We start from the raw sequence: 72,089 nt of genomic DNA on the forward strand, positions 1-72,089 counted from the left end.
TTCCTTATTGATGCATTGATCAAGAGTAATGCTTACAAAATGTCTGAACTAGAAGGACAAAGCCCTTTTAGAACAATCCCTCTGGAGTACTTGAAATATTATTTTAGCTTAAATGATTGGTCTCTTAAGAGAAGAAAGTTGGTTGTCAAGGAAACCCATCTTCAAGGACAGAAGGGTCTGTTTCTGAGCTGTGGAATTTTGAGGGGGATGGTAGCTTGTGCATGAGAAAATACTGTCCTGAAGATTGAGACTGGAGGCTTGATCAAGGGACATCTTGGAAGAAGTGGCCAAAGTTTGGCTGCATTACTTTGGCCTATAAACTGAAATGTCACAAATAATTTCTGCATGACTGTGAGTCCCTTCAGTTTTGTCTGCCTTTTCTCCTCCCCAACAGCTCAGTTAAGGCTCAGTCACACAGCTATCTTGTATTGTCAGGAACAATGAAAGCCTGGGTTGAGTAGGAAAATGACATGTGCCTGTTCAAGTAGGTACTTAATCTGTCTCTAAGAAGGTCTGGCTTCCTAAAAATGAGTTAATCAACATTTTATTGCAAACCTCCCATTTTTCTAAAGAGTCCATTTGGAAAAAACATTGGGAAAAAGAGAGAACCTATTTTTGTTGCAAATATGAGCCTTTCCTTTTTGACTTAGTGAAGAACCATTTATTCTTCTTATTTATAAGTATATTTACATATTCTGATTAATACATCAAGTGTGTAATGCAGGAAATCCATTAAGAATTCTAAGACCATGTTAGACTCAGTTGTACATTGTTTTAGGATATTAGATGAACATAACTTTTATTATCACATCACATACATATGCACACACATATATACTTTTATACATACACACAAACACACACACATCTATCTATCTATCTATCTATCTATCTATCTATCATCTATCTATCTATCTATAGATATACTTTTCAATTCACAAGGGGCATGCCTTTCAAAAATATTTTATTGGATGAAACATTCTTAATATCATGAAAGCTTTTGAGTCTTCAATATAATTTATTATGCTTTTTAAAATTCTGTTTGATAAAAGAATTGGTATATTATAAATACCTGTAAAGAAAATATAGCTTAAAATTCCAAGGGAAATATTATATAATTATTATTTTTAACATTTTCACAAAATCCACATAGGCACTAAGAAAGACTGACAAAAATATTTTATATCTAGACAATATATACTACGTGTTGGAAACATTCAAATATGGTATTGTCTAATATTAAAGCTTATCCAGAGTGAACCTTTGGCAATAGCCCATGAGTTGGTTGAAGTTCTTACAGGAAAAATATATTATTAGAGAGGGCTGAAGAAAATCTCCATATATTTAGTATAAGAATTAGGGAAGAATGGGGTCAACCTCCTTCATTCTTTCATTATTTTAAATCACTAATTATCAATTACCAATATTATCCTCCAGGCCATTTTTAATTAGTTGAAATTTAATGTAATAACTCATAAGGCATTTTTAGTTTTAACATGCTACAACAGTGGAAAATTCATTTAAACTTTATAGCAAAAACAATATAAAACCTTCAAGGACAGAGGGCTACTTCAAACCTTCTAGGCATCATGGGCATGGCTCTGGAGAGAGCCTTGCTATGTACAAATTCAAATGATGAAACAAGGAGGTGAACATTGTCATACTAACCACACTCAAACCAAAGCAAATGAATTGTCTTTCTGAACTGGCTCAATGCTAGGAGTGATTGTAGAATGCTCAGATTTTGTAGAAAATTTGCAAACAGAGATTCAATTGTAGAATGCAGGCATATAGTTAACTAGAGTCTATATTGGCATATTACAATAAGGAAGTGGGAGTCTCCAGTCAAAGAGAAGTACAAATGAACATCCAGGTGAGATAAGATTAAGTGCTCATATTAAAACTTCAGAGGTATTTTAGGATTCCAAGTACTCTTTTCCTTATAAATGCACCAAACTAACTAGGTCATAGCAAACTCAATTATTAATGGCAGAGCCTGCCTGGAAGTAATCATGGGTAATCTTTTTTCTTAATGCATTTACACTTTATACAGATCTATTTAATGAGGGAAAAATCACGTTCATAGAAAGACAAATATCACATTTTCTCTCATATATCGAATCTGGATGAAATGAAAAGACAAGGAATTGGAAGCAAGAATACTTGTGAATAGGAGGTAAGTAAGCGGGAACAGGCAGAAAAGAGGTTAATGGGGATAGACATTGACTAAGTACATGAAATACTTGCAGGAGAATGTCAAAATGAAACCTTATTTTCTATAACTAACACACTTTAATTAAAAAGGGATAAATACCCATGGGATACCAAGTAGTAAAATAAAGTAGTCATTGTAAGAAATTTGGCCAGGGAAGCCTAGACTTCGAATCTTACTAGGAAGGTGCTATCTCGAGCCAGCTATTGCCATGATGGAAGATGGGTCTGAAAATCAGGTTTTATGTGAAATCTCACACAGTGAACACATTTTCACATTTTCAATACATTATGTATAACTTACAGTAAGGACAAATAAGACTTAAGTGCTGTCTACCTGTTTTCTGATTTGAAATATGGAAGAAAATTGGTAAGAATTTGAATATTGTCCTCAGAGATTGGAGAACACCCTGTGGTATCCATAAATGAACACTCATTTGCAGAAAGTCAGAAGAATCTGTCCTAGGAACATGATTTGTGAAAAAAATTCTCCTTGCTTCTCCTCTTTAATCAACATATTCCCTGTTAATACATTGGCTCTCTCTATATTGAGTAGTTACTTGTTATTAAACAAAACTATGACTAGGAATTTCCTAACCTTAAGTTTGATTTTGTTCTGAGAAAATTGCATGGATTAGTTCTTTGAGTTTTGAGCTTGTGTCTCAGAAAGGAAATATACAAGGCATAAGGGAAAATAAAAGGCCAGACCACATACAGTGTGAGTCACAGCCATCTCTGGATCCACAGAGATCTCTGCATTGCATGCCAATCAAGAGGAATATTCTGTAACTATTTTAGTTACTATAAAATTTAAGATCTGCTTCCATATGTAAATAATGTATTTTATTCTACCCTCTCTAAGATGGTCAGATCAGCAGCCTCCGCACGAGCAACACATGATACAGAGAAGCCTAGGGTCCTTAGTGAGCTGTGAACTCTCACTAGATGCTTTATGAATGCTTCCTTAAGACAAAAATTCAAAGAACTCCATTGCAAAAATAAGAAACGAGATAAGCTGTAGCGCCAAACCTTTGTAGATTACTTTTCCAAGTTAAAATGAATCTCCTAGTCTTTTCCTATACTTATGAGATATGAAATGGGGAGGCTCAAGGACCCATTCCATTTGGTAAAGAGTTGTATGTCAACAGTGACTTTAGAAAGATGGTTGCTTGACTCATGTAGATAGGGAAGACATTCTTAAATATTGAGACCCATTCATGAAGTTGATTTTCCTTTTGGAACTCACCCCAAGGTACAGTTTGAGGAGAAAAGGTCAAAGAACCACAAAGGACATTATAAGCATGGGAATCAGTGACACAGCTCCAGACCCAGGACCATCTAAGGGGAAGAAGGATTCATGAATATTTCCAACTTGGGGCCACACACTTAAGAATTTTCCTCATTCAGAATGTCTACAAGAGCTTGCAGCAACCTATCATCTCTATGCTTATAAGGTTTGGTATTATAGAAAACATCAACATAGTCACTATACAGATTGTCCTCAGAGTCTTCAAGCCGGGAGGGTTTGTTTAGCTTTTCCAGTGCTTCATAGAAATTTGCATAAGGGATGCTGAGTTTTGCACCTGGAGACGTCTTTGGTGATTGCTTTGAAGGTGGGTTTTTGCTGAAAGCACTTTGTAAGAGCCGTAGTATGGCCTCTGAAGGAGCCCCTTGTGCTAGCTCATCTCTTCTGCCCTCCACACTGCTGCTGCTGGAGCTTTGAGGCACCGGGAGATTGTCATTCAGGCTCTTTTGTGTGGGCTGCTCCTGAAATACAAAATATCATCAGCAAAGGGGGAAATTCATTATTTACAGCCAGAAAAGCTAAATGCAGCCTTAACTCAAGCCCACTACAGGTCCCTTGAGAAGCAATTTGGAGAGCAGAGAGAGCACAAGGTTTGGAGTTATAAGGTTTTGTATCTCACCCCAACTTTGGCAACATCTCAGTCTCCCAAAATTTTAGCTATTAAGTAGAAATCAGAATGCTTCTATGTCTGGTGGCATTGGAGACTGAGACTATGCAAGTATGTATTCAATGTGCTGTATTCCTTCACTATAAAGCCTGCTACAATCATTTCCATTTGGGGGAAATGACAGTAAGTATTTAACAACTCGTTTGTATGGCATCAGTTGCTTGCTGTGGGCAAATGCAGCTGACTAGAGAACCTATGCTCTTCTCATAAGCTATTTGACTTTGAGAAAATTCCAGAGAGGGGTCATGAGCAGGAGCTGGGATATCTGAGAAATGGCTCTTTGTCAATCATTCTGGAAATACAGTTGTGATTTAGGTCTTTCCATGATACCCAAATCAACAGATGTTCAAGTTCTTTGCATAGAATTGAAGGGATTGCTATATGACCTATATACATCTTCTAGTATACAGTATCATCTTTAGGGCATTTGTAATACTTAATAAAGTGTAAATACTTGTTATATTGCATTATTTAAAAGAATAGATAAAGGTAAGTAAGTCTGTACTTGTTCAGTACAGAGGCAGTTGCTTCAAATATTTTTGATCTCTACTTGGTGGACTATAAGAATTTAGAACCCACCATAAGGGCTGATCATATTTCAATACTTCAACAAGGAAAAGTCCTGTTAATACTTGGAAAGGAACCAAAAAAATATGTGGCCTCTATAATATTGCTCCACAATCTTGCAGAAACACCCACAGTGTGAACTCTCCTCAATTGTTGTGGAGAAACTGTACCTGGACTATGCTTAGTAGAATAAAAACAAAGCCAGATGCCTATTTGAGGATTTTTCGAAGTTAGTTTATAAGTTCCTCCTGTAAGTGTCATGCCTCAAAACCTTCTAAAATATCCAGTAGAGAGATCTCCCACTTAGGGTAGATCACTCCAGCGAGGCACTATATCAGAGCTGGGGATGTGAGGAAACAGATGACCTCTCTTTGTGACTTCTAAAAAAGGCAGAGCCAGTAGCTCCTGGAACTAGGATCACATTGGCTACACTATGCATTTTTCTGAGAGAAGCTGTAATTTCATAACTCTTCTTAATAATGACAAGGCATGTCAGCTAAGTGCCAGTTCTAAAGAGAAATTAGTGAAGAGACACTTTCATGGTTTGACTGTCTAACCTTGGTCTCCTTTCTTTAAATATTTTCTGTCTCGATTACAGAGATTACAGTTTAAATAAAATAAAATAAAACTGACATTAGTTTTATAAAGTTATGTGTTTTTTTTTTTTTTTTTAGACAGGGTTTCTCTGTGTAGCCTAGACCATCCTGGAACTCACTCTGTAGACCAGAGACCAGGCCGGCCTTGAACTCAGAGATTCACCTGCCTCTGCCTCCTGAGTGCTGGGATTAAAGGTGTGTGCAGCCACTGCCCAACTAATACAGAATAATTGCCCTGAAATAAAATACTGCATAATATATTATAATAGGTATACACAACCATGTAAGACCCAGTGTGATTTGCAATATGTTGTCACACATGAATAAAATTCATGTTATGAAATTTAATTTTATGTTCATCAACTTTAATTAATAAACTCCAGATTTACGACTATAAGAAAAAGCAAACGTTCATCCAGTTGAGAACCAACAGTTTTTCTCTCCCAAATCCTTTCTCTCTATTTATACATGAATTCTTCCCTTGGTAAAAACTAGATGCATCTTCCCTCGCTCATTGTTTACTACTGTTTACGAACAGAGCACACCCAGCAGGAGCAGAGCTGCACAGACCTCTACCACATTCACCATCTTCTCCACTCCTCTCCTGTCATTCTGGACAGTATTGTAGGACGTATACACACGGGGCTGCTTCATGTGCTCTGGTTGAGAGGAGGTCCCGTGCAAAATCAACTTCCAATTCACAATCCTTCCTTCATTTTGCATTCTTCCAGACTGGCAACAACAAGCACATGTATATTTTAGTCTGTGTTTCAAATATAAAACAAACCTATTCAAAATGCCTAGAGAATCTCATAGTTAAAATCTAATTTTAAGGGGTTGTGCATTTCACATTCAAAGATCTGTTTTGAAAGGATCTGCTGGATCCACTCCTCTAATGCTATGGAAGTCCAACATTTTAAAAGACTGATTGATGGCCTCACACTCATGTTTAAAAAGCAGAGTTCCCGGGTGAATCTGTTTTGTCACATTGGTCCTGTTCTTGAGAAGCTGATTGTTTCTGAAACACTGTAAGTCAAACATCTACACCTGTGGCATCAGACTGTATGGATGTGACATGAAGTGGACCCATCGTAGTGAGCCGTTGAGCTTAGTTTCCCACAGCTGAAACTGAGCTGAAGAATTCAGGAGGGGCTAGGAAGGAAGTGATTAAGATCTTCCAGAGGATCCAGGTTCATCTTTTGAAGTTTAAAGTGATTTATTTTAAAAAATTATCTAGGCAATGAGATCTGCACTGCTGGTCCTTACACTTTTCTCTCAGACCTCAAAGATGGAACACCATAAATCTATATCACAGCCCTCAGAGAAAGCAGGGGATGGCGCAGAAGCTAAGAATTCAGCTATTTGGCTTCAAGTCAGAGACAACCCTGCCTTGTGGCATTGTACTTTAGCAAGTCAGAAAGAGTATTAGCACAAATATATAATCTGAAATGCTTGCAGCCAGAAGTATTTCAGAATTCCAAATCTCTCTGGTCTTAAAGCATTTATACAGGTTTTTACTAGCTGAGAGTCTCTATTCTCCAAATCAAGCCTGGAGTGCTCTAAGCCTGCAAAGTTGTTGAGTATCATTTGAGCTTTAGAAATCAAAATTAAAAAAAAACTGTAGTGTATTTTTGTAACTAAAAGTAGATATAAGATATTAAATAAGATGTCTTGCTTAACCTGAAACAAGACCCTGCCTCTCAGTGAGAGCAGCAGATGAGTTGTAGGGATGCTCTCCTTGACTCCAGCAAAATATCCTACCAAAGGCGCTTTCAAAGCCAGGTGTCTCTGTGATTATGGATGATTCTAGGGACCACAGGTCACATGGCTGGCTGCATACATTTTTTTTCCTCCCTTACAGCATAATTGAGTTTAGTAGTCTCTTAAATTTATTGTCTATATAACTAAGGGGGCAGGGCAACCCTATACTTTTATCTTTCTTCTACTAAGAAGTGGACAGGTCAAGTTTATTAGGACGTAACTAGGGATGTCATCAACATTTTAAAGTACTTCAAAGTATTTGAAAACGGGTTTTGTTTCTTTGTCTTCTTACTCATGCTTACCATGTCTGTAATTTTCAATGTCCAGATGCCTACAGGATTCTCTCCCCATGTGTGAACAGACATGAAGTCCCAATTTTTAAAGCCATTGGGGGATGTATCCCGCTCCCTTTCAGCCAACAGTACGGTGCTGGTTCCTATTTTCATACAACAAACATGTTAGTGAATATTCTGACCTGGCAGTCTGATCATAAGATTCACTGTAGCATTTAATAACTGATGAATAAGGGTAAGATTAACTGAACTATATATAGTCTGTCAATGTGAGAGGCTAGGAATCTTAGTAGTATTTCAGGCAAACTCCAAGGCATCTAGAAAGTATACTTCTGCAATCAATAGAGCCTACTCTCAAGCTCCAAGACTTCATATGCCAGAAAGAAGTCAGTTAGCACATCTTTGCTTGTCTATTTTCTATTGAAGCTGAAATTATTCAACTAAATGTCTTCAAAATATTTTGTAAGAAATTTTAATAATACATTTTTATTTATTTGTGTATATGTGTTTGTGTGTGTGTGCATGTGTGTGTGCTTGAGGGCTTGTGCATACACGTGTGTGAGCCATGGTACATGTGTGGAATTCAGAGGATGACTTGTGGGAATCAGTTCTCTCCTTCTATCACATGGGTCCTGGGGATGGCACTCAGACCATCAGGCTTAACAGCAGGCGCCTTTACCTATCTCACCGATCTATCAACATACTTAAATATATTGAGACAAGTTTTGATTGGATTGTGGTTTATGGCTCAACAGTTCTTAACTCATCTTAACTAGGACACTCTCAGGAATAGGGTAAAGTCTATATTATCATGTAATTTTATTTGTATCACTGTGAAGATTTAATCACTTTTCTCATTCAACTTACAATTCTTAACTTTTCAATTGATTACTTTAATAATCCAGACATGTTTATAAGTTGATAATTATTGAAAATATATCACTGTCACCTAAGAGATGTAAATGCTCAGTCTTTAACCTAGGGAAAAGAATGTAGTTTGAAAACAAGTGATTTCAGAAAAGTTTATGAATTAGCATACTGGAGTAGGTCAAACCCTAACCTAGGGTCTAGTGGTAGTGAGCAGGAAGAAAGAATCTACCACCAACAGAAAGATGATGTTTTAAAGAATAGTAAATGGATACAATGAGACTTGGTCCTGCGGTCATTGATTGGTTGTTGAAGCTTACCCGCAGCAGAAGTGAGTGTGACATGAAGGTCTCCTCTACGAGAATATTCGATTGTTGCTTCAAACTGTACATGTTCCAGGGACTTGATAACATTTTCCTGTCCTTCACAAGCTCTTGTTGGGATTTCAACAATCACTTCTCCATTAGCTTTCAGGGCTCTACATACATTAGAGAAGCAACATTAAAGAAAGGGGAACTTTCCTGCCATCCTTTTGCTTCTTTGAAACAGTTGCACCGGTGCATGCATGTCTTGACCAGAGATAGTCATCAAGGCTTATAATTATTATATAATTATCTGAATGAGAGGTCAATTCAGAATTATCTGTGGGAGAATTTAATGCATAAGAAAATGATAAGGAATGCAAATATATAAATATGATGCTATTGCTGTTCAATCAAGTTCAGTTTTGTCTTCAGTCCAACAAAAATGGTCCATAACAAAGATATCAATCAGATCCTCATACAAATTAAATTCATGTATAAGGCCTTCCTAAGGCATGTTTCCATGATTTTCAGGCTTGGGGAATCTCTGTGAGTGGATTTTTATTAGCATTATGGTCACCTTAATGAAAACATAATGACAATTATAGCAGATTCTGTTTCCATAACCACACACAATAGCCAGGATTATCCATAAAGAAATGCAGTAGGACGTAGGGCTTTTGAAATAAGCTTTAGGTAACACTAGTTGGCAAGTACTGGATTCCATCAATGCTAAATTGCATTTTAAAAACAAACTTAATATTTTTATTTGAGAAAGAATATTTTTTCGTATTTCTTATTTAAAAAATTTACTTTTAATTTTATATACTAACCCCAGAGAAAGAATCTTAAAACTAATTGTTGATTTGGTATTGGTTTGAGGATGTTTTGTCTTACTGTTATACAAAACAAAGATGCCTCTAAGGCTTAGCTTTACATTGCAGGTAGCCTGCAAGAAGAAAATGGAAAGACGTTAGCATGACTAGCAGATCTTTGGTTTCTCCATGACTCCCCAGAGGGACCCAGACAAAGTGAACACTGTTCTGTGAACTCCATCCTCAGCTATTTCATATGACCAAGTGTATGAGAAAACCACAGTGACAACACTTTACCCGCCATGCTCTGGGCATGGCATTGTTTAAAATCCCTGCAGATCCTTACCTAGGCTCAAAGGCATCGTCTTTTACAACACATTCTTTCTTCTCAGGCACACTTCTCCAGGTCCTAGGATCAGCCAGATCCACCAAAGCTTTGGCATTTAGCAAACCAAATCCAAACCGACTGTTCACCATCAAGCCTGCACCATTCTTTTTCCAACCTGGGTTATTGGCCAATGGGTCATACTCAGAGGTCCAGACAACCAAATGCTGCATGTCTCTCCAGGTGAGATTTGGGCTAGAGAGAAAGTGACCCAAAGTATCTTTTAGGGATAAAATAAAGTATTATTATAAACTCAAATTCTAAAAATAAGCATTTCCTTCTAGGGATTATTAAATACCTTTTGTAAATATATATTCTGTTGTTTAATGCTATGTTCTTTTATTTAGAACTCAATATAATACTAAAAATTCTTTCCTAGAGTATTCAAGTTAAACTCTTACTGTCAGTAAAATTCAACCTCAAGCACTGTTGACGTGAGAAATTTTGTTCCGGACTCCAGTTATTTGTATTTATCTAAAGCAATTTCTTTTGTTTTTTATTTAATTTTTAATGATTCTTTGGTAATTTCACACCATGTATCCTAATTCTGCTCATTTCCCAGTCCCTGCAAATCTCTCTCTCACTGCTGTGGCATCCTCTCAAAAGAAAATTTAAAAACATATTAATTTAAAATGGACCAAAGTAAACAAACAAACAAGAAACCCACATCTTTCATCCATCTTCCCTACCTCTCCAAATCCTCTCCATCTAAGTGTCATTGAGAGCTATAATATGTCATGCAGTATCTTGCCTTTTTTTTAAAAAATGTAGTCAGAGCTCTATATTCCTGGGTTCCACATACTTATGATTCAACCAAACACAGATCAAAAATATTTCAAAAGAAAAAATTTTCATTTGTACTGCTGTGTATATACTTTTCCTTGTTACCATTCTTTAAACAGTGCCATGTAACATAGGCTTTACATTGTATTACATATTGTAAGTAATTTGAAAATTACTTAAAATATATGAGAAGGTGTGCATACATTGTTTACAGTTACTATATCATTTCATATAAGAGACTTGAGCCTTGTAGAACATGATCCTAAATCATTATCCTTGGCAGATAATGAGGGATGAAAATAAATGAAAGTTATCAAGAAACTCTTGACTTCATGAGATTACTCTTGAAAGGTACTATACTAAATATTATTAGAATATTCAAGGAGGTGGTTCTGGTTCTTCGGAAATGTGCAGTGCAGTTAAAAAGCCTTTTATGTAACTTTCTATGCTGAATGCTGCATTTATAACTTAATGTACTATGAAAGCCTGGAGAACATCTTTTCTGGGAAGATGTATGTGAGGTGAACTTTGAAGGGATAGTAGAGCTTCTGAAAGGGAGTCCATGGCAACAGGAGCAGAAGTAGCATGATGTGGGAGAACAGCTGGGGCCAGATTACAATCTGTATGCTATAGCAGAGAAGAGACAATGAGGTGAGCTGAGTCAGAAGCCTGAAGATGCGGAATGTCATAGAGTCAGCTTCAATTTTATCATTTAGACAGTGGGAATTATTCTGGACTTTTGATTAAGAAAATAGTGACATTTGATGTTTTAGTAAAATTAATTTGTCAACAATATGTTAAAGTTGGAGACACAAAGTTTTACAATAAGTTGAGACCTTCCTTGACTACTCTGCTGAGATGTCCAGCTCTTCCCAACATGCTCCTGGAGGTCATACCATGCTCTGATGTTTCTCTTTTCTCCATATTACTAAATACTGGTCCACTCATCTGTTTTGTGTCTTATTTTCAGTTGCTTTATCTAGGATTTAGCTACAAGGAGTGAAAACTTATTACCTTATTCCATGATGTTTAGAAAACACACAATGATGGAGGAAGGTCATTGGTTAAATAATAAAGAAACTGCCTAGGCCCATTTATAGGCCAGCCCTTAGGTGGGCGGAGTAAACAGACAGGATGCTGGGAGAAAGAAGCCGAGTAGGGAGTCGCCATGATTCTCCCATTCCAGACAGACGCAGGTTAAGATCTTCCCTGGTAAGCCAGCTCGTGGTGCTACACAGAATATTAGAAATGGGTTAGATCAATATGTAAGAGCTAGCCAATAAGAGGCTGGAACTAATGGGCCTGGCAGTGTTCAAAAGAATACAGTTTCCGTGTAATTATTTCAGGTATAAAGCTAGCCGTGCAGGCGGCTGGGTGCCGGGGACACAGCCCTGCCGCTCTTATTACAACAGAGTGGCGCCCAACGTGCTAATGAACTCCACTAAAACCTGAAAGGACTTAAAAAGGACAGAGAGAGAATTTAAGACAGCTTTTTGCTGTTTGTGAGTTGCATGCGGCAAAGAAATTGTCCCGACTCAGCAACAGGAAAAAACTGGCTGTTTTAAAATGCCGGCTTTCTGGGCTGTGCCGCCACTGCGATCTCTGTCTGGCTCCTGCGGGAGACAGATTCTTTGAATGGATCATTTGGAGTAAAGTGCTACGGCTTGCTTGATGGCAATGTGGACTGCTGTGTGCCTGGAACTGTGTGTGGCTCAGGGGCACCAAATGGCTCTGAGGCAGGAGGGCTCAGCTCCGCCATGCTAAACTGTTCTGGTCTCAGGCAGGAACTACCGTAATTACTGTAATAACAGCACAGTTAAGGTTTCGACTGGGCAGGACACAGGCAGTACCGTAATACCTCTAAATGGTGCAACCATGGTTTTTAAGAAGTGCTTAACATTTTAAAAAATGCTCCTGGATAGTAAAAAAATTACAGATTCACAATAGAATTGATTCAGACACTGTTGGATGAATGTACGTAGGCTTGAGATAGAGAAAAATATATATATGAAGAATAAAGTTAATGTCTTAAAAAAGGGTAAAGTCTTTAAAGAGACAGAGTACAGATACTTATAGATTAAAAGAAATAAAGAAAAATAAGCCACGTAAAAATGGAAAATTCACAGAGAGTCTGGATTCTTTGTATTATTGTGTTTTCTTTAAAATTTTTGACTGTAAAGGAGCTAAGTACAGAGAGACATTTCATTATATGGGCTGCCAAGCTAAACCAGAATGGATATAAGGGTATTATGATTTCAGAATATGGATCTAAGGATATGATGCTTTGGAGAGGGTCTTCTTTTGTTTTCACAGAGGATACGACCCTGTGGATTTCTTCTATCCCAATATGGTATGATACACCACGCCCTCCTGAAAGGTTGCTGTGAACACCCTCAAAAAATTACTTCACTCAACTGCCAACTGAGATGACCCTGGCATACAGGTTATCCCATAAAAGACCTGAATAACAGCGCCCCCATACAGCAGGAAGCAGTTTGGAGAGAAAAAACTGCACCCATGTTCCCAAATATGGTTTATAAACGTTCTTTTACATTTAAAGGGGGAAATGATATAGATATGAATAATTTGCATTTGTATAGATTTTAAGGTCAATTTTGTTATATGTATATTTATTTCTGATCTTGATTAAGGTATTGTGATTGTGTAGTTCATTTAAAAATATAATGTATAATTAGGAAATATAGGTTGCTAATGGATAATCATCAATAATAGTCAAATTTGTAGTCATATTAGTTAGATTTTCTAGATATATAGAGATATATTTCAGTTAGATAGGCATTCTTCATATCTTTCAAAGACTGCAGAATATGGCATTTAAATGTTTTAATAACTTAGGACTTTTCATGACAATGAGACACGTCTGCTCCTGGCAGCACCAATCTACTTCAAGAGGAAGATGGTCATCGAAGAGGCTCCTTATGGAGTTGGTTAGCCATTTGGGCACAAAACTGCTTTTGCCTGGACTGATGCATGAACTGGAAACAAAGAACCCACAGAAAGAGGACTGCTGAACTTGCCTAAAGGTGAGATGGTCTTTCGGGGTTCCTGACCTATGAAAGAGTCTGCAAGACATTCTGCAGGACACAGCAAAAAGTGACTGAACTGTCTTTGGAATTTCCTGCTTCATGGAAATGTCTGCTGAAAACTATGGGCCTGTAGGCCGAAGATGGATGCCCCAACGGTACAAAAGAACTTTGGGTGACTGTCCAGGCAGCGAAATGTTTCTGTCATTTCTAGAGTTTTGGATTTCTTGTTTACTCAGGTAATATTATATCCTTCTGGAGTCTTTGATGGAGTTGAAGAATGGATAGATAGTTATAGTTTTCCTTAGTTATGATAAAAGATAAAATAGATAAATATTGTAACTGTAATTCTTGCTTGATAACTGTTTTGCTATATGTAATCGTACTATGTTAAAATGAAAGCCTTTTTTTGTTTAAACAGAAAAAGGGGAAATGATGGAGGAAGGTCATTGGTTAAATAATAAAGAAACTGCCTAGGCCCATTTATAGGCCAGCCCTTAGGTGGGCGGAGTAAACAGACAGGATGCTGGGAGAAAGAAGCCGAGTAGGGAGTCGCCATGATTCTCCCATTCCAGACAGACGCAGGTTAAGATCTTCCCTGGTAAGCCAGCTCGTGGTGCTACACAGAATATTAGAAATGGGTTAGATCAATATGTAAGAGCTAGCCAATAAGAGGCTGGAACTAATGGGCCTGGCAGTGTTCAAAAGAATACAGTTTCCGTGTAATTATTTCAGGTATAAAGCTAGCCGTGCAGGCGGCTGGGTGCCGGGGACACAGCCCTGCCGCTCTTATTACAACAACACAGAAGAATACCAGGCACAAGAATATATGGGATTGGAAAACAAGTAGGGGCACCTCACATCAAGCCTGTTGATCTGACTGCTACCCCCAACAGCTGTTTGGTGGGAGGAGAGAGAACTGACTCTTGCAAGGTATCCTCTGACTTCCACATGTGTGTCCTCTGTAGCACATACATGTGCACATACATCTACCAAAAGAATATAACAAAATATCTAAGCTGCACACAAAAGTCTCACCAACAAGTCTACCCAAACATGAACTGAACAAGGACAACAATAACAGACATGTTAAAGTGGACCAAAGAAAGTCTATGAGGCCTCAATCCTACACAAAGAACTACAGGTACCTAATGAATACTGAGAGTGGGAAAAATTGTCTTCCAAGAAAGAGCACATCGCTTACCTTGAAAACATGCACACAAGTTACATTAAACAGACTGAACAGGTTATATTTAGGAATACATATATATATACATATGTAACAAAATAAGAGGTCATGAGTTTTAAAGAGTAATGAGGCTATATAGAAGAGTTTGGGAGGAGAAAAGGAAAGTACTCCTAGCATTAAAATGCCTTGGATGAACACAGAGCTTCTAGAATGTACTCTTTAGAATCTGGGTCTTTAGCAATTGGGAAAGAGCATGAAAATAACTTGCCCTGAGGGATTCTGTACTCAAGGATTACTGCCTAGGGAAGGAAAGTCTTGCTTTATAGACTATTTCAGCCTGAAATGATTCTTTCTCCTTCCCTTTCTTCTCCAGTCTCTTAGCTCTTCCTCATAAGTACAGTAAGGTGTCTGAGACTGAAGCCTTTTATGGAAACTACATGTTCTTCACATCAGCCTCCTTTGTTTGGTGGGATGATTGGACTCCATTCAACACTCTTCTCCCTGTCAGAGCTGTCCGGAACAGCATAGAGTAGAACCATTTCAGGGCAGACAGGCCTGAGTTTTCATCTTTTTTGTGAGATATTAATCACATATTTCAACCCCTCTAAGTCTCAATTTCTTCATTTATAAAATGTGACTGCTAGTTTTATATTATAAATATAAGGATTAGAATTAACATTGTATGTAAAAGTTTAGCACAGTGTCTGGTCCACAATAAGAACTTATTAATAAGCACTGAATGCCATTCTTGACAAGTTTAATCAAAAGTCATTCATTCTCTCTGGCTGTTTCTTAGGTGGTGATGAGTATTTGAATGATTCAGTCTAGAGTGACTATGGACATAGCTTAGGCTTCTATGTAGAAATTCTAGTATTCAGATTTTTCTGATATATATTGTCTTGAATAGGCCATTGAATAGGGCTCATGCAATTGAGAACAGACATCTCAACAATTATTATATACTTTAGCAGGATAGATACAAGTGCTTAGACAGATACGTCTATTGTACCAATAACTAGATTCAAAATTAGGAAAAGTAACATCATATGTTCTGCCCCTGGATGATCACAAACTACTAATGTTTTAATCATGAAAATGATGTTGATCTTCTAGAACCCACAAGCCAGTGCCCAGAAAATTCTCTATGTACACTCTCAAATAATTCTGCATTTAGGGAGCAAAGAAATTGGCAGACTACTTGGTAACTAGGCATGGATTTCATGGCAATGATGCCCCCCTCCTTTAGGCAAAGCTCACTAGTGGTAAATAAGATTAATTAGGCTAGATAATTTTTAGACAGTTTTCCTCCCATGTAGATATAAAGGTTCAGAAATTTTAAAATCTCAGTTCTGGGGCTGGAGAGATGGCACCATGGGTTTTGAGCATTTGCTGTTCTTACAGAGGACCTGAGTTGATTCCCAGCACAGATCAGGTTATAGGCAACTCCAATTACCCGTAACTCCAGTTCCAGGGGATAGATATGATGCTCTCTTCTAACATGCAGAGGCATTTCAGACATGTGTGCACACACATGCATTCATATAAATAAGAAGTAAACTTCTAGTTCTTCCATAAAAATTAACACTATAAGGTTTTTAATGTTATAAAAACACTGTAAACCAAAATGGACTTGGACTGGTGTACTGTATTTGTATGCATCTGATAGACAGTGAATAGAGAAGGGAAAAAGCCCAACTTAAACATCTCTCCAGTTCTTCCCAATAGGTAGACACTAGATAGGAGCCTGGACAGGGGTCATGCCTGGTCTCAATTCTGATACCCAGAAATTCCACCCCTCATCTCTTCAGGGAGCCCCAGGGGAACCAGAGCTTCACCAGACTCCTTTGAACAAAGACTCAGCTGCTCAGAACTCCTCCAGGTGCTTTGGAAGGCAGCATGTCTGTTCCTGTGAGTCTAGTCTGCAAATATGTGGGAGGCGGGTACACCTCTTCCAGCTTAGTTATCCCCTGTCACCAAGCATCAGAAGGCAGGAACAAGGAGAGATAAGCCGTGGAAGCGTGTATGGGGTAAATATGCTCTGCATTTCCCTCTGTTTTAAGTGTCAGAATGTGGAACAGCTCTTACTAAGCAAAGATGTTGCTAAATCCATTTTTTTAACATCATATACTAAAATAAAGGCCTGAGGGACTTAGAGTTAGACATGGTAAAGGAGATACAATAAACACAAATAATTTGAGTCTAATTTTGGTTTATGAGATGTTTTAAAGAAAGAAACTCTAGAGAAATAGACCGGTAAACATAGCTGATTACTTATTAGCTTCATTACACTACATTACCTATGAGTAAACAGAAAGTAAATGCCAAACTGATAAAATATTAATGGACCTTTGGAGCCTAGGTCATAAAACAAAGCCATGCCCATAAAGCGGCTGTAACACAGGGCAACTGGTCAAATTTCAGAACTTCATCAATAATGACTCAACTATTAAACAGGACACCATTTCCTCTACACAGCAAGCACTTTAAAGGTGAACACTGGTAGTATTTTAGAAATTGGCAGTTTCAAATATCTACTCCTGGTGAGACAATAGCATGATATGGTCTTTCAAGGCAACAACTTGTCAATATGTTTCAAAATCATTGAAGCACAGCTTTTCTTTGGCTCAGAATTCCCAATTCTGTGTGCTTGCCTTAAGGACCATATCAGAAATGCCAGTATTTATAGAAATATGATTGGATGGTTTTACCAAAATTTGAATTTATAGTCTGCAGTAGTATGAAAAGGTAAAGTCCTGTTGTTAATTACCATGTCTTATCTAGTTACATGAGCTCCAGCAATGAAGGCTTAATAAACTGAAGAAAGCATTCTTGATCTCAGCATCACTCCTAGGAAATGATTTAAACAGAATTCTGCCTGACAAGACAGGCTTATTGTCCAAGAGGAGTACTAGGAGAAAACATAAGTTTAGAAAGCCAAGGAACACTGGCTTAAATGTGAGTCAGTATCTCTAATATATTATAGATTTTTAAATATTAGAAAATAATTTAAAATAAGAAAAAATATATATTTAAATCTATACTGAGATGTGAAAAATGAAAATTTCAAAGTGGCACGATTTATCTGGATTTTGTTGTTGTTGTTCCTGATTTTGCAGTTGTCCAAAATTTCTCCTATAACCACATATTCAGAAAACAGTATGAGAAGCTGACCAGATTTGGGAGCCTTACTTTGCTTCCAAGGCCAGCGCGAAGATGCCAGCAGCCAGAGGTGCAGAGGCTGAGGTGCCTGTGTGGGTCTCTGTGCACTCATCATGCAGGTCTGCGCTTGTCTGAAAGAAGAAAGGCAGAGACATGAGGAGCACAGGAGGAACGACAGTACCGGAGTCTGCATCTGCTGTGACCAAGAAGCCCAAGATTCCATTCTCCACTTCCTCCTCTCAAGCACCAACAACCGGATGTTTGCCATCTGCTGATATTTTAGTTCACTCGCCTCTATATGCAACTTGTCTGTAATTCTGGCAGTGAGCTGCCTTTTCTGAGAATGAAGTATTCCCACTATGAATATTTTCTCTTCTGAGATTCCTAAACGAAATGTGTCTATAAAAAAGGAAATGTTTCTAAGTCACTATGAATCATCCCAGCCCATTAATCATCAGATCCATTGTGCATGGTCTGGCATATTTAGAAATTATAACTCAAACAACGTTCCCTCTGGCCTTCAGATTGACATCTATCTGCCTCTGTCACACAAGAATATAAAGACATCTTGATCAAAGCTCTTTGAACAAAACTTACTTAGAATAAATTTCGCATTAATTTTAAATTTGTTTGGAAAGCTATGAGTTCATGTCTTCAGCCTTTAGATGTTCAGATTTAAAAATTAATCTACATGTGGTTCAGATTATAAAACTACTGTGTATTAGATATGACCTATGGTCACATTATATGGTCTTCTCATTAGCAGAATGGGATTCATATTTCCAGACTCAGTCTGAGACATAAGTGAGAGCCTGCTTTGTGAAAGTATTTGAAAACAGTAATATTATAAATAAGAAACTGTGCAGGCTAACTTTAGGATAATAAAGAGGTTACTGAGATCAATCAGAAATACCACAAAGCCTTCCAGTCAGACTCCTGGCTGAACAAGCAGTGGGGCCAAGGGATTACTAAGCAGACACCCACCCAGGCTTCAGTGTCTTTGTGTTAGCTAGAGATCTCAGTGTGTGGGAGGGAGGTGTAAAAAAATAATTTGTTCTATTAGCACCTCCTTCGGCTTTCTGCTTAGCATCCTTGAATTTCTCACGTTATGGTGGTTCTGTTTCTCAGAGAGCTGCGGAAGTCAAGATGCCCTTTATACCTGTTGACGCAAATAAGCCCCCAGAGATGATGACGCGGAGGAAAAGGGTTACGTAAGAAACAGCATTATTGCCACTGTCTCAAATAGAACTCACCATCTGTCTCTGCCAGAACAGGTTTACCTAAGGACGAATCTCCACCAAGGTGGAAATCTCTTCCCTGCTTCAGTGCACTGGGTTTTGGGTGAGGGGAAGTCTATACAGTACCAATTCTAAAATGCTTAACAGGCAATTTTAACATTTCAACTTAACAAGCCAACTCTGGATGCTGCAGAAATAGCAACAGCTAGGGGCTCTGACACCCATGGACAGATGTCTGATATGTTCCTTTGTAAAGCTATAAAGTCTGCCTACCATAAAGAACCTTTGAGTAGAATGTCACAGTCTATTATTCAAGTAACTGAACATATGGCATGAGAGGGAGGCCAACACCTTTTAGTGGAGACTAAACAGCTCTGTTGCCCAAAGTAGGTACAGAAAAGGAGAAATAAAACACTCATCCATCGTGTACAAACCAGACATTAGTGCTGGTGATCTTTTCAGGGCTGTTAGTGGGAATTGTACATATATTCCAGGACCCTCATTTCCAGAAGAGTAGACAAAGACGGAGGCCTTACTTTGTTTCCCCCAAAAGACAGAATGTATAATACTATCTATCATAATCTATTGGGATTACTGGCAACCAGTCCCCAGACCTGGTCATTGTTTACTAGGTCACAGCCTGCTAATTTATTGAGGTTAGGATCTACATGTTTTATTGAGTGGATTCTATGTCCAGAGTTAAATTTGAGGCTTTAAAAGTTTAAATTTAAAGTGCCCATCTCTGTTCTCAATGCCACCAAACAGTTCTTCATCATTATGCCCTTGAAGGGAAATCCAATAACTGTTCATGACTCATGGAAGTGAAGGCACAGGCTTGCGTGGGCTGGAGGAGATTGAAGCCTATAACTCCCTGTGCTGTTCCCTGAAGGCTGAGGAGTTCACCGCAGGCAAAATTGAGACTGTTATTTTTCATGTAGGTCATCTTTTCTTAAGCAATATCACCAGTGTACAGTCTATACTTTTATCATTTGCTAACAGTCAAGTCAGACTATATCCCTGTTATTAAAGGATCACAAAGCACAGGATGATGAAGCCCTATGACCCTGAAATCTCCTTCTAGGCTGTTTCCAGAGATGCATCAGACAAGCGGAAAAGGCCTTTGGAGTGTCTGCTGTATGTAATGACAGGTTTTGTGGCTTCTCTGAGCTGAGTTTAAAAAAAATGACAGGGAAGATCATCTTGGCAGAAATGCTGTTATCCCTGGAGAGAAACTTCTCAATATATGTCAATCTTTCAAGTGAGTAAGCTTGAGTCTCCCCAACAGAGACATCAAGCTGAAGCAAATCAATTTTACCAAAGGTCAGGGAAGAGGATTGTTCTGAAAGCCTGCCTTGATCTGGAAAAGATATAGACACAAAAGCAATCTGAAACATACTATTCGCTGGTCTGTGTAATCACCGCTGCTGTAGGAGGTGGCCAGTGTGGAGGAGCACTTCTCTGCATACCAGGGTGACAGGCCTTGCTGGGAGGCACTGCTGATAGAGATGGTGTAAATGCTGTCTGTGTATCCATCACAGTCACAATTATCTCCCTGACGACCCCCATTCCCAGAGGCCCAAACAAAGATGGAGCCCTTCCCTTGTCTCCCCTAAAAGAAAAGACAAAATATAAAACAAACGATCATCATCTGTTGTGGTTACTGACAAGACCATAAAACTACCAGAAAATACATGTAGAATGTTCTCAGAGACAATTCTTTGGAATCTGTCTTGAATTTCAGGGTCTCAATTGTCAATGTCAGGCTGTATATTAGAGAACACAACCAGAGTGTCCTGGCCAGTCTAGTTTTCACGGTCCTCTCTGCAGTGGGGTCCAGCAAGGCTTTTTCTTTCTTCTTTATTAATCTGGCCTTTAGCAAAAGAACTATAATTCTCCTCACTCTTTTCTTGGCTATGTCACTCTCCTTGAATCTTTGAACTTCCTCTATTTCTGCTTGAATCGCCTGACTGATAGAATGACAAAATCAGGCATTATTCAGATCTGCCTTGCAGCTGCATTAAAAGACTCTGGATTGAATGAAACTCGTCAAGGCCACTTTTCTGTGATTTTTCAATTGGTGCTCTCCAAAGCATCTACTTTTGTCTCATCCTGCTTGGTTCAAGGTCTTAGAATCTGTCCAATAATGCAGTAAACTCAAGCGAAAGAGCAGCATCGCACGGGTGAGAGGATTCCAGGTGCAAGTGCAATGTAGACAACGGCTGCTGCTACCTTCAAGCATGCGTTCTCACAGCACCTGGAAGAAGTCTGGGTTAGAGATGACTCAGCACGTGTGCATGTGTATGGGGTCATGTATGTATGTGTTCAGATACCTGTGTGTGTAGCTGTACACGCACGTCCGTGGAGGCCAGACATCGGCCTTGATTGTCATTCTTGAGATATTATCTACCTATTTTTTTTTTAATAATCCATCTTGTTTGTTTAAGGCAAGGTCTCTCATCAAAGGTTGGCCAGACAGTGAACTTCAGGGATCTTTGCCTGTTTCTGCTTCCTCAGCACTGGGAGAGCAAATGTGCACCGTCCTTTGTGGCTTATAACCCAGATGCTGGGGCTCCAAATCAAGTTTTCATGTTTTACAACCACTACTTTTTCATCTGAGTTATCTACCTAACCCCCAAAGTATTTTACATGTAAATATTCTAAACATTATGAACCTCTGTGCCATGTAGTACCCAAATATGGCTCTTAATCTTGAACACCCATTGCCTAAAGAGTAATTTTGTTATTTAAGTGCAATTATACTTGTGAAGGTGTTTTCTACAAAGTGTTTTCTGTCTAACCTTAGTGTTCTCCTCTCCTAATAGTCCCCTGGGAGTCCGAATCAAGCATCTCACCTGTTTGACACCGTACTCAAATGCCTTCTGAGCTAGTCTCCCAGGCCCCTCCACAGTTTTCCCATCGTCATTAGGGCCCCAGCTTGCACTGTAAATATCCACATGGCCAGGGTTGAATCCAATTGAACTGGCCTCAATTGCATCAGTTACAATGCCATCCAGCATTCTTATGCCTGAGCAAAACAAAGAAGCAACACAATGAGAATGTAACAGGAATGCCAGTGTGCCCAAACAGAAAAATAAAACACCAACAATCATATTCTTAAATGACTTTCTGAAGCAAACTAAAACAAACACAAATAAGACAATAACAACAAAAAGCAAGGCTGTCCCTGGATGTTTGCCACAGCTGTGAGTGAGGCAGTTCCTAAGAGCACCAAAGACACAGACCATGCCTCTGTGAGAGGACTTTAGAGTCCACGGTATGTACTATAAAGTAGCTGCAATTTGTTGCTATTGTTGATGATTCAAATTATCGCCCCTCGCCGGGCGGTGGTGGCACACACCTTTAATCCCAGCACTCGGGAGGCAGAGGCAGGCGGATCTCTGTGAGTTCGAGGCCAGCCTGGCCTACAGAGGGAGTTCCAGGACAGGCTCCAAAGCTACAGAGAAACCCTGTCTCAAAAAACCAAAAAAAAAAAAAAAAAAAAATATCACCTCTGTTACTGAGATCAAAAGGAGTGGCATCCTTGCACAAGAGGAAATGCCATCCCATCGCTACTAGTCATTAAAAGTGTCTCCTTTTTCTCTAGCATAGGAATAAAGTGACAGATGACAGAGAGCTCTCAGAAGAAAAAAGAAACCAAACATCCCTCCTTCAACATACCTGCTCCTGACTGCCATGTGACTATGGCCCAAACTGTCATACAAAGGCCCTCACTGGAAACAGCAGACACAGAGGATCCATTTACAATAAGAAACTAACACTGGGAAGAACTGTTGTTTCTAAGCACAGATTATAAGTAACCCAGAGGTCATTCTTCTATATGCTTGTTGAGAAATATTCTTTAAAGAACATGTTGTCTTTTCTTCTAAAAAGTCTCAAGGATGAAGTCATTGCCACAGATTTTACTCCCAAAGGAGATTGTTTTTCATCAGGAGAGAGATCTCTGTGCATTCCAACACCTTGTCAACCATTAGACTCATGAATCCAAGAGACAGAAAGGAAAAAGGAATTTGAACAGGATAGACAGCTACCTGGTTTTTCCTGGCTTTGGCTTAATAATTCAGTGCACGTCACACTATTATTTACTATGGATCAGAGGGGGAATAATACATAATTCAGTGAATGTCCTGCAGTTTTTAGAAAATTGCTTTTCTAAGCATGGTAGCATCTGCAATTCCAGCAGTTGGATGGTAGATGCAGAAGGATCCATGAAACAAGATCATCCTTGGCTGCACAGTGAGTTCAAGACCAGCCTAGGCTACAGACCCTGTCTGAAGATAGCAACAAGATACTTTAAATGTGTTTGAAAAAAATATTTTAGCTCTATTTTTTCATAGCTGTATGAATACCGAGGAAGCTATTCCACCTCTCTATGTTCACTTTCATCAACTCTAAAATGCACGTGATGATAACAGAACACTCGAATTATACGCAGTCATTCTTCCGCACACGTTACATACAGACGCTCATCTCTTTACCGCTGCCATTTCAGACGGGTGCTGGGGTTCTTGTGTTTTATAGGTGGGCAGACTGAAGCCTGAGAGACACAGCGGATTCCTTAAGACCACACAGCTCAAAAGCAGTAAGCCTAAATCCCAATTCCAAAAACATGGCACCCAAATCTACATTTTCTTCTACAGGGAACATGTTCTATAACGTATGATATTTGACAGATATACAGTAGATGCCTAGTACAGTAAATTGTTATTCAGATTGCGACTCAACCATCAAAGGCAGAAATGAAGAAAAAGCACAGTAGATTTAAGATCAGAAGTTTTATGTTTTTGCTCAATGCTGCCACTGGCTGCTATTGGTTACCTTAAGAACCTGACGCAGTTCCTCTCTAAATCATGAAGTATCACATAATTTCTTCATAAACTATGACTGTTTGGTTTACAGATACTTAAAACTGAATTCTTTTTTCAGTTGATCACATGATCTGTGCCTGCCTTCATTTTTCTTTAAATGAGAACAGCATTTTGAAGATGGTCCTATTAAAAGAATCTGGAGTGATGCATGTGTGTTCTACATTGGTGAGAGATGCAGACATATCCATGTTACAATGTGTATTAATTTGGTTTCTAAAAAGAACTCTATAACCAAATTCAAAGTATAACCATGTAGATCCTAATGTAACTTTATTATAATGACATACTCTACAAATGATCACTTTGTGGTTATGTCTTGAAAATAAAATTAAGTTTAAAGTTTACTAAATAACTGTGAAAGCCCAAGATAGGAAGTAAAGGAGACAATTTTTATTTCCTCCTTATATCATGACAGATCTGTTCTCCACTGTTCTCCATTGGAACATGGATTCTACCAGTGGGCTCTCTTGCCTCCGTGTAGCTTTGTCAAATGCAGTCACCCACAGGAGGGTGCCCACAGGAGGTGAGTAAAGTCTTGTTCATCTGTAACCTGCCCGCTTGGCAGCGGCTTCTTTTACACATGCAAAGCCAGAGCTCCTGCCCAGGAGTTCTCTATGGCTATGCTTTTCTCTCTCCACTTTTCTCTGTCCTCCCTTTTCCCTTACTATTTTGAGACCAGAGGTGGCAACCTCTGCTTATTACAATTAGCCCCTTGTTTGTTACTTCTAATTTATATGAATGGCCTCAGTTACCTCAACTGTCCTCACCTGCTCTACACTGAATAAGTCAAGTAGTGAGTTGTCTTTGCTTGGCATCAAAAGGTAGCACTGGCTACTGCATATAACAAAAACATATTTTGAAAAACTAGTCTTTGAGCCTGGCATTGAGGCACATGTCCTTAATCCCAGCACTGGGGAGGTATAGGAAGGCAGATTTCTGTGAGTTCAAGGCCAGTTTGGTTTACAGAGTGAGTTCCAACACAGTCAGGAATATTATACAGAGAAACTCTGTCTTGAAAAAAAATTTAAAAAAATAACCAACAGCCAGCACACAACTTTTACTAATTGGCAAAAAATTGAGAATCAGGGAAAATCTGCCTAAATTTACCTATTCCTTCTGCTTTCTTAGCAAGAATTCAATAGCTATCTATCCTCCTAAAACATATTAGATTTTACTTGAGAGCCATTCCACATACCCATTATTTTTCCTGCATATATATATATATATATATATATATATATATATATATCCTAGGAATTCAGAGCTACTATCTTCTTGCAAGTCACCCTCTAGTCCTGCAATAATGTTTGTTAAGAACTCATTTTGCCCTTGGGTTGGAGAAAGTCCTCTCCCCCTCATTTTATAGCAGGGAAGACAAGCCCAGAATTAGTGACAAACTACAGGAAAAGGGCAACCTTACCTCCAACTTTGGAATTGTATGCAACTCCAACACCACACTTGTGATTGTTTGCTTGCATGGCAATTTCTCCTGCACATCTAGTTCCATGTCTGAAAATTAAAGGAGTAAAACTTATAAAACAGTAATAAAGATAACAATTGTGTTTTTCACATGACTTCATGGTATTTAGATGTACTAACTTTTCATCAGCATTCTTCCTTGTGTTCTCCCTACAGAAGTTATTACATAAAGTTTGTCAAGACAAAGGACATAGGTAGTGGGGACAAAACATGTGAGCTCAGAGTCTGGCTTCTGTCTCTAACCAATGGAGTAGTCTTGGCTTAGTAAGTTATCCTCCAAGGTTTGTCGTGAAGATCACATGAGCTGTGTGCAGAGCATTGAGAGCCTATGTTAAGAACCTGGTCAGTGTCACTTCCAACACTGTTGTGAGTAAGCCAACACCCAGGGACAGTGCCACCAGCACATCTTCTGCCCCTTGCATCCGGCCAGGAAATGGTTCCTCACTTTCTATCCTAGGAATGGTCTTGGATGAAGTAGTTCTCAATCAGCCTCGTAAAGTATGACAGACTAGGGTCCCCTTGTTAGCCCTTCTCTGTGCGTCTGACCATGCATCACACTATGATACCCAAAGATCTTGTTATCAAGAAGAGTGTGTGTGTGATTTTCTGGAGACACTGCTGACTGAGAAATGAGACCTTCTTCTAACCTGCTTGAGGCTTTAGCAATACTGTTTTTCCAAAGAGAGTAATTGGTGATACACAATATTTAGTGAACTATACCAATCCCTAGAGCATACTGACTTCTACTACTGAAGCATCAGTTACAAAATTCTGGATGAGACAGTGGGTCTGATCTATTGGGAGCTCACCAAGGCCAGCTGGACTGTGACTGAAAAAGCATGGGATAAAACCGGACTCTCTGAACATGGCGGACAATGAGAGCTGACGAGAGGCCAAGGACAATGGCACGGGGTTTTGATCCTACTTCAGGTTCTGGCTTTGTGGGAGCCTAGACAGTTTGGATGTTCAACTTCCTAGATCTGGATAGAGGGGGGAGGACCTTGGACTTTCCACAGGGCAGGGAACCCTGACTGCTCCTGGGACTGGAGAGGGAGGAGAAGAGGAGTGGGGGGAGGGGGAGAAGGGTGGGAGGAGGGGGAGGGAAATGGGAGGCAGGGAGGAGGCGGAAATTTTTTTTTCAATAAAAATAAATAAATAAATATTAAAAAAAAAATTCTGGAGAAAATAATTGGGCTTTCTTCTGTCAGCCTGACTCCGGAAGGCCTATAACCAACAAGAATGCTGAGGTGAATCCATTTCTGGGGTTTATTGTATTTCAGAAGCAGCTGCCTGTGGTGAGAAGCTGCTAGTGACTTACAGTAGCCACTGACAGATCTGCTGACATAGATGAATAGTGAGGGGTTACCTTTTTGTAGCAACAATAGCCAGCTACTTCTAGAAAGTACTTACACAGGCCGTAGTAATTCATCCCAGCACAGCATACAAAATTCCTCAAGTTACTGGACCAACAAAGAGAGTTCTGCTTATTATTTTCTCAGAAGTTCCAAATATGATTTCCTGGTCTCCTTTGACAAATAGCATTCCTGCCCCCTTATGCTAATAGTGGACAGGAATTCTAGGTCTGAGAAATGTCAGTTTTTGTTGTTGTTTTTGTTCGTTTGTTTTTCTTTTGTTCAGTTTATAAGCTAGTTTGTTCTCACTTAGTTGAGTAGGCTCTCAATGATTCTGTGGGATTCTTTCTGGAATAATGGCTACCTCTCCAAGGCAGCTTTGAAGCTGATTTAGGGGAAGAAAATACTACCCTTCCTTATAAACCTTGAGGGTGAAATAGCAGGTAAGTGAGATACACTTGCTGCCACTGAGGACCCTGTGAAGAATGAAACTAAGTGGGAGAGCAGTTTTAACAGTGGCTGATGTTGTGGGGACACATTTTGCAACTTCTGAAGCTAGGTCATCTGCTGGTGATTATGAAATTTCCATTTTACATTTTATCTTTGAGTTAGTAACTGAAGCTGTCCTGAAACTTTCTAGAGAATGTGTATAAATCAGAACATATAAAGGTACCTCACATTAGCAGATCTTGGAATCCTTTGGACAATGATTCAACAGGATGCAACCTATGCCTGTCATTGAAGGTTTTACTTGATGGCATATGATGTCTAGTTGAGTACTATCCCCCAATATATGATGACTCCATTTAAATTTCTTTCATATAGCATATGCTTAAGGAAACTTCTACAGTAATAGTCTTTTTGGAAAACCATGGGGAAAGTCATTCTGACTGAAGGTAAGATAAAGTATCAAAGTAGTTTGACATTTTCCTGATGGTTAAGGATGTTGAACACTTTTTGAGTGTTAGTCATTTGTGTTGGTTGCTTTCCACAGCAATGATGGCAAGGCCCTACAAAGGCTAAGGACACTACTTACTTATGTCATCAAACACAGAGAAATCAAGCTGGGGCCCAACTAGAACATTCACTTCTTTACTGACTAGTATCCATGGTGTTGATAGGCACTCTGCACACTACTGGAGGAGAAAAGCTCATGACTACAAACACTGTGACCTACAACAGCAATCTGCCTACAATATATACAATATTAGCACCCATTCACTGCAAGATGAAGGTTCTTGATGAGGGTTGAGTAATGTACTTATTATGGGCATAGTAATATGTCATTAGGAGTCATTCTATAGCCATGTTGCTTTAGTATTGGGCTTTCTCCTAGGCCCATAACCTATCTTGTCTTAGACTCCCAATAGCAAAGTCAGTTATATGTTCCGTTTTATAGAATAGGCCTTAAATCTAAATAAAATGTGGTTAGTTATCCAAACAAACAATCAATTTCTACTAACTTAGAACAGTGGCAGTAACTGGCATTTTAAAAATTGATTAAAATTTTTTCAAAAAGTAATGACTATTACTTTGCTTATAACATCCTTTTGACATTTAACAGGAAACTTATTTGATAATTGGTGTTGAAATAATGAATACAGGTTCATGCCAGCTTAACAGTAAGAATTACCTAAAATTTTATGATTTATTGTTTGCTGATTCCCCTTCTGATTGGCAGAGGGCATTCATATGTGGCTCTATGTGGCTCTTGTGTAGTAGTTATGAAGAGCAGTGAGACGAATGGATTAAAGAGTACTCATGGATTTGAAACCCATTGTTGCGCAGGGCCACTTATTCTTAAGGAATGTTATGTCTGACAATGTGTGAGAAGTAACTACTTTTGGATTATAACTTTTGAAAAGTGATAGGAATACTATCATTTTGGGTGATAGTCAAGAGTGCTCTGAGAAATATTGCTATCTTATTTTCAAATACAGATTGTGAATTGGCTGAAATAACCCAAAATATGTTTCTCCTTCTGCTCATATCAAATGATGCTATTCTTGCTATGCTGATTTTTAATGAAATACAGTCCATCTCATTTTCTAAGTGAGAAACCACCATCACTGTCAATACCACTCTCATTGTCCTTATCGTTAAAATCATGTCAGCACTTGGGAGGCAGAGGCAGGCGGATCTCTGTGAGTTCGAGACCAGCCTGGTCTACAAGAGCTAGTTCCAGGACAGGCTCCAAAACCACAGAGAAACCCTGTCTCGAAAAACAAAAAAAATAAATAAATAAAATAAAAAATAAAATCATGTCAGTAAATAATATTTACATTTTTATGTATTAATGCCCGTTCTATAAATATGCATATAAATATATACATATCTGCATAGTCTCCATAATAAAACAGTTATTCAAAACACTCATTTTCAAAAGATGCTGAAATTAAAGATAAAATCACCTCACTTTGCTGAGTCAACTAGAAGTAGAAGAGCTGAGACTAATTGTACCGATGGCATGTTAACTTTACACTATGTGAAAGGCCCATGGTGGGCAATGTTCTGGAAACACAGGGTTTTCAGGATAGGCATAAACAACACTATATGGAACTTTGAAACTCACTATGATGAGGGTAACAAGAAAGAAAGAAGGTTGGCCACATTTTTATATGTAATTTTTCTCAAATGCTCATGTGCCAAGGGACTGGTCTCTACTTTAGCCCTATTGGAAGGTACTGGAACAAATAATAGATAAAATTTATATAGTCAGGGACATATCCTAAAAAGTTGATTGTGAAGTTCTGGGCTTTTCCTCTCTGGTTGCTTCCTGTTGCTGTGAGGTGAGAAGCTTATTCCACCACAGTGACATACTATCTCACCACAAGTCCAAAGAGCAGCAGAGACAACAGAATATGGACTGAACACTCTAAAACTGTAAGCCAAGAGAAACCTTTCCTCTTTTTAAGTTGATTTAACTTTATTTGTTACAGTAATGCATATAATGACTCATAAAGGTCTAGGTCTTTCTCATGATCAGAGAAATGGCAGAATACCACTACACAAGTTATCACCCATATTGCACCAAAACCCAAAACTATTGCAGCCAGACCCAAAACTCTACACAGGATGGAGGTACACTGCCTGCTCTCTCACTAAGTCTCCCAGAACATTTGGCCACAGGCAGATTGTTCTTAATCTTAACTAGGGGTGCAATTAAAGCTATTTTTATACAATTCAAATAAGGTCATGCCTATTCTCAAGTATTTACTCCTCATTTGAGAAATGAGTTATTTCCCTTTGAGTTACGCCAACTCCATGCTTGTAATTGGCAAAGCTAAAACTCCCAGCTGGGCAAATACCACATGGCATTAGCCTAGTGTTCTAAAAAGAACTTGTATTCCTGTTGTTTCTGACTGTCCCAACTGAGAAGTGTTTCTAAAAACTTGTTCATGAACTCAGTTGTCATTCTCACTCAAGATATTCCCACTTTCCTCCAAGGAGACTCCACTAGTTTTCCCCTGTATTGTTATTGGGATGTTCTGAATTTGTGGTTAGCCTCTTTACTCAAACCCCTTCCCTTTTCTTCAAGGAAAAAAACAAGCACTGGAATTTGAGCTATATGTTCAGACTTTCTTTTTGATGTGTGCTATTCTTCTGGATGTGGGCTTGCAGGGGCAATCCTGGCTCCGTAGCCTAGGAAAAAATTTATAGAATTTTCAATCAATCTTTAGGGATCTGGAGGAGATCCTCAGGACTTTGTCTCGGGTAGTAGGTGCTGATAGAGTTGGCAATGCACGTCTGGGATCTCTACCTGAAGAGGAGGTAGAAAGCAGGTGTAAGACATGTGGAAGGTGCTTAGCTCAGGGGTGAGTAGAGTTGCTAGTGTGTGTTAAGCGCCCCTTCTTGGAGAGGGGTGGTAATGTGGAAAGTTCTTCTGTATATGTATTGCTTTTGTTGGTTAATGAATAAAGAAGCTGTTTTGGCCTGTGATAGGGTAGAATAGACTAGGCGGGGAAGACTGAACTAAATGCTGGGAGGAAGAAGGTGGAGTCAGGGGGATGCCATGTAGCCACCAGAGGGGGAAGATGAGAGCTGCCAGTTGAAACCTTGCCGGTAAACCACAGCCATGTGTCGATACACAGATTAATAGCAATGGGTTAAATTAAGAAGTAAAAATTAGCCAATAATAAGCCTGAGCTAATAGGCCAAGTGATTTAATAAATATGTCTCAGTGATTATCTCATAGTCTGGGCAGCCAGGAACAAACAAGCAGCCTCCCCCAATAGGGTAGTCCTTAGGGAGTGGGGATGAATGTGGTTTGCTACTCGAATTTGATGTCTGCCTAGAGAAGGAATTAGGTATCCAAGTACAAATAATGAGGATGCACAGGGCTGGTTGGAGTGAGTGGAGTGGAGGTGGGAGAGAGTCTAGGTTTCTTAGATAATGATAAAGCAAGAATGAGCTCTCACACATTGGGGTGGAAAGGGATACAATGTGAGTTGGGGCTCCTTACATGAAGGAAGTGTACCAGAAGGGTCTCAGGAAGGCAGGCAAGACATGTGTTCCTTAGGGAAGTCAAAGAAAAAATAATTTTAAGTTAAAATTGCTACCCAAGGCACTCAGGCCCCAGAAGAGAAAGAACAACTTCATGTTTCATGTAGAATGCTTCACCTACCGACAGCCATCAATATGGTTTCTAGCCTCACAGTAACAAGCCTCAATTTAACCCCAATTTCATCTCTTTTGGTGAAAGTCTCTTCTATGTGGAAAGAATATAAAGTTTGAATGTCTCCTTGAAGCCTGTAAGAAATATCAATACGATAAAAGGCGAGTGCTCACATGGGTATAGATAATTTGAGACTCTAGGTCTCTAGGGTAAAGTTTCTCTAGAGTTAGAGGGGACTGAAAGTCTTTGGCTGCTGAATCATTCTGTGGCATCTAGGTTTGGAAGGACTCACTAGTTCTTGGTTTCCCTTAGGAAAACTGTTAGTCTAAGAGACAGAGACTTTCCCCTTTTTCTTCCTTGGAAGGCTTCCAGCTGCTTCAACTTCTCAGAGACTAAGCCAGATGTAAGAAGCAGACCTCGCCCGAGTTCCTTTGTTTGCTGCTTTACTATGGCTTTCTGGAGGAACTAGATTAGAAAGCATGATTGTTACTAGCATGGAAAATTGTTCGGTGTTGGTATTTATCTGCGTATATTTCTTCATGTTTCTTTTTCATAATATCAAGCATGAAGGGAGAAGGGAGACACACAGTTTACATCCATAACATTCTTAAGATTTTTTGTAAATTTACAAATATTTACTTGCACTTGAGGGGTAATTTCATGATATAAAAATGACAGTTTTATAAAATAAAATTTAACTAAATATGCTTCTATAAACTAAAAGGAATATGAAAACAGGTTTTTGTTTCTGCTTTAAAAGCAATGAAATATGGTACAGAGAGTTATGTAGCAGCATTTACTAAGACTTGAAATAGGTCTACATTTATAGCATAAGTATTCCAAACAAGAAAAAAGCAGTGTATATACTTTATTCCTCCAAAATGCACATTTACTCACTTGTTTTCATTTGTGAGATCGTATCGGGGAAATGGATCATGATCATTATCATTAAAATCATAGCTAGCCTCTGGATCCTAAAGAGACAAGGGAAATAACAACATAGTGTCATAAAACAACAGCATTTCTTGAGCTTTTTTGATCCAAAGAGTGGATCTTAGAGCTTCTAGCCTGACTTAGCATGTATTATACCCTCAAACCGGCAGCAGTGATGAGCAAAGCACCCAACGCTCAGTGAATGTACCAAACTCATATTCCACAGATGCTCAGAAAGCTGTACAAAGCAGCAATTCATGGGTTCAGCTGTCTCGTTTTTCAGAAACAGTGAGGCCTAGAGAAGTTGGGTGACTTATTAAGGCCACAGAGCTAATTATTGATGTGGCAACTTGCATCCCTTCATAAGCAAGGTGCAAAGAGATGACTGTGGGATGGGTTGACTTCTATAATGCTTTCCCTCAGCCTTCTTACACACAGTAAGCAATCATGAAATTTAATTACTGAAAATTTACTTGAAACTCAAACAAGTTTAACTTGTGTGTTTTCTTTTCCAATCTTACTGTGTTTTTTCGCATGCATCTGACTTAGATCCATTACCACTATTACTATTGTTTTGTCTTTTAAAAATTCATGATTTCTACTCTGGTCTATTTTTTAGGTCTCTTCTCTACAGTCCTTTTCCTTTGCTGTTTAGTTTTGAATTATGGCTGGGGAGTTTTGGATGGGTGAAAAGGACAAGAAGGGATGTAAGAATGGATACTAACCCATAAGACATTTGAGAAAATCACCAATAAAATGATATCAGGCAGTAAGCTTGGTCTGATAGCTTTACTGCCTTAAATGACGAATGATCTGAAGGCTTTTAACAGTTCCTTTGATGTGAGCACCCCTCATCTCTCTTCCTAACACAGGTTGTTAGGACTTATTTTTCACTTCACTGGACTCCTCTTATGCCTCTTGGTACAGGCAGAGAGCAGAGCCCAGAGGTTGACACCCAGGCAACTCACCTCTCTCCAAGGGAAGAAAAGCCCTTCATGTCTGCACAAATGACCCCCTAAGTGATAAACTTTAGGACAGCTCGGACTCACATAATTGGCATATATGTCTGTGTGATTCCACTCCAAGCCATCATCCAGGACAGTAATAACAACTCCTTTGCCTGTAATGCCCCTTTGCCAAACGGGTATCACGTGGAGATCCAGTTTGGGCAGAGCTGCAGTCATCCTGGTGTCTTGCTAGTGAAGAAAAACAAAGAAACATTGGTAAAAATATGATTTTTTCTTACTTAATCAGGAACTTAAGGCCATTTTTTCTTTATCTTTGGGTAACAAAGAGAAGGCAATCGGGTAAAATGGAAACACAAAGTTGAGAGTATAGGCCAAATAACCCATATGATGCTCTTCTGATTGTCCTGATTTAAAAAAAAATAAGAGATGAATTATCTTTGACCTCCTAACTACACATATTCTGCTTTTTTCCCCAGTCACATTAAAAAGGTCAAGCATTTCTCATGCTGTAGTTTTATTTTATGATATATGTTTTCATTTCCCCAAAGTCCTGAGCCTTCCTTGCCACATCGTGTATGGTTGTGGTCAAAATATTCTCCCAAGAGGAAACTAAGCATCTGGAAAGCGTACGACACAGTAGTCTCACTTGAAATCACTATCTAGTAGCCTTTTCCTTTGTATATGTAATTTAGGGACTACTTTCTTTACTTTTAAGGTAATTTCCCTGATATTTACAGAGTATATGACTGTATAGAAGAGCTAGGAAACAAGGCAGCACCGATATAATCATGTTTCTAAGCATGTGCAACTTCAGTAAGTGAGGGCCAGGTACCTCGTGATAGAGTCAGCAAGAAGTGTGTAAGTAATCACAACAAAAGCCCATGGATGGGCTGTCCCCTTGTATCAATGCTACCCACGGATGCTCCCTACAAATACGTAGTAGTGAGGAAGGGTCACTAGGTGATTCTGAGGTTGAATCACAAGAGTTAGAAATATCTAACCTTTTGATTAGCCAGTGGTAGAGAAGGTCCCTTGTGAGTTGCAAGAGTAATTATAGTGTATAGTTGCTAAGAATATAGCCTCTCAAGACTTCCAGTGAAGGGAATGGGACACCTACTCAGCCACATAACCTTTGACTTACAATTTGTCCTGCTTACAAGATGTGCTATGGTAAAGGGGGTCCAGAAATTGTGCACGTGGCAAACCAATGACTGGTCCAGTCTGAGACCCATGTTATGAGAGTGAGCCCCCCTCACACTGCCTGGAGCACCAGGATCTAGACACTGAGTGGCCTAGAGACCTAGGATAAAACCAAACATGTTATAAATAAATAAATACATAAGCCAATGTAATGATACTTAATGATGCTCTGCATTGATATTCAATGATATTCATGCATTGGTGCCTAGCTCAGGCTTCATCCAGCAACTAGTGGAAAGAGATACAGAGACCCACAGCTAAACATTAGGCTGAGCTCGGGGAATCCTGCAAGGGATGGGTTAAAAAGGATTGTAGGAGCCAGAGGAGTCAAGGATATCACAAGAAAACCCCCAGAATCAACTAACCTGGGCTCATAGTAACTCACAGATACTGAATTCACAAGCAGGAAGCCTGCCTGGGACTGACTAGGCCCTCCGCATATAAGTTACAGTTGTACGGCTTGGTCTTCTTGTGGAAAAACCCTCGTAACAATGTGGGCAGAGGCTCTCTGGGACTCATTTGCTGGCTTTAGGAAACCTATTCCTCATCCTGGGCTGCTTGTCTAGCCTTAATATGAGAAGATGTGCTTATTCTTGCTGCAGCTTGATACGCCATGTTTTGTTGAAGTCTATGGGAGGCCTGCCCTTTTCTGAATAGAAACTGAGGAGGATTGGATGAGAGGTGGAGGGAGCAAGAGGAGGTAGGGAAGGGACTGGGAGGAGAGGAGGAAAGGGAACTATGGTCTTGATATAAAGATTAAATAATTAGTTTGTTAATTAATTTTAAAAATAATATAGCTTCTGACCTGCCCTTTTCTGAAGGGAAACAGAGGAATGGATCTGGAGAAGAGGGCAAGAGGCAGGTAAGGGCTGGGAAGAGAGGAGGGAGTGGAAACTGTAGTAGGGATGTAACATATGAGAAAAGGATCTTTTAAAAAAAGAAGGAATATGTCCTCTGGGACCATGGATTATGGCCTGGCTACCAGTGGCCACACAATTTAAATAAATTATTCAACTTGGCAATGTCTGTTTCTTCATCAGTGAAATGGTTGTAATTAGTAATTCATAAGGTAGTTGTGAGAGAAATGAGTTAGTGATATCAAACACTTAGAACAGAACTTTGATTTCTTTAAAATAGTCAATATACACTAAGTGTTAGTGGACAAGTGTCTTCTGCTGGAATCAGTAAGTATTGCTTAATTTAAAAGAATCACATGAGGAACTAATGGCCTTCCCTATCTAATATATGAACAAAAACCTCAGTCTATGGTTGTGAAAATTATCTTTATTCTATTTCCAGCAACAAATTTCTTCTGTTAGCAGCCTACTATAGAACCTACTATAGCAGCCTACTATAGAGGCTTAACACCTCAACAAACAGAACACCTTGAATCCATGTCCACATATCTAGGCTTGGTAAACATCTTAAAGGAACAATGATTTGTAAGACTAGGTATTTGTAAAATTTTGCCTCCTCAGAGATTCTTGTCTGAAGTGTGTCTAAGAACTGTCCATTTGCACTGCATATTGTGTTGACTAAGAGCATTCTTGAGAGTAAACTCTACCACAGTGATCTTATCATGCCAGGTCGTTTCGGAAATTCTTTCCTGCAAGTACCTGATTCTTCTGCATTTTTACCAGTTACACTTAAGAAGAACAAAGTCAAGAAGCACTAACAGATAGATTTGTTTTTAGACACCCATTCAGCAAAACAAAAGGTCCATGTCATGAAGCTTTATCAGCCCTGCCTTTTAGAGGCATAACCTTCTCCCAAATTCTGTATTGAATACTGTGATGGCTATTCTTAGCTGTCAATTGACTACATTTGAAATTAATCAGAACCCAAATGGCTGAGCACACTTGTGACTGACTGTTGCTTAATTAAGTCATTTAAAGTGGAAAGACCCACTTTTAATCCAGATCTTTTGGGGTGGGAAGAGCCATCTTTTATCTGGATCACATCTCCTGCTATCACCCTATAGAAAGGACATGGAAGAATGAAAGAAGGAAGCTCTTACTAGCAAGCCCATTCCTTCCCTGGCACGTTCAATCCAACCTCAAGGATTGAACAACTACTGAATCCTTGGACCTTCTGTTGCTAGACAGCCATTTTTGGACTATCTGGACCACAGCTCATAAGCAATTTCAATAAATCCCTTTCTATAAGTCTATATTTAGACATATAGATAGATGGTTGATAGATATAGATATAGATTTATTCTGTAGGTTCTGTTCCTTTAGAAACCCCGAGTAGTACAGTTAAAAGCACAGACAGATCCACCATGTAGATGATGTAGAAGTATAAGAACCTAAATCCTAGACAGTCCTGACAGTACTTACCAGGTACCATTGCTGATTCCACATTGGATCATTGAAGAGATTCAGTGCTGAGTCTTTTTTAACTGAACGCTTGCTTCTCTCTTTTTGATACTGTTGTTCAGCCCATATCACCTACAAATATATTTACGGTAAGAAATCAAAATCAAGCTTGCTCCTTGGTATAATCATCTTCTCTCTACCTGCAAGACCCTTCCACAAAAACTTACAAAGTTCAGTGATATTTTTGCCTGACCACAACTCAAACTCCCAGCCCAGGGAGATGAAGGAAAGATTGCCCACTGAGGAGACAAGGATTCCCTCCGTTACAAGGAGGAGTCCTCTCCAGGGGTAGGAGAAGCAATAATAAAGGAATGAGGCCCTCAGATTATTTACAATGTGTTGACATTGGAACAGAATCACAGGATGCTGTCATCAGAAACCAGGCCACAAGACACATTTCCACACCTAGGTCATTTTCACAGAACGAGTGAATAAGCCAAGGGTCCTCTGGGACTATTGCTGGAACACACTTGCTGCCTCATTTTTCTCTTCATATCCAAAGGTAAAACTTACAATGTTACATAAGAATGGAGCTATGTGCAAATCTGAAACGTTAGCTCCCCTATGTTTTTACCTCCTACCTAGGAGTATTTAATATGAGAAACAGATTCAAGAGCTGAGGTGATCAATGAGCATTACTGACCAGACACACCTGTCACTAATTTAGCCTCATGCATTATGCAAACTGATCTGACATTATAAAAATTACCTGGCCTACATCTCTGGTCTAATCGTATTATGTTTGAGAGAATGCAGGGCTGTCTTGTATTTATTATCATTATGAGTAAGGCTGTATTCTTATTTAGTTGAGAAATATGACTATTTCCGACTCTAAGCACAATTTTTCTGTTGTGTTTGTAATGACAGTACACTGTCAGGTGGCACATGTTTAAAATGAAGAGTTTCCATGGGTCAAATCCAAAAATAAAAACTGAAAAATAATTTCCAGCTAAACAAAGACATCCACTAGGAATGTCTTGAATTTTCAATTAGAAAATATGTTACAAGCCAATCCAAAGCCTGGGCAGAAGTGGAGAGCCAGCAATTAGTCCATCTAATTTCTTTTAAAGCACTTGTATTTTCAAATGCTATCATGTAGGCTCAAATAGCACGCTACTCAGAACCCATTGCCTATCATCCAGCTTTGCGCTTGGGAGCTGGCAGCAAGAAAATACATGGAAATCTTTGTGAGAGGGGACGACTTAAAGTTAGAAAATTCATCAGTCCGTAAAAATAGGCATCATGACACATGACACGGAGTTTATTTGAATGAATATTTCCCCAATTAAAAAGGAGCAGCAAAGTGCAAATCAAGAGCAATTTTTAAGAATAACATATGAGAAGAACATCTTTGCCATCTTATCAGATAAACATTCAGTTGTAGCAAGTCATGCTATGATTAATGTCATAAAATAGAATTACATTTTATTCTCTAGAAGAGCAGACTAAACAGACTAGAGAACATTGGCAGTGCCTTCTTATCATGTGTATGATAGGTATCATGAGCTTCATGGTAAATAACACTTCGAATCTGTGAAGATACTAAATACCATCTTGTCCACTGCAAGCTTCTGTGACTCCAAGGTAGTCCCTAAACTAAAATTATTCTGAGGTTAATTTTTCATGGGATTAATTTCTTTTTAATGAACTTTTATTAAGGAATAATTATTAGTTATTTGTTACAAGTCTTGGGATTTTCCCCCAAATCATTGAGACAATAACTGAAGAGAAGAATTAAACCATCTGTTAATTTGAATGAGATACACTGTGACACTCCACACGGTCCAGCTTCTCTGATGAAGATGAAAAGGGATTTCAATTGACTTTCTCATTTATTATGTTGGGAATGTATTCAGAAAGAAAAGGAATTCTTTCTCCTGCCTGGTCCAAGGACCAAGCCAGTCTAGTCAGGGTGATAAAGCAGCATCAGTGTGGGACATTCTATCGCTTTTGAGCCCTGCAGTCCAAGGCTGCAATTGTTTCTCCTCATAATTTGTTTTCTTATTTTAAAATAATTAATTAAAGAGCAAACCAAACCACAATATAATTCACAGAATTCCTATATTTCATGTACTTTCAATTACAATGTCACTGTCACCTTTCTGTCATTTACCTTCTCCTCCCTCCTAAAGCTAAGACAATACTCTGTATTTCTCACAGTAGCGTGCAGGGTGTCCTAAGAAACTTTAGTCATGTACACAGACATTAGGCTAACCAGCATGGATTTCTTTAGGAACACCAGGGACTGAAGAGAAGGCAACATTGTGCATCTGTATTTCAACACCCTTAAAGGACTCATTCAGTCTTTTCCATTAGCATGACTTCTGACCTTGAAAACAGATCCCCAAACCAAGAGGTATAATTAAATATACATTTAAATTGTCCTCCCACTATCTATATTGATCCTAGACATTCCTTGCTGTTGCCTAATAATTATGTCTTGGTATACAAACAAGGATGAAAAGAACTGAAACTGATAGTTTGGATCAAAGAACATACAAAACATGCTTGGAAACACTTACTGTGTGAAGAAACAGATTAGAAGCTTTCTCATAAACACTAATATATTTTAACAGTAAAAATGGTAAAATGCTTTCCAGTTAAATTAAATTGTTGTTGAAAACTAGATTCAGACATTTCTTTGGCTCATATTAAAATGATCTTTACATTTTCTGATTCAAGGATTTCAAGAAGGAGCGTTTCATATTTGCCACACACTATATGAAATGTAGTCAGTTGGCTGACTACAGTGTCGATTATTTCATTAATTTTTCCCCCTGATTTTTAGCACTCAAAACTTGACTCTAGATATATAAATATACATTATATATAACTAAGTAAGCATATGTATAAAACTAATGTTCATTATCTTAATCCAATACAAATGTATTATGAGCAAATATATTCCACAGAAAGAAATAATAAGCACTACAGAGAAGCAATCATGACCACAATACAAAAGGATCAAAGGTAAAATGCTTTTGTGCCTGTTGGGAGCTATACAGAAAGCAGTTGGTCACAATGTGAAGTTGAGGATGAATGTACACTTACACGATGATCATCAGATAACCTCTTAGTGATATGAAGAGCACTTCTTCGAGATCTTCGAGGATGATTTTTGTGTTTGAATAAGTAGTGATTTTCAAGTGATCCAATCTATTAAAAAAATCAAAATAACAGTCCATTCTTTTCAGAATGTATACACAGACTAGTTCAAATTCAACTACCACAGTTGGCTTTTATTAACAAAAATATTTTTTATTAAATCTACTGACGTTAACTTTTTCTTCATGAGGAAGTCACAGAAGTTTTAGATGACCTTCAGTATTCAAGAACAGAGATGCTCCTGTTTCACATAGCAATAGGGACACTTTCTATTTTAGAGGCATACCGTGGTATTTTTTGATGAACATATGCATATGTAGATATTTCTCCAAACATGCTCATTTAAACAAATATACCCTGTCAGAAAACAATTGTTTGTGGAACACAAAATAACCCCTTAGGATTTTTTAGTGATTATTGTCACATTCAGTTAAAACAACATATTGTAGGTATAGAGTTTGGATCAATTATAATAAATGTTACCAGCTATTATTGGTGATTCATTTTTTCATTAGTACAGTGCTTTCAGAAGTGTGCTGTATTTAAGACAGATGCCCAACCTCAGGATCTTTTTACTTCTTTAGTAACTATTAATACCCTCTGGGTCATTTAGAACTATGTTTAATATTCTTTGAGCTAATGTCCTTTCCTATAAACCAGTAGAAAATGTAAATTGACTAAATACTTTAGATGCCTGATTATTTTAAATTAAGACACAAACAATTGCTATGTTGTTTCAAAAGAAGTATGTATGTTCTTTATGTGGTTCTCATCATCCAGAGAATTGCTTTTAGTAGATATGTCAAGGCTTAGCTACAAAGCAGAGCCTTGGGCAATGAATACACTGTGAGCTGCAGGCATAATTGGGAGGAGATATCAAAAGCCACAAGAAAAGGCCTGCTTAAAGCTATTCCTATTGTTAAGTAGCTCAGCTCCTGTCTCTACTATTCCTAGCTTTATCATGAGGCTGTAATGCTATTTGTCTTAAATTAGTGTGGTTTTACAAATGTTGAACAAAATGGCATGTAAGCAGAACCAGAAAAGCAAGTTATGATTTTCTGAAATTTTGCTACTGAATAAGGCATTTTAACTAAAAACAACCAGAAGGAAGCTAGCTTAATTTGAAAAACTGTTTTCACCCAGAGTGGCCTAGGTTTGCGTGTGTGTCTGGGTTCATGTGTGAAGGGGCGCCAAAGAGAGTTTCACGGTTTTTTGTTTGTTTTTTTCCTCTTTTCCTAGCCACAACTACCAAGCTTCCAACTAAATACTACCTCCACCACCCTAGGACAACAAATTCCCACTCTGTTTACACTACGCACCAGGATAATTCCATCTGATACTATTTTTTATTTATTTATTTTTTTTGGTTCCCAACCCTCAAGAACTGCACACAATCAACAAAGTTGTGTTGAAGTTGCTTGTGTCTGTTTCCTCATGAGCTGTTTTCTATGCTGGAGTGTTTCCCCAGTCTCTCCCTGCTCTGCTGGCAGCCTCTGACTCTTGTTTTCAACACTGCGTAATAGATATTTTCAGTAGTTTGCTTTTCTGCTTCCCAAATTCCCTTTTGGCCTTTTCTCCCTTCCATCAAAAAATGCTGCATTAAAAACCACCAACTACAACTTCTCTTACACAAATTGCATTCAGGTGTCATTATTTATTCCTAATCCACTGTCCTCTAGAATTCCATTGAGAATTGTGAATTCCATTGAGAGCATGTCCTCTTCCTCCTTTTTAGTTCCCAGTCCCTAAAGGATTGTTCAAAACAGCTCTGGGAATTTATTGAGTTTCATGCTGGGCCTTTCAAAGACGTTTGCCTCACAGAGTTGGAGAATGAGCCTCTGGCTAGAGAAGGCATATTTCCTAGTGGATTTGCCTCACAGAGTTGGAGAATGAGCCTCTGGCTAGAGAAGGCATATTTCCTAGTGGATTTGATGCATGGAGTCGACACCACCCACGCCGATTACTCATCTGTGACTTCAGAGTTTCAATCACCACCCCCAGAATAGAAAACGCGCCAAAATGTTTTACAACTTCCTCCTCCCTCGCTTAACTGTGGACAGTTTCCGTGGCATGGGTCAAGGGTTTGACTCTACTTCAAGGAAAAGGAAAGCTCAGATTAGAAATTACACCCTCTGAATTCCCCTGTGGGATATCTCTGCCAAGCAGGCTTGCTCTCAATGCTTCTGCATGCCCCTCCCCACCTGTCTGTTAGTTGAACACACTCTAGGACAAACGTCAGTTTATCTAATAATCTGATACCCCTAGGAATTGATTTTACACTTGGCCAAGGAACAAGACAGAGATATTTTCCCCAGCTAGACCCTGCTGAGACATTGGTCATGCAAAGTTAGGAACTCCCCCATAAGCGACTCTCAGATGTCTTCCTTTACCTCGTTCCCTTCCAGCTTCCCCCACCACTCATCACCACCGCCACCAGCGGTCCCTAGACCCAGCAGTTGGCGGTCTCTGCGAGCTCTGGGCGCGCCCCAGCACACGGGCATCTCCAAGCCTGCGTGGCCCCTGGCTTCAGGACTGGGAGCTGGTGCTGCCATATTGAAAGGAGGAAATCGCCGACTCTGGACGCAGGCGGCCGGCGTCCCAGTGGGGCCAAGCTCACTAGCTCTCCCAAGGTAGGCTAGAGCCTGTGTACACCTCAAGTTCCCCGAAAAAAACATGAAGGATTTTTTTTTTTTCTTCAAACCTTGTGGGTGCCGGTTTCAAGTCTAGAGCGGACAACGGAGAGATCAGGGTCTGCTGAGCTGCCGCCGTTTCCTTTTGCTTGGCGGCGCCCAGCCCAAACAATAAATAATACAAGCATTTTCCCTCTGAAAGCGCCCATGAGGTACGGGGGCAAAGGGGGTGCTCCTAGCTGCTTGTGACACTGAGAGCAGGGCAGTGCAATCTGGGGTTCCCCTTTCGGGAGACGGTACTCCAGCCCCACCAGTGTCCTCAAGCTCCAGAAAGTTTCTCGAAAGTGGAAACTCTTACCTGACCCAAGAGGTCATAGCCCAGTTCCTTGGCGATAGCAGAAGCAGCCTCCGGCCCTCCGGGGATCTCCGCCGCCCATTCATTGACAAACTGCCTCTTGGCTTTTACATTGTTCAGTGCACACCAAGCGCAAAAGAGAACGAAAGCAGTACACTGCAGAGACCAACCTCTTTGCTCCATGGCTCACACACTTGCTCTCACACAAGCAAGAAAGAGGGCTGAGAGAATAGAAGCGAGACAAGAGAAACACCAGCTAGACTCGACCTTTTCACCCTGCAGCTCTGAAACACTCCAGGATTCGGGTTTCTCAGCTGGAGCTACGAGGCGCGTTGGGAGAGGCTGGGCGGCGGCGAGCGCTCACTGAAGCGCTTCAGTCTCCCGGCAGAGTGGAGCCCCAGCCTCCCCAACCAGAATGGAAATGAGTGTTTACACGTCAAATCTACGAAAGCCATCTCTTGACGTCAGCTCTACCTGGACTGAGAAATAGATGGTATTTCCGGCGGGGTGGAGAAACGACTAAAATAAGCAGGGAAGGGTAAAAAAAAAAGGAAAGGACTGTTTAATGGAATCAATCAATTTTGCTGTTTGCCCATAATACTGTAGCTATGAGAAACATCTCCATTATTCAAAGAGAAGCGCCCCATTTGAATTACCAAGATCCCTAGACAGGAAGCGCACCACCGCCCCCAATCTATTTTCTCTGTTACTTTATTGTCTTTTATGTGCCTGGCGGTAGAGAGTGAAGATAGAATTCTAATCGCCTTTGAGTATCAACATTGCTATAAAACAAACAGACAAAACCAGGGCTCGTGTTTAGATTTTGCAAATGTGACAGAGGCTAGAAACAGAGTAGGGGAGCTACCTGCTGCGTTCCTTTCTACCCCACATCACCTAAGAAAATGAGGGCTTCAAGACGGTGTTGAAACGTTTTCAAAGTATGTTTTAAATCATTTGCAGTTCCTTCTCTTTTCCTGAGCACCTCTAAAGTAATGCCTAAAATCCTACCCAGATCATTTGGAGCCCAGCGCCATCGTCAGTGCAGGAGAGAGAGAGAGAGAGAGAGAGAGAGAGAGAGAGAGAGAGAGAGAGAGAGAGAGAGAGAGAGAGAGAGAGAGAGAGAGATGAAGGGAGGGAGATTAACTAGTATCGTGAGTTTTCAAAATAGAAAAAAATGTCTTATTTCCAATAAGGAGGTTCAGGACAGCAAAGGCTTTTGTATCAACTCAGAAAAGGGAGGAATAAGTTCATTACCCCAGAACTTTCCTATTTTCCCTCACTGGAGATTTCAATTTGAGCGCTGAACTGAGCTGTTTCACAGCTTTCACATTAAATACTCCATGTAACTTTGTGAAAAACATCTTTTCCTTAAAGAGAAAATAAGAGAACGTATTCACGCCCATCTGCTAGACAGCATTCTGGCTTCCCTGACAGAATCCATCTGGATTCTGAGGGATTGACCTGGCAAGAGGAAGCCCAGTCTTCAATATCAGCACCGAGGTTTGGACAGCGACAGCCACAGTGCTTAAAGAATGCTCACTTTCTGAACAAATGGGATCTCTGCTTTGCTGCCCCTGACCAACTCTCAGCTGCTTCCTCTTTGAACAACAAAATAGAAAGCTGGCCTAAGTGAGAGTGTGCTGAGGCTCATGACGGTGGCTGTGTGCAGCTTGTGTGTGGGAATGCTTTGAACACTGCTCAAAATTAAAATTGTAACTAAAAGAAGACTTTTTTTTTCTGAAAAAGATTCTTTAAACTCCTAATGAGTGTGTGTGTGTCTGTGTGTGTCTCTGTGTGTCTCTGTGTGTGTTTGTGTGTAAGATAAAGAAAGAAAAGAAAGGCTACTGGGAAAAGATTTTAGAACAAGCAGAGAAAGGAAGCAGAAATGCTCTCCACTATAAGCAAACTAGGCAAGACTTCATAGAGGAAGGGACTCAGTAGTTCTAAAGTATATGTGAGGGGGTGTATGTGCACTGTGTGTTTGCAGATCTGTGTGTGTGTTCAAACACTGGAACACAATGCTGGGTTCCTACTCTATCACTTTTTGCAATATTTCTCTTGAGACATGGTTTCTCACTGAACCTGGAGGTAGGCTGGCTGTCTTCCCATTTCTGCCTTCACTGGACTTTTTCTTTTTCTTTTTAAACATAATATAAACTCGGGTTCTTATTTGTGTGGTACACCAGCTGTCTCTCCAAGCCCTAAAATTGTCTTAAATAACTTTTATAACTTTCTAGTTTTTATAAAGGAAGGAATGATTCCGACACTGAATGTTTCTATTATGGCATGCCTGTTGTGATTGCTCCCAATGCCCAGTGATTAAGAACTTATTAGATGTTTGGGAAAGTAATAAAAACAAACTTTGTATGGAAGAAAGAATAGGTTCCTACAGGTCACTGCTTCTACTTGGCCTTAGAAATGTATGTTACTTTAAGATTAAATGTGTACCCTAACATAACATGTAATTTGCATAAAATTTGCTGCAAACTGAACAAACAGAAAGAACATTTTCAACCCCAATATAATACTATTCCAAAGTTTTCAGAAAGTATTAAGAATGTTGAAGCAGGAGGATTCATCAGGCCAGCCTGGGTTAGCAAAACAGGACATTATTTACAAATAAAAAATGATTACAATGAAATCACTTAGTTTACTATTTTCTAGTCATTATTTAGACTTAAAAGTTTGCTATGGGTAATAACAACTGCACACTGAGTTCATAATTAAAGGAGAAGATGTTTTGGAACAGAATATATATTAGAGGCAGCATTTAGTGGGTTTCTCAACCTAGAAAATATTTATGTGGTACATTGAGACAAATGAAGAAATTTGGGTATTTGCTTATAGGACTAGTGGAAGATAATTTTTAGGGAGAAGCGCCACCCCAAGCCCTCTCCCCCACCTCTCTCTAAACCCTGCTGCATCTCAGAAAGCCCACCAAATAATGACCTTTCCCCCAGAGGTGCTCAAAATCACTCCTACAGGATATTTAAACTGCCCTCCTCCCAGAAAACAGACATGATTTTTTTGGTCTTTTTCCTCATCTCTTCTCTAGGGGGCTGAATAAATCATTTGGGAGCCTTGTAACCATTAAACCTGGGCTCTTTGTAAGTCTGTTTAATTTAGTTTGATTTAGATTTTTGCATGAGTAAGGAGGTTTATAGACACTTTTCAATAATTTATTTACATAATATAACTATGGCAAAAATATAAAATCCACTATTTTAACAATTTTAAAATTGAATATAATTAACTTTAAATCAATAGATATATGATCCCATTAATATGCATTTCTCATCAATATACTTTAATAACAATTTGATCCCTTTAGTTTATATAGAAGAAGGGAATAATTTAGACACTATACAGAACTGTGTTACTATTATGGTGTGCTTTAATAACCAACAAATTTTTCAAATTTTTGATGCTGCCATCAATGAAGTACTTTAGACGATAGAGAACAAAATGACTGAAGCCAAGAATGACAACCTCCAGTTATTTAAAATAATATAATGTAGGGACATAGCCCCACCCATTGGGGGCGTGTTCGCCTCGGGCTAATGTTTACGGATAAATCTGCCGGGCGTGAGCCCAGCAGCCCTTTTTCTTTTGCTCCGCTTTTCCAGTGCTCCGCGGGAACCTGTGGTCCTGTAAGTCTATTTCCTTATTAAAGCTGTATATATCTATATAATCTGTCTACATTCATTTGTGCCGCCACATTTGGCGCCCAACGTGGGGCGTTACTTTCATTTAATAAAGAAACTGCCTTGGCCCATTTATAGGCCAGCCCTTAGGTGGGTGGAGTAAACAGACAGAATGCTGGGAGAAAGAAGCCGAGTAAGGAGTCGCCATGATTCTCCCACTCCAGACAGACGCAGGTTAAGATCCTCCCTGGTAAGCCAGCTTGTGGGGCTACACAGAATATTAGAAATGGGTTAGATCAATATGTAAGAGCTAACCAATAAGAGGCCGGAACTAATGGGCCAGGCAGTGATTAAAAGAATACAGTTTCCGTGTAATTATTTCGGGGCATAAGTAAGCCATGCGGGCGGCCGGGTGCCGGGGACGCAGCCCAGCCGCTCATATTACAACAATATAATGTTTCCTTGTCAATTTAATTATCATAATTCCATGTGAGGATGTTTATTGATTTAAAATCTATATACTTTACATACAAAAGTAGTATAAAATTATATTAAAAGTATAAATTGGAAAATATCCTTAGAAAGATTACCGTATCCAGCTTTATCACAAATGGAGGTGAATATTTAGCACATGAGAAGACTGAGAGTGGAGACACCAAGTGATGTTGTACAAGCCAGGATGCCTGGCTTGCTTTCTCATTAGATATCTTGCCATGACCAAATTTTGTTGGTCATGTTGTACTAATTAACAGCTTAAAATATGAACTTGTCCAACTGATCTATAGATTGTTTTTACATGGTAGAAAGGGACATGCTTGGAGTAGGTTGCTAAATAAATACTGGTTTGGTAGAACTCTGTTCTGCTTGGTTTAGTTACAGAAGTCCATCTTCAAGTTGCTTTCCTGGCCTTACCCAAGGGTGAGAAAGCCAAGAAGAATCTTGAGGCAATGTGATGACCCAGTAAGTTGGAAAGACCTTGTCTGTATAAATGGTAGAGCAACAAAGCAAAATTTGTGAACAAAAAGCTTTTGGGTAGATGAATAATTCCAAAGGACATCTGTTGAATACACAAATACTTAAACTCTTGAATTTAATGTAGAATTACTAAAATGGAACTGGTAAGTGTTATTAATTTCAATTGTTGAAAATAATTGGCCTTTTCCAATGAAAGTGGGTTAAGTCTATTTTATATGCAAATATTTAGTAAGAACTTTCATTTCTTCAGAACAGATTCTTCAAAGATGTACATTTCCTGACTGAATTTTTAGTATATTCCTTGCTTCCAGGAAATGTTTCTGACACCTCTGTTCCCAAGAGCAGTGTATATGTATGGTAAAACCTCTCTGTTTCCTCTGCTCCTCTCAGAGAATTAGTTACTATTATCTTTGAACTTTAGTTGACAGATTCTTTGCTTCTCAAAATGTGGTCTACATAGCTGCATTCCAAGTATCGTTTGGGAGCTAATTAGACATTCAGGTCTTTATAGCAACCCTAGAAACCACTACATTTTTATCCAGCTATTGATGATTCAAATGTAATTCAAGTTTGAAAAGTGCTGGGGTGCTTAACAAACCTCTGTATAGATGGCACTTCTGTGTAACACCCCTAACAAGTTGTTGGATAACCAGTGGCCTCCCAAACCAGTCCTTCTGTGGTTGGAAAGTGCAAATGGTTATAAAGTGATGGAGGAAGGTCATTGGTTAAAAAATAAAGAAACTGCTTGGCCCTCATAGGTTAGAACATAGGTGGGTGGAGTAAACAGAACAGAATGGTGGGAGGAAGAGGAAGTGAGCTCAGACGCCATGCTCCCCTCTCCCAAGCAGATGCGATGAAGCTCCGACTCAGGATGGACGTAGGCTAGAATCTTCCCGGTAAGCGCACCTTGGGGTGCTACAGAGATTATTAGAAATGGGCTAAATTAATACGTGAGAATTAGCCAAGAAAAGGCTAGATATAATGGGCCAGGCAGTGTTTAAAAGAATACAGTTTGTGTGTTGTTATTTTGGGGCATGAGCTAGCTAGGCGGCCGGGAGCTGGGTGGCAGGAATGCCAGCCCGCAGCTCCCACAACAATAAAGTCCTTCTTTGTTTTGATACAAGTCTCCCAGCTTTCCCATTTAATTTCACCTTGTATGACCACACAAGTCCACCCAGGTTATTTATGAAAGCATCAGCTTGTCATTGTTTAAAGACAAGTGATTACACCTTGGTGACTTCTGCTTTAGTCCATAATAAATACCCTTTATCTGTTTATTATTTTTATGTTTCTGTTAATTAGGAATATGTTTTTTGACATAATTTAAAAAATACAGCACCCTCCCAAAAAATACAGCACCCAGAATGAAAGAGACTGTGTATAGCTGACCAGAGCAATACTTTTGCCTTTTTATGGAATTTTTTTCAGGAATCTAAATAGAATTATTTTTCCTTTTTCTTACTCAACTAGTGAATACTAGACTCTAGGTTTCTTATGCTGCTTTCAAATTACTTATCAACTTGACTTGTTTAGTTTGTTTATTTTTGATCTGTCTATATGAGAGAAAGGATAAGAAATTAAGATTGTTTTTCTCTCTTTCTGAGTTTTAACTTTACAATATATTTGAAAATTTTTTATTTTATTAATAAATGATTTGCTTCTTGCTTTGTGTTATATTTAAATGTTCACTACCCATTGGTGTCTTCCCTCAGTGAGATCTAGATTGTTTTTCTATGACTGGGATAAAATATTTACCAAAAGCAACTTGGAGTGTGAAAGAATTTATTTGGCTTCCAGGTTACAGTCCAGCACCAAGTAAACAAGGCAGAAGCTTAGACAGAGACCACAGATGTGACGTGGGTGAGGACTCTCACTCTCACTTTGGCTCCCACTTGCCAACATTCTCTTTCTCTCAGTTTCTCCTTTCTCTCCCACCCCTCATCCAATCCAAAGCTCTCAGTTCTCAAGCTCTTTTTCAGGGTGAAGAAATACATGTTCAATACTTTTAGGGCCACAGTGTTTGGGTTCATGACATAGGATAAAAAGAAAACCTTCCACTTTCAATGCTATAGACCTAGAGAAAAATATTAAGCCTGTGCTTGAATAGTGCATTTTAAAATTGTTACCTAGGGTGGATCCATGGCTTAGCTGGCTAAACTTGTGTGAAAGAACATATGCAGTGCAATGACTGATGATCCAGTTTCTTTCCCATTTCTCTGTTTCTAGGCAAAGAAAAGGCAGTGGTTATACTTTTGTACACAGAACCAGGTGAGAACTGATAGAAAAGTTGACACCATTTAATAAATATTGCCAAAACTCTAGCTAAACACCATTTCAATTGCATGGATGAGAGCAAACACGTAGACTACATAGGTCTGATCCACAGCTCTGCTACTTCCTCTTTGGCAACATTCAGTCATCATTCCAATACTTCTCATTTAAAAGCGAAGTATAATAGTTAACTACCTGATGGAATTAGTGCCCACAATATATGTATAGCTTTGTTCAGTACAGGTAAATATTCATTTTCTTACTGAGAAATAGAGCTCTGATTACATCACAATTTGTTATATAAGAATTTTTTAGTGCCTGGATTAGACAATGTTCTGTGTTTAGGAAAGCAAGTTCAATGAGGAACTGATTTTGCACCCTGAGTTGTGTGCCTAGTTCTGAAATATCACTATTAACCTGCATTTCTTAATTATACATTATATTTTAAATTAGCTGAACAAAAACAATACCTTAATCAAGAGCAGAAATCCACATATAACAAAATTGGTCTAAAATTTGTATCAATAGGCTAAGATGCATATCAATGCAAAGCATTTGTATCTGTAGCACATTTATAAACAATATTTGGGAATTTGGGCATAGTTATCTCCAAACTACTTCCTGCTGTTTATTGGGCAAAGTAATTTTTGGGGTGTTCACAGAGAACTTGCAGGTGGTCTTGGTCAGTCAAACCAGATTAGTCTGGAAGAAATCCACAGGTTTTCATTCTCTGTGGAAACAAAAGAAGAACCTCTTTTCCAAAGCAACAAAACCCTTAGACCCAAATTTTGAAGTCAAGATACTTTTAAAATATACACATTGGTTTAGCTTAACAGTCCATTCAATGAAATGTCTCTCTACTTAGCTCCTTCACAATCAAAAAATTCAAAGAAAAATCAATAATATACATAATTCAGACTCTCTGTGTATATTCCATTTTTACATGGCTTATTTTTCTTTTTTCCTTTAATCTATGACTGCCTATACTGTGTCTCTTTAATGACACTGTTTTATTTTTTAAAACTATTTCTATTTATAATTGTTCTCTTTTTCTTCTCTCTCTCAAGTCTATGTACATTTTTCAAAAACACTGTGACTCATTCAGAGTTTTATTTCTATTTGAATCTGTCTTTATTGCATATCTGTAATTATTTTTTGACCAGAAGTGTCCCCCCTTTTAAAAATGCGAAACCAGCCTGGCTTGGACCAACTCTCCAGTCCTGCCTGCTTGCTCCACCCACTCCAACATGGTGAAGGCATGTTTACTGCCTCTGAGAGACATTCTCTCTGCCCCAAACCCAGGGTCATAGCAGGTCTGTGTCACCATTAAGCAGTTTCTAACAGACTGCTCACAAACTCCTTTTAAGTGCTTGGCCTCCTGAAAGAAAGAGTCAGAATTCATGCTAGCAACATGAACCAGGAAGCTACCATTTCAAAACTGCATGTTTTCTTTTTCTTGTTTTGCTACTACTGAATCGGGAAGACCTCTCTTAAAGGAGCTGTGGCCAGCAACAGAGCCCATCTGGAAAATAAAATGCAGTTAAGCTTTATTTTTTAGTTTCTAGAATTCCTTTCCAAGTCCTCTCAGGTTTTATGCAGATTTAGCTAGCACACATTGGAGCATCAATCTGTTGGGGTAGGCTGTTTGTTCATTTCCCAGCTGCCCAGACTCCTGAAATAATTACACAAAAATCTGTATTAACTACAATACTGCTTGTCCAATAGCTTAAGCATATTTCTGGCTAACTCTTATAGCTTAGATTAACCTTTTTCTATTTATCTGTGTATTGCCATGTGACTGTGGCTTACTGGCAAGGTTCTGGTGTTTCTGTCTCCAGTGGTGGCTACTCTGCCTTCTTTCTTCCAGCATTCAGTTTAGTTTTCCTTCCTAGCTCTATTCTGCTAAGCCACTAGCAGAAATATTATTATTAATTAACTAATAAAAGTGGCATATGTACAGAGGGACTTCCGACACCAATCTCCTAGTATTTGTGAGAATTGAACATGCCTAAATCATGAATATCACTTAGAACAAGACTTGGTATATCATAAGTGCCTAGTGGAGGTTGGCTGCAATATCACCTTGGGTTCTCATTGAAGAGTGATTTCAAAATGATCCTATAAGCACTGCCATCTGGGTATGTGGGATCTATTCTCTGTTGTTGCTTTAGTTGGAGTGTCTGTCTGAAATTGTGTACAAAGCATTATAGACCAATGGTTTCTAAATGGCTTGTTACGTACACAGTAGTGCTCTGTGCTTGAAGCATGAGTTTCCCTCTCCTTACTCTTAACTCTGACAAGGTGTAGGAACCAGGACCTAGCAACATATATGTTCCAACATTGTAACAAACTTTGTAAACAGCCCTTAGGTGAGTTTGTCCCCACTCTACTGAAGGAGCTTCTGCTCCTCCTCTTCCTTGGCCTTCTCTCCTTTTTCTCCTTGACTGTTGTCATCATTATTGTTTTCTTACTTTGCTCCACTCTTTTCATATCACTCTTTTTCTTGTTTTTTGTTTGTTTGCTTGCTTCATTTCAAATGGACATCCTGGGGCTGGTATCCACCAGGCTAACTCAATTGTTATATGCTTACAGAAAATTTCACTGAATAGGAAGACAGACACAGTGATACCTCACAGAAAAAAGTTACACATATAACTCCCCCAGAGCCAATTACTAAATCATAAAGTAAAAGCAAGCATGTGCTAATACATCACTTCAGGTTCTATCCCTCTTATAAGAAGAAAAGTAGTGCATGATGATTTCTGGAGCTTGTCCATGTTGAACTTATGTCGATGACAAGGCATATTCTTCTCTATGAATATTGTGCACAACTAGATACAGGGTAACAATTCTTAACAGTTCATTGTAAAACTAATGCTGGCCCTTAGCTTCAAATTATCCAGGCACTTAGAGAATGATGTCATAGTTACCATTCCATATTCCTACTCAATTCTTACTGCATCTATATTCCTGAGAATTAGGCAAGAAGACCAAGTTGCAAGTATGTAACAACTTACAATAACTAAATATAGTATCCAGTTGTGACCTTCTACAGAGAGCTTCAAGGAAAGCAGCAACCTTGCAACCTCCAGATTTTAAAAAAATATACCAGTCAAGTCAAGCCATACACTTCAAAATATTTTAAACCCAAATCATATAATTAATTTTCTTTCTGTACAGTACAGTTATTTGGTAGCATTCAAATATCAATGCCCTGGACCTGAATTATAATATTATAATTTAATTTGTATGACGTGGAACATTTCAGGTTATTCTTGAATTAGGTAACTGGGAGTATGTTTTGATATAGATGAATCAAATTCACTTAACAATTGACATCTCTTTAAGATATTAAGCAATATATGAGTATAGATTATGTCTAAAAATAAAATGAAGCAAATAACTTCAAGAGCACCTTCATCTCAATTTCTTTTATATTTTCAGGAAAACAAAATATTACTCTAAATTTTTTTCTTAATTGTCAGGATTCTCTTTTGCAATTTGATAGGGTGTATGATCTTGTTTAAATTCTCCCAGAGTGTTATAACACATAGCACCTCAAAGATGTTCCAAATGAATCAGTGTTAATATGAGGGATCGATGTGAAGGAGAAGTAAAACTGACATTGAACTCTTTTTCTTGGTGCAATAAGAGAAAAAGTCATAGGAGTCACAAGTTCACTCCACTCTGTTGGATGATGTTTTGCTCTTTTGGCTTTTGCAGGTCCCACCACTCAGCTCCCAAATAAATCACTTATGGAAACTTATTCTTATTTACTAATACCTAGCATTACCTTGGTTAGTTTCTTACCAGATTTCCTTAAATTATCTCAAGTACCTTTTGCCTCTGGACTTTTTCCTTTTCTTACTTCTGTATATATTACTTTCATGCTTTTTTCCCTAATTTAAAAAAAAAATCTTTTTTAAATCTCATTTTATACCAACCCCAGTTTCCACTACTTCCTTTCCTCCCACTTCCTCCACTTCCCCCTGCCACACTCCAATCCGCTCCTCAGAGAGGGTAAGGCTTCCCATGGGAAGTCACCAAACTCTAGCACATCAATTTGAGGCAGGACCAAGCACCCCTCCCCACTATATCTAAGCTAAGCAAGGTATCCCTCCAAAAAGAATGGGTTCTAAAAAGCCAGCATAAGCAGAACAGATGAAGACTGGTCTCACTGCCAGTGGCCTCATAGTCTGCCCCAGCCATACAATGGCCTCAGCCATACAGCATTCGGAGAACCTAGTTTGGTCCTATGCTGGCTCTTCTGCTATCAGGTCAGAGTCAGTGGGCTCCCATTAGTTCAGGGAGCTCCCATTAGCTTGTTTAAGTGGTCTTGACCTCTTTGCTCATATTCTCACTCCTCCCTATCTTCAACTGGACTTTGGGAGCTCAGGCCAATGCTCCACTGTGAGTGTGTTCTGCTTCCATCAACTGCTGGATGAAGCTTATATCATGACATTTAATAGTCATCAATATGTTTACAGGGCAAGGCCAATTCAGGCCCCCTCTTCAAAATCACTTAGGGTCTTAGCTAGGGTCATCCTTGTGGATTTCTGGGAATTTCTCTAATGCTATTTTTCTTGCTAGGCCCATAATGGCTCCTTCAGAAAAGAGATCTCTTTCCTCTCTGTCCTTCCCCCATCTCAATCATCCCCATCTCTCAAGTTCTCTTACCCACCTCTCCTTCTCCCCCCTCCTCTTCCCCTTCCACCCTCCCTTCTTCCCCCATGCTAACACTCCCAATTTTCTGAATCCAATTTTTTTTACCTTGTCTATTTCCCCTTCCCATGGGGATCTATGTATGGTTCTCTTAGGGTTCTCCTTGTTACCTAGTTTCTCTAGGGTCATGGACTATAGGTTGTAGTTCTTTGCTTCATGTCTAATATCCACTGAGCATATACCATGTTCCTCTTTCAGATTGGTACTATAGGACAATGGTCTTGTATCCTGTAAGGTTTGTCACTTGTTTTGGTTTAATAAAATGCTGATTGACTGGTAGCCAGACAGGAAGTATATGTGGGGTGACAAGAATAGGAGAATTCTAGGAAGATGAAAGATTCACTCTACAGTCATCATCCAGATGCAAAGGAAGCAAAATGAGAATGCCTCACTGATAAAAAGGTACCAAGCCACATGGCTAACACAGACAAGATTTTGGGTTAATTTAAGATGTAAGAGTGAGTTAATAAGAAGCCTGAGCTAATAGGGTAGCCAGTTTATAATTAATGTAGGTCTCTGTGTGTTTCCTTTGTACTGAATGGCTGCAGGATCAGGTGGGACAAAAACCTCTGTCAAGAGTTTAGGTTTTTTTCTAGTTCCATCCACCCACCTGCAAATTTCAAGATGCATTTTTTTAACTACTGAGTAGTATTCCATAGTGTAAATATACCATATTTTCTTTATCCATTCTTCAATTGAGGGTTACCTAGGCTCTTTCCAGTTCTGACTATTGCAAATAATGCTGCTATGAACATAGTTGAGCAAATGTCCTTGTAGTATGATTACACATCCTTTGGGTATATGATTAAGTAATTGGTATTGTTGGGTCTTGAGGTTGGTTGATTTCCAATTTTGTTAGAAACCACTATACTGACTTCCAAAGTGGTTGTACAAGTTTGTACTCCCACCAGCAATGGAAGAGTGTTCCCCTTACTCTGTGTATTCTCCATCATAAGATATTATTGACATTTTTGATCTTAGCCATTATAACTCATGTATCTCAGTTTATTTTGAATTATGTTTCCATGATTGTTAAAGATGTTGAACTGTTCCTTAAGTGTCTTTCAGCATTTGGGATTTTTCTGTTGAGAATTCTCTGTTTATCTCTGTACCCCATTTTTTAATTGGAGTATTTGGTATTTGATGCCTAGTTTCTTGAGTTCTTTATATATTTTGGAGATCAGTCCTCTGTTTGAGGTAGGGTTGGTGAAGGGTGAAGACCTTTTCCCATTCAATAGGCAGCCTTTTTGTATACTGACTGTGTTCTTTGCATTACAGAAGCTTTTTAGTTTCAGGAGTTCCATTTATTTATTGTTTCTCTCAGTATCTGTACTACTGGTACTATATTTAGTGAATAATCTCCTATGCCAATGCATTCAAAGCTATTTCCCAATTTCTTTTCTATGAGGTCCAGGGTATCCAGATTTATAATGAGATATTTGATTCATGTGCACTTAAGTTTTGTATATGGGGCTATGGATCTCTTTGCTTTGTTCTACATGCCCGGTTATGCCAGCACCATTTGTTGAAGATGCTTTTTTTTTTCCTTTGTATAATTTAAGCTTCTTTGTCAAAAACCAAGTGTTCATAACTGTGTGTATTACCATTCAAATCTTTGATTCAATTCCATTGATCCTCTGATCTGTTTTTAGGCCAATAAAAAGCTGTTTTCATTTCAGAGGCCTTATACTACTGATTGATATCAGGGATGATGATGTCTCTGGAAGTTCGTTTATTATACAGGATTGCTTTAGCTGTCCTGGGTTTTTTGTCTTTCCATTTGAAAGTGAGTATCATTCTTTGGAGGTCTATGAAAAATTGTGTTGGTATTTTGATTGGGATTGCATTGAATCTGTAGATCACTTTTGGTAGTATTGCCATTTATATTATGTTGATCCTATCTATCCAAGAGCATTGAAGATCTTTCCATTTTCTTATATCTTCTTCAGTTTCTTTCTTCAATGACTTAAAGTTCTTGTCCAACTGGTTTTTCACCTTGTTCATTAGGCATTCTTTGTTATTTGTGGCTATTGTAAATGGTCATGTTTCTCTGATTTCTTTCTCAGCCTCTTTATCCTTTGTATATAAGAGGACTATTTTTTAGTTGATCTTGTATCCTGCCACTTTAATGAAGGTGTTTATCAGCTGTAGGAGTTCCCTCATCGAAGTTTGATTTCTTCTTTTCCAGTTTGTATCTCCTTGATCTCCTTTTGTTGTCTCATTGCTATAGCTAGAACTCTTAGTACTACGCTGAATAAATATGGAAAGTTTGGACAGCATTGTCTTTTATCTGATCTTAGTGGCATTACTTTAAGTTTCTCTCCATTTAATTTGATGTTGGGTATCAGCTTGCTGTATTTTACTTTTATTATGTTTAGAAACATTTCTTGTATCCCTGATCTCTTCAAGACCTTTATCATGAAGAGATGCTGGATTTTGTCAAATGCTATTTTAGCATCTAATGAGATGAACATATGTTTTTTTACTCTCAGTTTATTTATGTGGAGGATTACATTGACAGACTTTCATATAGTGAACCATCCTTCTATCTCTTGGGTGAGCCAACATGATCATGATGGATGATATTATTTTTATGTTTTATGTGTTTTGTGGATTCAGTTTGCCAGCATTTTATTGAGTATTTTTGCATCAATGTCCATGAGAGAGATTGGTCTGTAATTCTCTTTCTTGGTTGAGTCTTTGTGTGTGTGTTGGCATCAGGGTAAATATAGCCTCATAAAAGAGTGTGGCAATATTCCTTTTGTTTCTATTGTGTAGAAAAGTTTGAAGAGTATAGGTATTAGCCCTTCTTTGAAGTTGTGGTAAAATTCTGCACTGAAACCATTGGGCCCCAGGCTTTTGGGGGTGGAGGATTCTGGGAGACTTTTGATAACAAGTTCTATGTTATTGGTATATTTAAATTGTTCATCTGGTCATGATTCAATTTTGGTATGTGGTACCTATCCAGAATATTGTCCATTTCTTTTAGATCTTCCAATTTTGTGGAGTACAGGTCTTTGAAGCATAACATAATGATTTTCTGGATTTCCTCAGTGACTCCATGATTATGTTTTCCTTTTCATTTCTGATTTGGTTACTTTGTATGTTCTCTCTCTACATTTTGATTTGTTTGGATAAGGACTATGAAGTCTGTACCTTATGTTGCCAAATGCCCTTAGACAGATAAGGGATGGATAAATGAGCAAAATGAGACAGTATTTAGCTATGTAGGAATCCTAAATCCTCTCCTTGTCCTTGGAGAACACCAGTCTTAAAATAATAATTGCCATTGGCTGTTGAGTACAAGAGACCCAAAGATTTTTTTCTGTGGGGGGAAGATTTAATCTATCTGGCTTGGCAGGTTAAGCAGATCAATTCCCTGGGTGAAAAAGCATATGGGTTGCTTTGTCAAACCCAGAGACAAGGCATGGAGGTATAAGGTCTTCTGTCTTCTTGGAGGAGGTAAAGGTGCTGTGAAAGCTGCATATCTCTGTGTTAGAAGCTATTGTTGTTAAAATGCCATGATGTCAGATCTGTAAAGGCACTTGAGAACAAGGTGCCATTAGCTGTTATTTTAAACTTAACATAGAAGCTAAATTTATATGTGTATTTTATTTAACTAATTTCAGTTTACTATTGCTAGTAAATGTTAGGAATATTTTCCTAATGTGAGTTCCCTGCCAACACAAAATTCCCAATCAAGCCAAACCAAAACAAGCCAAATTAAGAAATATCCAGGTTTAATGGGAGGCCTGTGCTCTCGGGAGGCCCCAAGGGGAAACCAGGGGGAACCAGCTTAAGCTGCGCAAACATGACCACTAGAAGGAAGGAAAAGGGACCATGTGTTCCTCTTTAGGGGGTCATTTAAATACCCTGGGGAGTGGTCCTTACCCCACCCTTAGGGAGGGGTCAGGACCTGGTCTGTTGGGATTTGGAGTCCAGACCAGGCCTGGGGACTGGGATTGATGTAAGGAGCTGGGGCCTATGCTCCCAACTTGACATTCCAGACTCTTTGGATATGGGGTGACAAAAAATTGGAGTGGTAATTAAGACAAACATTTAGGCTCTCTTTGGAAAAAGGGGCAGAGACTCAAATCTGGCTACTTCCTGTGGGCTTGGGAGAGCTAGGTGTCCACATTCAGTGAGAGATGTGGCTGAAAAGGCATCCTATGTATTGTCATCCCAGAGACAGCAGGCATCTGTTCCTTGGGGGAGGTGAGAAGGCAGGTGTCTAGGAAAAAAAGTTGTTATCACCAAAGATGAGTATGTCAGAATGAGGAGCAGGTAGGCCCTTCATTGTGGCATCCTGGAAAACCGGAGGGTAGAAGGTCCTGTCTGCTAGACAGACCAAGTGTCTTGAATAGGTGCCTGCTTGAGCCTGGAGAGATGGTACCAGCATGGGTGTCCCAAGAGCTTGGCAGCCGAGGGTGTGGTGAGGATTACCATGTGAGTTCCTGTCCATTGAGGTTCAAGAGACCTAGGAGTTAACTGTTTGAGGAGTAATCTGTCCCTTGGGGAGAGTAGGGCTGGTTTAGGAGCATTAGGGTCCACTGGTGTGGTGGCAGGAAGACAACTGTCAGTGGAGAAGGGACCTTAAAAGGGAGAGGTAGGGTAGGTAACCCACCAGTGGAAGAGTTTGAACTGGGAGGTGATGGTTAAGGAGAAAGGGCCTGCCATCAAGAAACTCAAAAGGGCTCAGGCCCATAGGGGAACATGGGGTGGCCCTGAGAGGAGTCAGGGCGATGGGGAGAAGGGAGGGCCAAGATAACCTGAATTCAATGGAGAGCTTGGTTAATTGTTGTTTGGTGAGTCCCAAAGAGACTCAGGAGATGTTGAGAGCTTCTGACATGAGCCATGACTCTGAGCCATCACACCTGCTATTTCCCTGGAAACTGGAAATGCTTCTATCAATCTTATAAAAGCATCCACAAGTATTAAGAGGTAATGGAGATTTTGATGAGTAGGCATATGGGTGAAATTAACCTGCCAATCTTTGCCTGGTTGGTGTCCACGAAGCTGGTGTATGTGGAGAGATCCTTGTGGGTTGGCCTGGGCACATGTCTGACAGAAGGAGTGAAGCTGTAAAATATTATCTCGGAGATGGGTGGGGTCAAAAGGGGCTCCAAGAAGTGGAACAAAGCTTTGGGGAAGTGGTTAAGGATATCTCCACTCAGTAAAGGTGCTGGACAATCAGGTGTCACTAAGAAAGGATGAGAAAAAAAATTGTCCTGCAAGAATGCAAGGCAGTGGCAAAATTTTAAGTGGGGAGGAACCAGGACCGTCTACCACCATAGCTGAAATTGGTGAGGGAAACTTAAGGCCCAAGTGAGAATATTTACCTGCTACCTACAGCTTCGCCATAGGCTTGGATAGGATTATGGGATAAATCAAGTGTAGGCAGCTCCAATCCTCTGCAAGGCTGAGACATTTGAGGGCTGGCACAGTTTCACTTGCTGATGGTGATGATGCCGGACTTTTGTGGCTTGGCATAGAGGACAAGCTCGCATGGGGGCATTGTGATTTCTGGTGTCTGATGTAGGAGGGTCATCTGTCTATGAGTTACTTTCATTGGTTAATAAAGAGACTGCCTTGGCCTTTTAGGGCAGAAAATTAGGTGGGTGGAGCAGACAGAACAGAACGCTGGGAAGAAGGGAAGTGAGTCAGATGCCATGCTTCTTCTACCCAGGCCTGCTCACCTAGTCACTACAAGTATTCAGGTTGCTGGCAGATAAGGTGATGGAGGAGGGTCATTTGTCTATGTGTTACTTTTATTGGTTAATAAAGAAACTTGGCCATTAACCATGGCCTTTGATAGGACAGAAAATTAGGTAGTCAGAGTAAACAGAACTGAATGATGGGAGGAAGAAGGCAGTGGGGCAGTTGCCTTAGCTCTCCTCTCCAAGATGGATGCAGGTTAAGAATATTTCCAGGAAGACATCATCTCATGGTGCTACACTCATTAGAAATGGGTTAATCAAGATGTGAGAGTTAGCCAGTAAGAGGCTAGAGCTAATGGGCAAAGCAGTGTTTAAAAGAATACAATTGGTGTGTTGTTATTTCGGGGCATAAGCTAGCCAGGCGGATGAGCCAGGCAGGAATGCAGCCTGCTGCTCCTTCTACAATAAGGTACAACCTTGGAGCAGGTGTAGTCCAATATCATACCATGTGACCATTTAGGCCACACTTGAAACAGTTTGCTTGCTGAGCTTTACCAGGATAGAGCCTTGTGTCTGGTTTCCCTTGTCCCCATTTCTGCAACCTTAGGGCAGCTGCTAAGGCCTGGGCCTATAGATTGTTGTAGCTTTGTCTGTTGGAAAGACTCAGCTGATTTCTCTTGGACATTAAAAACTTTAAAGGCCATTTTCACCAATCCTCATATAGGAGTTTGGGGACCCTCCTCAACCTTTGTTAATTCTTTCCTAATATCTGGTACTGACTGAGGAAAAAATGGGTAATCAGAAGGATTAGATAAAAAGGAACCTAGCTGCCTTTTTATCTGAGAGAGATCTGGAAGAGAAAAAGGAACCTTTAATAGTGCCATTAGCTCCTGCCACCTCCCAGAGTGGGCAGAGAAGGGTGGAGCTATAGTGAGAACTGGTATGGGAGGAGACTGGGGAGGATTGGAAGGGGCTACCCCAGTGTGCAGAGGGGTTCCAAAGTTGGAGAGTTGAGGTAGGAGGTGGGGAGAAGGTGGGTGAGGTGAAAGTTGACCTTGAGGCTCTGGATTAAGAAGGGAGGGGGATAGCAAAGGAAGGGGAAGAATGTGAAGAATGTTGCTCCACAGGAGGGGCTTGGGTAGTGTGGGCTTGAGCGAGCCTGGGAGGGGCCAGTGCCTCTGGCTGCAAGGTCCAACTGGAGTTGGTGGGGTCCCAATTTCCAGATAGCCGGGAATTTGGAAGCATTTTAGCTTTAGCAACCAAGATTGGTGCTGTGAAACACTGGCTACTGAGGAAAGGGTAGGAGCTCAGAACCCAAAACCTGTGTGTTAGGAATATTTCCTAAGCAAGCTCTCTGATGACGCAAAAATTCCCAATCAAGCCAAATCAAACCAAGCCGGGAGGAAGAAAGGGGGACCACGTGTTTTTCTTTTGGGGGATCACTTAAGTACCCTGGAGAGTGGTCCTGACCCCACCCCCTGCGGCTTCCCGGTTTTTCTCTTGGGGCCACCCGAGAGAGCAGATCTCCCATTAAACCTGGATATTTCTTAATTTGGCTTGTTTTGATTTGGCTTGATTGGGAATTTTTGCGTCGTCAGAGAGCTCGCTTAGGAAATAATCCTAACATTTGGAGGTTCCCACGGAGCTAGGGCAGGTCCTTTCCACGTGGCAGGCCTCGTGTTGAAAGGCCCCTAGTCTGCAGTTCGAGCTCTCTACACCATGCTTAAAACCAGCTTCTGGGCTGCAGTGGCTGCGTCTTTGTGAGTCCCTTTTCTTGTCTATGCTGTAGGGCTTGAGGGGACCCATTCATACTTATTTTTGTCATTTTCGGATTTCCATTTGAAGTCGTGAGCTCACACTGGGAATTCGAGCCAGGTTGTGGTCAATCCTGCGGGATCAGGGTTGGCTGAGGCGGAGATCTGTTTGTATCAGGACGCTGGCCATTCAATCTCCGCGACCCCTTTTGGACCTAAGAGCCACTTTGGAGGACGCTCTGAAATGGACTTAGGTCACGTGGTTGGGCATAGATTCTAAAATGGGCACTTCCAGTTCAAAACCAGGTCTGTTTTTGCCCCTGTAAGCCTCTTACAAAAAAATCTTTTAAATTGAGCCTGCCTGATACAAATGAACAAAACTTATATATATGGTTTTTTTTTGTTCTAGGTTTTTTGGTCTCTGCACTCGCGCCCCTTCCCCCTTAGCCAGTCTCTCACAGCACCACGCTGCCAGAGGCACTGGCCCCTCCCCCACTTCCTCAAACCCACACTCCAAACCCCTCCTGTGGAGCAACATTCTTTCCCCTCGGTTTCCCAATTCAGAGGTTCAAGGTCAATTTCCACCTTCCCCCTCCCCCTCCTACCTCACCGCTCTGCTCCTGGACCACCTCTGTGCACTAGGCTAGTCCCTCCCCTCCTCCGTTTCCTCTTCCAAATCTCTCAGGTAAAAAGCGGCTAGCTTCCTTTTCTACTAATCATTCTGCTTCCTCAGTCAGTGCCAGATATTAGGAAAGAGGTTTTTTACAAAAAAAAAAAAAAAAAAAAAAAAGTTGAGGATGGTCCCCAAACTCCTATATGGGAATTGGTGAAAACGGCCTTTAAAGTTTTTAATGCCCGAAAAAATCAGCTGAGTCTTCCCAACAGACAAAGCTACAACAATCTACAGGCCCAGGCCTTACCAGCTGCCCTAAGGTCACAGGAAGGGGGACAAGGGAAGTCAATCACAGGGCTCTATCAAGTGTGACCTAAATGGTCACATGGCACGATATTGGACTACACCTGCTTCGAGGTTGTGCCCTATCTGCCAGCAACCTGGACACTGGAAATCACAATGCTGCTGTGTGGGCTTGTCCTCTATGCCAAGCCACGGAGGTCTGGCCTCATCACCATCGGCAAGTGAAACTGTTCCAGCCTTCAAACGTCTCAGCCTTGCAGAGGATTGACGCTGCACAGACGTGGTATATCCCGTAACCCTCTCCTAGTCTAGGGTCATGCTACAAGTGGCGGGTAAGTCCATTCCTTTTATTCTCACTTGGGCCTTAAATTTCCCTCACCAAATTCAGCTATTGGGATAGACGGGACCTGTTCATCCCCACTTAAAAATTTGCCACTGCCCTACATTCTTGTAGGACAATTTTTTTTTCCTCTCAGCGATACCAGCTTGCCCAGCACCTTTACTGGGTGGAGATATCCTTAGCCGCTTCCCCAAAGCTTTGTTTCACTTCTTGGAGTCCCTTTTAACCCTGCCCATCTCCAAGATTCTACTTTACAGGTTCACTCCTGCCAGACGTGTGCCCAGGCCAACCCACAAGGAGCTCTCCACATACACCAGCTTCGTGGACACCAACCGGGCAAAGATTGACAGGATGGATAGAAGTGTTTCCAGTCTCCAGGGAAACAGCAGATGCGGTGCTCAGAGTCATGGAGCTCGTGTCAGAAGCTCTCAACATCTCCTGGACAATGGGACTCATCAAACAACCAAACAAGCTCTCCACTAAATTTAGGTTGTCTTGGCCCTCGCCTCAGGGCCACCCAATGTTCCCCTATGGGCCTAACGCCCCTAAGCCTCCTTCACTCTCCCCAGGGGACAGAGTACTCCTTAAACAGTTAACTCCTAGGTCTCTCTAGCCTCGATGGACAGGACCTCACATGGTAATCCTCACCACACCCTCGGCTGTCAAGCTCTTGGGATATCCATGCTGGTACCATCTCTCCAGGCTCAAGCGAGCACCTACTCAAGACACTTGGTCTGTCCAGCAGACAGGACCTTCCACCTTCCTGTTCTCCAGGATGCCACAATGAAGGGCCTACTTGCTCCTTATTCTGGCACACTCATCTTTAGCAATAACAATTTTTTTCCTAGACACCTGCCTTCTCACCTCCCCCAAGAAACAGATGCCTGCCTTCTCCGTGATGACAGTTCATGGGATGTCTTTCCAGTCACACCTCTCGCTAAATGTGGACACCTGGCTCTCCCCTTCCCCACACCGCCCTGTGCCCGCAGGAAGTAGCCAGATTTGAGTCTATGCCCTTTTTCCAAAGAGAGCCTAAGTGTTTGTCATAATTACCATTCCAATTTTCTGTCACCCCTATAGCCAAAGAGTCTGGAATGTTAGGTTGGGAGCCTAGGCCCCAGTCCCTCGCATCTATCCCAGGCCTGGTCTGAACTTCAAATCCCAGCAGGCCAGGTCCTGACCCCTCCCTGGGGGTGGGGTCAGGATCACTCTCCAGGATACTTAAGTGATCCCCCAAAAGAAAAACACATGGTCCCCCTTTCTTCCTCCCGGGGGTCGCTTTTCTGTGGCTTCCCGTTTCCCCTCGGGGCCACCCGAGAGTGCAGATCTCCCATTAAACCTGGATATTTCTTAATTTGGCTTGTTTTGATTTGGCTTGATTGGGAATTTTTGCGTCGTCAGAGAGCTCGCTTAGGAAATATTCCTAACACTGTGGACATATGTAAGCTCTGTCCATTTGTCCTAATGGCAACAAATATATTTTAGGCCCCAGAGGACAGTAAGCTCAAGCCTTAGTACATAGGAAAATTAGCCATTTGGAACAGATTGTATCAGACAGACTCAATTTAAAAGGATTTTTGTTCGAGGCCAGCCTGGTCTACAGAGCGAGTCCCAGGACAGGCTCCAAAGCTACAGAGAAACCCTGCCTCAAAAAACAAAACAAAAAAACAAAACAAAATAAAAGGATTTTTATAAGAGGCATTACAGGGGCAACAGTAGATCTGATTTTGAACTGTAAGTGTCCATTTTAAAGTCTATGCTCAATCACATGACCTAAGTCCACTCTAGCACATCCACCAAAATGGCTCTTTGTTGCGGAAGCTCCTTCAGCCAATAGCTGCTGAGATACCAGCCCATTGGGGCATGGTCTCTCTCTCTTCATAGAAGCTGACACTGCCCTCCTCTAGCTCTCGGGATTCTGGCTCAGCTTCTGGCGACTAGGCTCCCTTCCTGATTGCACAGAGGGCTGTTGTCTGGGATGGTGATCTGTAAGTTTTTCCCCCTTAAATAAATAACCATTCTATTAATCATAATTCCAAACTGGTGTGGGATTGTTTGTGACTTATGCCTTCAGCTCTTAGGTCCAAATGGGGCCATGGAGATTGAATGCCTTGTGTCCCAAAACAAACATATCTCCGCCTCAGTCAAGCCCAGTCCTGTGGGTCTGACCACCACTGGGAATCGATCCCCTGGCATGAGCTCACGACTTCAGCAGGAATCCAAAAAATGATAAAAATAAGTATGAATGGGTCCCCCCAAAACTCTATAGCATAGAAAAGAAAAGGGACTCACCAAGACGCAGCCACTGTTGCCCAGGAGCCCATTTTAAGCATGGTGTAGAGAACTCGAATTGTAGTCTAGGGGGGCTCTCAACATGTGGCCAGCCACATGGAAATGTTTGCCCTAGCTCAGTGGGACCTCCAAAATGTTAGGAATATTTTCCTTATGCGAGCTCCCTGCCAACGCAAAATTCCCAATCAAGCCAAATCAAAACAAGCCAAATTAAGAAATATCCAGGTTTAATTGGAGTTCTGCAGTCTCAGGTGGCGCGTAGGGGGAAACCAGGGGGAACTGGCGTAAGTCACACAAATGCGACCACCTGGAAGAAGGAAAAGGGATCATGTGTTCCTCTTTTGGGGACTCATTTAAATACCATGGGGAGTGGTCCTAACACCACCCCACCCCCTGGGAGAGGTCAAGACTTGGCTTGCTGGGATTTGGAGTCCAGACCAGGCATAGGGGCTGGGATAGATGCAAGGGGCTGGGGCCTACGCTCCCAACTTGACAGTAAATATAAAAAGATTAAAAGGAATATTTTGAGTACATCATGAAAACACAATTACACAGACTGAGTACATTACAAAAACACATTTACACACGCCCACAATAGTGTGGCCATATCATTGTAACAGAGAGACAAACAAAACCATTTTTAGAAACCTGTGTTTGCTGACAAACTCAAAAATATCAATGTAGTTTGGTGGCAGAAGCCAGGATAGTGGAAGGAAGGGGAAACAGATGTTTGTTTTTATCCTAGAGCGAGAGGAACAGTAAATAGCTAGAGGGATGTAGAAGCTCTGATGGGAGCAAGCATCTAGAAATGTGCTACAGAGATAGAAAAGACAAGTCTGATCACCATTCTGTTAAGAGGCCAGCCGAGGGAGTGGGCCCTTTTGAGCTGGAAGTTGGGGCAGGAAAAGAGTGCTGGTCGTGAATGAGCAGACAAAGAGTAGCTGGAAAGGGGCAGCAGTTGTGAATGAGCAAAGAGAGAGATGGGGAGGCAAGAGTGCACATATAAAAAATGTGGGCTCTTTGTTAATTTAGGTTAGATAGTCCCAATTTAAAGGATCCAGTCAATAGATGGGTACTCTTGTATTTAAAAAATAGATGTTCAGGATTGAGACTTTATCATGATGGATTTTTTCTATGATGAGTATGAAGTGTGTCCTTCTCCAACTCTTCTGATTGATTTTGGTTTGAAGTATATTTTGTTAGATATTAAAATAGCTACCCTAGCTTATTTCTTAGGTCCATTTAATTAAAAAATCTTTTCCCAATTCTTTTCTCTGAGATAATGTTGGTTGTTGAGGTTGATATGTATACAGCAGAATACATATTTCTTATTTCTTATACACAGCAGAAGGATGGATCCTGTTTTCATATCCATTCTGTTAGCCTGTGCCTTTTTATAGTGGAGTTGAGTTCATTAATATTAAAAGATATTGATCAGCAGTGATTGGACATTCTTGTCATTTTTCAGTGGTAGTATTTATGTGTCTCCCTTTTTGGTGTTTTGTTGATGTGATGTTATCTGTTACCTGCATTTTTGTGGGTGCAGCTAGTTTTTTTTGGTTAGAGTTTTCCTTTTAGTACTTTCTGTAAGGCTGAGTTTGTAGATAGGTGTTGAATTCTGGTTTTGTCATGGAATATCATGTTTACTTCATTGATGGAAATTGAAAGATTTGCTGGGTATAGTAAGTAGTCTGGGCTTGCATCCATGGTCTCTTAGTGTGTATAGCACATCTGCCCAGGACCTTCTGGCTTTCCGGGTTTTCATTGAGAAGACAGGTGTAAGTCTGATATGTCTACCTTTATATGTTACTTGGTCTTTTTTCTTTGTAGCTCTTAATATTCTTTATTCTGTATATTTAGTGTTTTAATATGTGGCAAGGTACTTTTTTTTTGGTCCAGTGTATTTGGTGTTCGGTAAGCTTCTTGTACCATCATAGGCACATTTTTCTTTAGGTTGGGAAAGTTTTCTTCTACAATTTGTTGAATATATTTTATTTGCCTTTGAGCTTGACCTCATATCCTTCTATCCCTATTCTTAAGTTTGGTCTTTCCATGGTGTGGTGTAGGAGGTCCTTCTGTTTATGTGTTGCTTTCATTGGTTAATCAATAAAGAAACTGCTTGCACTGACAGGGCAGAACATAGGTAGGTGGAGAAGACAGAACTGAATTCTGGAAGGAAGGAAGCAGAGTCAGAGAGCCGCCATGGAGCTGCCGGGTCAGACATGCTGAATCTTTCTCAGTAAGCCATGGCCTCATGGTGATACACAGATTAATAGAAATGGGTGAAATCAAGATGTGAGAGTTAGGCAATAAGAGGCTTATTATTGGGCTAAGGTTAATGGGCTAAGCAGTAATTTAATTAATACAGTTTCTGTGTGGTTATTTTGGGTGTAAGCTAGCCAGGCAGCCAGAACAAACAAAGGGCCCCTCTCCTGTAACAATGGTGTCTCAGATTTCCTGGATATTTTGTCTCAAGTATTTGTTGGATTTAACATTTTCTTTGTTGGATGAATATATTTCCTTTACCATATCTGCAACTCCTGAGAATCTTTCTTCCAACTCTTGTTATCTATTGGTTATGCTTGTATCTGTAGTTCCCTTTTGTTTACCCAGATTTTCCATATCCAGAATTCACCCAGTTTGTGTTTTCTTTATTGACTCTATTTCAATTTTCAAGTCTTGAACTGTTTTGCTTCACCTGATGGATTGGTTTTTTCTTAGTTTTCTTTAAAAGATTTATTGATTTTTTTCCATTTTTTTGTTTTATCCTCCATTTTTTAAAGAAAATATTTTACTTCCTCTTTAAGGGTTCTAATATCTTCACAGAGTTATATTTAAGGATGTTTTCTTCTGCTTCTTCAGGGTTATAATGTTCATGTCTTCCTTTTGTAAGACCACTGTGTTCAGGTCTTGCCATATTGCTCTTTAGGTTGTTGAATGTATTCTTGCATTGGTGGCTACCCTTCTCTTCCTCCAAGAGGTGCAGATGGGGCCTGTGCTCATGGGGTCTCTCTTTCTTCAATTGGTGCCAGTGGGGCCTGTGACTTAGTTGGTCACTCTTTCTCTTGATGAAGGCAGGGTAGTGCCTCTGGTATTCACTGAAACAGCTCTTGGTGCTCCTCTCCAGATGCAGTCATGGCCAAAGCTGCAGTGGTCGTAGGTGCAGTGGAGTTGGTTGCAAGTAAGGGGAGGCTTCTCCAGGGTCTCTGGGATTGGATGATTGGGTGTGGGGCATGGTATGTTCTTCTGTGGGCTAGGGACTGGAGATCAGGGACATTCAGCTGGGATCCCAGACATTCCCTTCTCCAAGGGCAGCCAGCCAAGATTCCAGTGGTCTGAGATGTGGTGGGGAATGGCTGCTTACATTCATTATTACTACATGGCTGGCTGGATGGCTAGCCCATGATGTCTTCCTCCCCTTGTTCTCTCATTGCTCCTCCTCTTCTTTATCCTTCAATTTATACTCTGCCTGCTATCCCTGCCTATCCTTGCTCCTACCTCACTATTGACTGTTCAGCTCTTTATTAGACCATCAGGTGTTGTACATAGGCAAAGATTCATAGCTTCACAGAGTTATACAAATGCAGCATAAACAAAAGCAACACACCTTACAATAATATTGCCAAACACTACTATATCTCTTGTGGGTTCAGAAAGAGAAACTGGAGAGACTTACATCAGAAGGTGTCCTCTGTCCTTGTGTTTCTGGCTTATGACATTTCTATTCTTACTGAAATCAGGTACATTGAAACCATGACTTGCCAATGAGTTTGTGCAGCATCGTTTTCACTGGTTTGCTGTTAGGCATTTACAAAGGCCATTAATGATATTCTAGTCTTTTCTTTCTGACTAGAGGTTCTGGTACAAATAAACTTTCACACTGAGAGACAGAAAGGAGCATCTCTCACAATAGAGAAAAATAAGAGTTCAGAGAAAAATACAGGATTATCTCCAATCTTTTGCCACTTCTGCTCCCATCTTGATGGGTATTGTTTGTAAGAAGTAATAAATACCATGTATCTTATCAAATCACCATGCCTTAAAACTAGAATTCAACAGCAACACTAATTTCAGAAAACCCACAAACAAATGGAAATTAAACAATGCTCACCTGAATCACCAATGGGTCAAGAAAGAAATAAAGAAATTAAAGACTTCCTAAAATTCAATGAAAATGACCACACCACATACCCAAGTTTATGGGACACACTGAAAACAGTGTTAAAAGGAAAGTTCATAGCACCAAGTGCCTATATAAAACATAAAAAAAAAACTGGAAAAAAATCCCACATTGCTGAGTTAACAGAACATCTGAATATTTGGTTTCTAGCCATAAATAAAGGACATTGAGCCTATAATTCGTGATCCCAGAGAAGTTAAATAAGAAGGTGAACCCAAAGAAAAACATATAGGCATCCTCCTGAATATTAACCTTCATCAGGCAATGAAAGGAGACAGAGACTCACATTGGAGCACCGGACTGAAATCTCAAGGTCCAAATCAGGAGCAGAAGGAGAGAGAGCATGAGCAAGGAACTCAGGACTGTTAGGGGTGCACCCACACACTGAGACAATGGGGATGTTCTATCAGGAACTCACTAAGGCCAGCTAGCCTGGGTCTGAAAAAGCATGGGATAAAACCCAGACTTGCTGAACATAACGGACAATGAGGACTACTGAGAACTCAAGAACAAAGGCAATGGGTTTTTGATCCTACTGCATGTACTGACTTTGTGGGAGCCTAGGCAGTTTGGATGCTCACCTTACTAGACCTGGATGGAGGTGGGGGGTCCTTGGACTTCCCACAGGGCAAGGAACCCTGATTGCTCTTAGGGCTGACGAGGGAGGGGGCTTGATTGGCGGAGGGGGAGGGAAAGGGGAGGCAGTGGTGGGGAGGAGGCAGAAATCTTTAATAAATAAATTAATTAATTAAAAAAAGACGCAAAGAGAAGCAAACTCACCAAAGAAGACTAGATGGCAGGAAATAATCAAATTGAGAGTTGAAATCAACAAAATAGAAACAAAGAAAGCAATACAAAGAATCAATGAGACCAAGAGTTTGTTCTTGGAGAAAAATCGACAAAATAGACCAACTTTTATCCAAACTAACTAAAAGTCAGAGACAGAACATCCAAATTACCAAAATCAGAAATGAAAAGAGAGACATAAGAGCAGACATGGAGGAAATTCAGAGAATCATCAGGTCATACTTCGAAAACCTGAACTCCACAAAATTGGAAAACTTAAATGAAATTGACAGTTTTCTGGATAAATATCACTTAGCAAAATTAAATCAAGACCAGATGAGCACATTAAATAGACTTATAATTGCTGAAGAAAGAGAAAGCATGATCAACAGTCTCCTAACCAGGAAAAGCTCAGAACCAGAAAAGTTCAGCACAGAATTTCACAAGACTTTTAAAGAAGAACTAACACCAATACTCTTTAAACTGTTCCACACAAAAGAAAAAGAACATTGCCAACCTTTTTCTTATGAGACTACAACTATCCTGACCCAAACCACACAAAAACATTACTAAGAAAGAGAATTACAGACCAATCTCACTCATGAACATACATGCAAAAATAGCCAATTAATTACTAGCAAACAGAATTCGAGAACACATAAGAAAAATCATCTACCATGACCAAGTAGACTTCATCCCAGAGACGCAGGGATAGTTCAACATACAAAAATTTGTCAACATAATCCATTATATAAACAAACTGGGAAAAAAACTCACATGATCATCTCATTAGATGCTGAGAAAGACTTCAACAAAATATAACAACCCTTCATGATGAAGGTCTTAAAGAGATCAGGGATAAAAAAAAACATAAATAAACATAATAAAGGCAATATACAGCAAGCCAACAGCCAACATAAAACTAAATCGAGAGAAATTAAAATCGATCACACTGAAATCAGGAACAAGACAAGGTTGTCCACTCTCTAGATATCTATTCAATATAGTTCTAGCTAGAGCAATAAGACACCAAAAGGAGATCAAGGGAATACAAATCGGAAAAGAAGAAGTCAAACTCTGTTTGCTGAGGACATGATATTACATAAGAGACCACAAAATTCAACCAAGGAACTTCTACAACTCATAAACACTTTCAGTAACGTAGCAGGATACAAGATTAACTACAAAAAAATCAGTAGCCCTCCTTGACACAGATAGTAAATAGGCTGAGAAAGAAATCAAAGAAGCATCACCCTTCACAATAGCCACAAATAGCATAAATATCTTGGGGTAACTTTAATCAAACAAGTGAAAGTCCTGTATGACAAGAACTTTAAATCTTTGAAGAAAGAAATTAAAGAGGACACCGGAAAATAGAAAGATTTTCCATGCTCTTGGGTAGGTGGAATTAACATAGTAAAAATATTAATCTTACCAAAAGCAATCTACAGATTCAATGCAATGAACA

At 39.8% G+C, this 72,089-nt stretch overlaps 1 protein-coding gene across 2 annotated transcripts; it reads right to left on the reverse strand.

The window, feature by feature from the left end:
• Positions 1 to 728: 728 nt before the first annotated feature.
• Pcsk1 (proprotein convertase subtilisin/kexin type 1) lies at positions 729 to 43,477 on the reverse strand. Of its 2 annotated transcripts, none has more exons than XM_057789967.1 (14): positions 43,088 to 43,477; positions 40,046 to 40,150; positions 36,956 to 37,066; positions 33,498 to 33,644; positions 32,413 to 32,489; positions 25,490 to 25,578; positions 22,036 to 22,208; positions 20,580 to 20,792; positions 17,976 to 18,076; positions 9,732 to 9,965; positions 8,589 to 8,746; positions 7,411 to 7,544; positions 5,918 to 6,079; positions 729 to 3,978 (listed from the first exon to the last, which is right to left on the reverse strand). In XM_057789967.1, the coding sequence occupies exons 1-14, from the start codon at positions 43,265 to 43,267 to the stop codon at positions 3,598 to 3,600; spliced, it is 2,265 nt and encodes a 754-aa protein (XP_057645950.1). In that variant the 5' UTR covers positions 43,268 to 43,477; the 3' UTR covers positions 729 to 3,597. The 2 variants fall into 2 exon arrangements, with proteins under 2 accessions (XP_057645950.1, XP_057645949.1); XM_057789966.1 differs by having other exon boundaries at positions 33,417 to 33,644.
• Between the last annotated feature and the right edge of the window lie 28,612 nt (positions 43,478 to 72,089).

Source organism: Chionomys nivalis, chromosome 15, assembly GCF_950005125.1.
Source record: "Chionomys nivalis chromosome 15, mChiNiv1.1, whole genome shotgun sequence".
NCBI lineage: Eukaryota > Metazoa > Chordata > Mammalia > Rodentia > Cricetidae > Chionomys > Chionomys nivalis.

Coding starts and splice junctions, on each gene's coding strand:
- Pcsk1 (XM_057789966.1), bottom strand. CDS start 43,267: ATGGAGCAAAGAGGTTGGTCTCTGCAGTGTACTGCTTTCGTTCTCTTT. Junction 40,151..43,087: donor GCTATGACCTCTTGGGTCAG/GTAAGAGTTTCC, acceptor TTTTTTTAATAG/ATTGGATCACTTGAAAATCA. Junction 18,077..20,579: donor ATTACACAGACCAGCGAATA/GTATGTTTCAGA, acceptor TTCTTCTTTCAG/ACAAGCGCAGACCTGCATGA.